The sequence below is a fragment of the Homo sapiens genome, chromosome 17 (assembly GCF_000001405.40).
Source record: "Homo sapiens chromosome 17, GRCh38.p14 Primary Assembly".
NCBI lineage: Eukaryota > Metazoa > Chordata > Mammalia > Primates > Hominidae > Homo > Homo sapiens.
The window spans coordinates 70,987,739-71,059,827 of record NC_000017.11 but is presented as its reverse complement, the minus strand read 5'-3'; the positions used below and the strand labels follow the sequence as shown (position 1 = coordinate 71,059,827).

Here is a 72,089-nt window from a genome sequence, read left to right as displayed (position 1 = left end):
AAACAAAAACTAAAACTAAAAAAGAAAACAAATAGCAAAAAATAAATAACTCTTTCCATTTCCTCCTGTAGAATAAATTAGCCTTTCCAAGATGTTGGACCATGGCCAGCACATGCAGTGACCTGCCTAGAGCTTTGAAATACATGAAATTATGTATTTTCTTACTAAGTTCTTAAGCACTTCTTTGGTTCATTTGGATATTGACGAAGATAAAAGTTATAAATATTTTTTCCAATTAAATTTATATGAGAAGTTCTTTTAAATAAGATGTTAATCCCTTCCTGATGCTATCATTATTATCTTTTATTTTATACAAAAATCCATGGAAACATTATCCAAAATTTGTATATGTGAAATATACTTTTAGTTTCAATTGTTAGAAACCATTAAATGGAGATATTTTTACATTGATTTATCATGTCTTAACAGATGAGCAAACTGAGGTTCAATATCTAAAGACAATTCCCATTCTGATTTTATTTCTGAACTGATTTATTTTATTTTATTTTTATTATTTATTTTATTTTATTATATTTGGTTAGAGACAGAGTCTCACTCTCTCGTCCAGGCTGGAGTGAGTACAGTGGCACAAACATGGCTCACTGCAGACTGGAACTCCTGGGCACAAATAATCCTCCCACCTCAGCCTCTCAAGTAGCTAGAACTACAGGTACCTGCCACCACATCAGGCTAATTTTATATTTTTTTATTTATTAATTTTTTTTGGTAGAGACATGATGATGCAACATTGCCCCAGCTGGTCTTGAACTCCCGAGCTCAAGCTAGGCTCCTGCCTCAGTCTCCCGAAGTGCTGAGATTTCAAGTATGAGCCACTGCACCTGGCCTAATTTGTTTTACTTTATAGATATTCTAATTCTGAAAACACAGTGAATTTATCATTATAATATGTCATACTATATATGTCTACAGTATTTGTATCATAATAAATTTTATTTAGATATTATGGACAATGAAACTAAACCATAAAAGATTGCCTGCAGCCAGGAAGGTGAAGGGGGTGATAAATTGGGGAAAGAGGAGTAGAAGCAATACAGAGGCTTTGACTTTCAAACAAAAGTTTTGTATCTTGGAACATATTTAACCTTAAGAAGAACCTGTTCACATTACAAGTACACTACTGTGAATATCTTTTTTTTTTTTTTTTTTTTTGAGATGGATTCTTGCTCTGTCGCCCAGGCTGGAGTACAGTGGCACGATCTCAGCTCACTGCAACCTCCACCTCCTGGATTCAAGCAATTCTCCTGCCTCAGCCTCCCGAGTAGCTAGGATTACAGGTGTGTGCCACCACGCCTGGCTAATTTTTTTTTTTTTTTTTTTTTTTTTTTTTTTTGTATTTTTAGTAGAGACAGGGTTTCACCGTGTTAGCCAGGGTGGTCTCAGTCTCCTGACCTCGTGATCCCTCGGCCTCCCAAAGTGCTGAAATTACAGGCGTGATCCACCACACCCAGCCTGTGAATACCTTTTAAAGTAAATAATTTTGTTTATCTGTGATTTAAGTTTGTCTTTCAACATGTTACTCAGAGCAGGTTATAACTTTATGACAAACCGAAGGTCAATTGTGACTATTTATTTTACTACTTTTCAAGTGCAAGGCAACCTCAAATATTAAGGCAAAAATAATGTGAAGATAGACAACGTTGTTAATATTGGCTCTTCTTCTTTTGAACTCCTGAGTCAGCTTTTATCAGGATCTCAAGACTGAAACGAAATTCCAAACTCTTCCTTCCTTTTTTCCTCAACTTCCCAAAAGAGAGAAATAATATACTCAGACGCCTTTGGTGAATCGCTTGCCAGCTCTACCTAGCAAATATAACTATAGTGTAACATTAACTTTTTTCCTCCATAAATTACCCTTAAAGTATGCATACATTTGGTTGGCCATTTACATCCAAGAAACACCTTCTGTAGAACGGTTCGTTTCAGCAAAGCTGCCAAGCTGGGGAAACAGGGGTATTATTCAAAGGCTTCAGGCCTCATGTACTGTCCTTTCACTATACTAACAGGAGAAAGCACAGCCTTGAAGAGGCAGATAAAGAAATTCAGAAGATCCAGAGACCGAGTTCACTGACCACATAGAAGCACCAAAACTTTCAGGAACCAAAAGTATAAGCCAATGAGAAAGTATTGAGAAATAATGGTTAAGGGAATTGGAGATGTATCAAAGCCAACGCATTTTTTTTTTCTGTATTTCACCATCCGCGTAAGAATTACGAAACCTGGCCTTAAATTATGCCTCTAAATATTTATGTGGCCCTAGCTACTTGGCTTCTTTGTGTCCCGTTTTCCTTATTGCTAAAATGAAGAAATTGTATAAAATGACTTCTAGTTATCTTCAATCTTTATTATTTAGAAGACATACATTCTTAAATATAAGTTCAAGCTTATTTTTAAATATGAGTGAAAATGTTTCTAGTGATACGTATGAAAGCTACACACTAAATATTATTTGAGAAGTTTCTAAAGATACCTCAGTAACGTGTATTGGGAGAAAAAACCCGCCATTTTAAGGAAGTAAAAAAATAGTAACAATTAAGGAAGTGCTTCTGATTTTAAGTTAAGCATAAAGAAGGTAAGACCTCACTTAATAAATAAAAAGGGAAGCTGTTCAGATGCTTTATTCAGCGTTCTTTTCACTTTATTACTTTAATTACATTTTACTACTTATAACCTGATTTATGGCTCTACTCAGCTGTTTATTTATTAATGCAGGAACTCAGCATTCCTCAGGGAATAGACATATCTTTTGAACCATGCCAATACATCTGACGCCCCCATCATCCCACTGGCTGGATAAAATGTAAATTCTAAAATTATACATGGACCACAACCTGAAGATTTTCAAATTCTTTATCCACAGGTTACCTTTAGTTCTAGATTCTTCCTCCTAGAGGATAGTAAATGCCATTATCAATACTAAATTGTGATTACATTTTCTTCCCATGACACATTAACACTGGTATTATAGTCAATGCATAATGAATCTAGTACATTGGCATAAATGGACTTAATAGTTTCTATTTTATTCTATTTATTTTATTTTGAGATGAGATCTTGCTCAATTGCCCAGGCTCAAGGGCAGTGGCGTAATGATGACTCACTGCAGCCTCAACCTCCCAGGCTCAAGCAATCCTCCCTTTTCAGCCTCCTGAGTAGCTAGGATAACACTCATGCACCACCATGCCTGGCTAATTTTTTAATTTTTTTTTTTTTGTAGAGATGGCGTCTCCCTGTGTTACCCAAGCTGGTCTCAAACTCCTAGACTCATAGAATCTTTTTGCCTTGGCTTTCCAAAATGCTAGAATTACAGGCATGAGCCATGCACCTGATATAATAGTTTCTTTGTAGAAAACCTGTGAAAATCATAAGCTGGTTTCTTACTTAAAACACAGACCTTAAAGAATCAATCAGGTTATATAATTTAAATTTTCTTATTTAATAATAAATGTTCATGAAATAACCCAAAATTTGTTCAGCAGGCATAAGAAAGCCCAAATTATTCTTCCCATATCCACAGTTAGGAAGTAGAGGTTATAGGTAGCATAAGTATACTGAAAGATCCATTTTTTTCCTCCTACATGTGCAAATAATTGAGATTCTTGGATTCCTCTTTCAACTGTCTGATATTTAGTGGAAGACCACATTTCATGGTGTTTCTGTGGAGGAGGTGTCTCTGTGTTTGTATTCATGTAGATCAGCCTACAGAGGGTATGGATTGTCTTCAACTGCAGGGGGTGTGAGTAATAATGGCCACGATGCCTTCACACCCCATCTACATCATGGAATGAGATTTCCAGCAAGATCTCTGAGTAAATTTCACCCATCATGCCTTGGATGTGGAGTTTTACAATTGGTCTCATCATTTCTTTCCTTCCACCAACTGCTATATTCCATTTCCATCAGTCTATTCTTCGCATACTAAATAATATGAAAGTTTCTGATGATGTGTCAGCTACCCCCAAACAAATAACATCCGTGTGGCCCACAGAACTCCACTGCCTGTCATCTCAATTGAACATGCAGTCTTGGAGTCGCTTAGAAAAAAATGTTTAGAGGGCAGGGCACAGTAGTTTACACCTGTAATCTCAGCACTTTGGGAGGCACTTGAGGTCAGGAGTTTGAGACCAGCCTGGGCAACATGGTGAAACCCTGTCTCTACAAAAAAAAAAAAAAAAAAAAAAAATAGCTGGTCATGGTGGTGCACACCTGTACTCCCAGCTACTCAGGAGGGTGAGGTGAGAGGATGGCTTGAACCCGGAGACAGAGGTTGCAGTGAGGCCAGATTGCTCCACTGCACTCCAGCCTGTGTGACAGAATTAGACTCTGTCAAAAAAAAAAAAAAGAAAAAATGTTTAGAGAAGAGAAAGGAAGAAGGAAAAAAAGCACCAAAGGAATGAAATATAAGGAAGTTTCTCATTCATCATAGTCTGTTGGCTTTTCCTTACATGTTTGTATAGCAGTTGCTATGATTAGTCACTTAAAGCCACAAGTCCATGTTCACTGGCATTCCTTCCTGAGCATTAGGCTAAAATACTGAAAATTGAAACTCCCCATCAATGGGTGGTGTTTGGATTAAATTAGATAAGAAAGAGACTGGACAAATTACTCACTGAATCTCTTTCAATATGTAGATAAATTCACTCTTCTTCACTGTTTTGATTCTTTCAGATAATGAAATGCACTTTCAGAGGTTTCTTATCCCACATATTGATGTGTTCTTGCTTTAGCCACAATAAAGTCCTGAGGCTTAGAAAAGCATATGGCCCATAAGCAATGTTTTCCTTTCTGGATCATGTGACTGTCCTTGGTTCTTGTTTCTTTCCAGAGTCTTTAAGCCTAAAATTAAGAACTCAATCTTGGAGTGAATGACCAGAGCTGTTTTTTAATACCAATTAAATTAGCATTTGATGAACATTTAATTGATTGATTAACATTATTTTAGTAACATGTATTTTATGAAAATTACTTCTGAGAATTATGCTCAATCCCATGTGAAACAATCCTTTAGTTATTAAATCAGTAGATTAGAATGTGAATTTCAAGCTACCTTGATAAGCAAATCACAAAGACTTTTTTATTCACTACAAAATCATTATGTGTCCTTCACAATCCAGCTTGTGTAAAAATTCTGCAATTATTACTGAATTCTTTTTCTATCCTAAGGGCTGAATATATATCTCTCCAAACAGAATATCTCACACTGTATTATAACTATTTAATATCTGTCTCCTCCATAGATTCTGTGTAATTTCTTGAAGATAAAATCTCGTATCAATGTTGGCATGTTCAGAACCCAGCCATATGTCTAACACTTACAATTTTTGTCTGAAAAAAAAAATATCGGCATACTTCAAACTCCTTCTTTGGGTTTTTCTATACTACATGGTCATTATCATCATCTTCTTCATCAATATCATCAGCTTGATAGTTAAATAATTTTCAGTAATATTTATTAAGCTTTTATGGTTTGCTATGAGCTATCTTTAGTGCTTAACTTAGTGTTATTCTGATTCAGGTCTTTTCTATTCTCTTCTTCATCATGCTCTGTGACTTTTGCTGAAGGCATCAACCACACTCCCTTTGTTGGTTGGATTCTTTTGGCTTTAGCCAATGGCAGTCACTGAAAAGGGTCTAAGGGTAGAGACAATAAGAGTAAATGTTTTTTCTCCTTCTTCTTCCTGTGTAGACACCAAGTCTCTCGCAGGAGCTTTGTACCTTCATGACTTAGCACCCCCTCTAGGGTGGTCCCTTTGCATGATTCCAGTGTCCAGGTCTTCCCTCTGATAGTTGCCTCTGACCCTGTTTGATCTCTGTGTCCCTTGGGGCGTAATAGCTTTCCTTAATTGCTGAGTCTCTCCACACTTTCCTGTCCCTTCTCCCGCTTTCCTCACTGTATGTATTTCTTTAAAGTGTCTCCATTTTAAAGTTTGTAGGAAACTATAAACTCTGTTTCCTGACAAGAATCTGATGGATCAAAACTAAGTAATAATAAATAAGTAAACATGCTGCAAAATATTTATAATAACAAATTAAAATTACATAAAATACAAACTATAGGTATATGTGCTATATGTATTCATTCATGTAATCTTATCAGGAAGATGCTGTTAGATTGAGCATTTTATGGTGAAGAGAGTTGATACATAGGAGTGTTAAGTAATTTCCCTAAAGATGCACAAGACTATACTTGGCAAAGTCAGTGGCCAGTATACTAACCTATGTATATATATTTTTTGACTCCAAGGATTCTCAGTCCCTATCTACTCTCCTGTGATAAAGCCCTCTGGTCATTATTGATATTATTCATACCTTTTGACTACTTTACATTCTAAGTTCTGTCCCCTCCCCATTAGCATATGAATCTCCAGGAAAAAAAAAAAAGTCATACTTTTCCAAGAGCTTCCACTTCTTGGGTTTAGTAAATTGGACTATCATGAATTAGATATTTGGTTGTCTGTTATCAACGGCAATGAACTATTGATGGTTAAAAAAAAAAATGTTTGGTAAGCTTAATTTGCCTCTATGCTAGCCAAGCAGGTCTGGCTATAAAGTTGGAGTAATTTTTTTTCAGCTGCTTTTTCTTGCTCAGTGCACATGGGTTTGGCATTTATTTTTCCTCTCAGTGGGAACACTCAGAGCTGTGGGTGGCCTCTCTTGAAACCTCCTGTTCAAAATGAAGTTGAGGAGGAAGCATGGTGCTTTCTCAACAAAAAAGAGAACATCTGTTCTCTTCCATAGAGAATAAAAATATAGTGAGAATGGACCCAGGGAGAGTTCATTTCTCCCCACCACCTCCCCAACTCACCAAGTCCATTTTTTCCCCCAAATCTAATGGTCCCAAAGCAGAGAGGGAGGCAGATTATCTGCCTTAAATCATATGCTCTTCCTGCCAGGTGGAGACACTTCGACATGGCATCATCAATTATTGGTCAATGAAATTGTGTTTCTTTACTGTCTGGGATTTCCAAAGGAAATAAAGAACAATTTTATTTAGTTATTTGTCTTTCCACCTATCCTCCCTTCTCTGAGAAGGAGGGTTCCCTCTTCTGTCTAAATTTAATTCTTCTTGCTGTGTTTTGCGTCACCTCTCCTCAAACCTCTCTTTAACATTTCTCTTCAATCTTGTAATCAGAGCCACCAACATTTTCTTCTTCTAAACATAAAAATATTCTAAATATACCACTAAAATGGAAAAATATATATATGTCCATAAGTACTCCCATGACACCATATTTCTCTTCTACAGCAAAACGTTTTGAGTGATGATTATTTACTTCCTCTCTGCAATGACTTAACTCCCGATTCACTTCTACCCGGCCATCAGCCTGACCCTGGAACATCCATGCCATGGTTCTCACAAAATTCTGGAGTGTGCATTTTGACAAAATATCTAGTGGACACTTTTCCTTTCTATTGTAACATGACTTTTCTACATGACTTGCCACTCTGGACTTTCTGCTTCTTGAAACTCCATCCTCCCTTGAATTTATTTGTTTATTTATTTATTTATTTGAGGCAGAGTCTCACTCTGTCACCCCGGCTGGAGTACAGTGGCACAATCTCAGCTCACTGCAACCTCTGCCTCCCAGGGTCAAGCGATTCTCCTGCTTCAGCCTCCCTAGTAGCTGGGATTATAGGCACGCACCACTGCGCCCAGCTAATTTTTGTATTTTTAGTAGAGACAGGGTTTCACCATGTTGCCCAGGATGGTCTTGAACTCCTGACCTCGTGATCCGCCTGCCTTAGCCTCCCAAAGTGCTGGGATTACAGGCGTGAGCCACCGCACCTGGTCTCTTCCCTTGAATTCTGTGACACCATTGCTTATGGTCATTTTCTAAACCTCTATGGTCATTCTTAGCCTTTTCCATGAACAGTTCTTCACACTTGTCTGTTAAATGATAACAATCCTCAATGTTTCCTGAGCATAGTTAAGTTTCTTGCACTACAGAGTTTTGTGCTCAACAAATTTCTTGACACTTGAGAAGCCGCACAAATTAATACATTTGCACAAATTAGCGCATTAAACATGTTCAAAGCCCATCTCAGCCTGTTTTCCAGAACAAATTTGTGCTGCTTCTCCAACCTCTCTTTCTCAAAAAATGATACAACCCTGTTTCAGCTGCACAGAATAGAAACCTGAGAGTCATGCTAAATTCTCCTTTTCCCTTACCTCCTTATCTAAATTACCCTTAAGGTGATGATGATGTCTATTAAATGTTCTAACATCCATCCCTTATTACGCCTCTCATGTGTTTCTGCTTTCGTTTCAATTCAAGCTTCTCTTGAATATGTCAAGAGACTTTTGCTTTTTCTTTTGACTTCACTTATGCACTTCTACTCTGTCTTCCAGGTTGTAATTAATGTGGTCTTTCTAAAATTTGCATACACTGTTGGCATAAAGTTGGAAAGCATTGAAATAGAGTGCATCATAGTATTTGATCTTTTGCTTCAACTCACAACGTCACCTTCCACTGTATAGCTTAATAATTTCATGTGTCAAACTACCTGTAGAGGGCCTTAAACTACCAAACTACCTTTAAGATGTTTAAGATCTTTTAAGAAATGGTAGAAATGGCTAGAGTTGTAATTGGACCTGAGGTAGGGCAAATCATGAACTCTAAGCCAACTGTATTTGAGATTTCATTATTGTTAATCATTTTTATCAGGCACGTGTAGCACCATCTAATTAAAATTGACAATTAACAAATATATATATATTGAAGTAGAGATATTAAATATTTTCAGCCAAAAAAAATGTGTTGGCTGAAATAGTACAGCCTACCTATTTAAATATATATATATATATATATATATATATATATATATATATATATATATAGCCATCTCAAGTTACTTCTAAATCCAGGAGAAGGATGTCAATAAATATAGCCAAGTTTACATTCACCACGTATGTTAATTGTGCAGTGTAGCTTTATTCTCTGTTTTTGCATAAGTGTAACTGAACCCTGGGTAGTTAGCCTTCAGGTATTTATTGAACACCTGAAAACTTAAATGCTCTCTAGATACCTTGTTCCTTAACTTCCTCTCTGGTGGGAGAAATACTTCCAGGTTGACAAGTAGGTGAAGGTTAAAGGCTGAGAAGAAATATCCCTTTAGGCAGAGAGGAAGTGAATGAGCTAGTCTTCCTTGAAATTCTGGAATAATTAGTGTTTTGTGGTCAGGATAACATATATGGCCAGGAGTAGATTAGAGGTCATTTCCTCAGAAGGTGTTTATTGCAATCTATCTCCTTTATTAACACCAACTGCAATTTACTAAATAGCACTTGTATGGATGCCATATACAAATTACTTATTTTCCTAAAGACCTCATAAAGAGGAACAATTATTCCTATTTAATCCATGAATCTCACCTAAGTTAGTTGGTAGAGCAGCTTACAATTACTTAAACTAAATCCATTGTTAAAACAAGGTGGAAAGAGTAGATCACCAAAACGAATCATTTCTCTCATCATTTAGGGTCAGGGCTTTGGAATGCAACCTATGGGAAAAGACTAAGTTAAATTTTAGAAGAAATCTATTGTTAGGTATCCATAAAAACAATATAGGGGAAAAATCCTTCTTAGATGTCTTTCATTTGATTTTTTAAAAATTACTTACCTCGGTTCTAAGCAAGACAAAGATGAATAAAACATAGTCCCTGTTTTAAAAAAATAACAACTCTATTCTCAAACAAAGAACTCAAAAAAAAAAAAAAAAAGGAAAAGATAGTAATGGAATACCAGAGTTCAAAATGGAGGTAGATATCATCTATAGTTGGAGAAATTAGTCAAGTTTTATGGAGAATGTGGAATTTGAAAAACATAAAGAATGAAGAATGGGCAAAAAGTTGCAAAGAGACGGAGAAAAACAGACTTACCAATTACAGGAAAAAAATCTTCTATATAAGAATGATAATAAAGTCAGATCTTGGCAAGTAGGGTTTACAGGTCTGGGGTTGGAGGGGAAGGTAGTTTGTGCTTTGAAGTGCTTGCCTCAAAAATTTTTATTCACCTTTCAACTGCCTGAGATGACTGAGTCCAGAACAGTCTTACGGCGCAGGCATCTCAAGCTTAGACCAAGACAAACATGGGACATGATCCCTCAGCCTGTTATTTCCATTTGCAGCTGTCTGCTCTGCAACTTCCTACTTCACCTGTGGGGTTGACCTGATGCCAGAAGAGCTCAGGGTCTCATGACTTTATATCACACTGAGGGTTGAGTCCTCATTCCAGAGGGGTGGTGGGCAAGCAAATCATCCTCTTGAAGGCACCATATTTCATTTATGTATCTGCATAAAAGTGGGCTGCCAGCATGATGCAAAGCACTGTTTTGTGCTTTCATATTAGACAGAGGCTGAGTTCGGAGCTCTGGGTCAACCATCCACCATCAATCCTTAGTCTTGGGTCATATGGATAAGCCTAGATATCCACTCTTCCCTCCTCTCAGTGTTCCAACTGCAGTGGGACCTCCAGTCTGTAGCACCCAAGATCAGCAGGGGTGATGATAAGCATTCTTTACTCTGTGTGTACCCTGTCACTGGCAACCAGGGTAAGCATGTCTACCTCCCTGCGTGCCTTATGCCATGTGTTAGCATTCAATAAGTGGGCAGCCCTCTCTAAGCATCTAATTAGACAAGGCCCAATTAAACACATCAGGGTGGCAAGTGGGGTTTACTGGTCTGGGGTTGGAGGGGAAGATGGTTTGTGCTTTGGAGTGCTTGCCTCAAAATTTTTAATTCCCCTTTCAACAGCCTGAGATGACTGGGTCCAGAACTGTCTTATGGCGTGGGCATCTCAAGCTTAGGCCAGGACTCACATGGGACCTGTTCCCTGGGCCCTGTTATTTCAGTTTGCAACGGTCTCCTCTGCCATTTCCTACTTCACCTGTGGGGTTGACCTGATGTCCAAAGAGCTGTCAGGGAAGAACGTGATATGGAACTAGAATTGCCAACTCACCTTGTTCTTACATTAATGGAACAATATCAGCTATAGATATGATAAGAAATTCCAGTTGAGGAAGTAAAACAGTGCTCATAAAAGATATGGTCACTGAAAATAGGTGTTGGTCTATATATCAATTGGCACCAAGAGTCTTGCCCATAGTAATGGGGTGTCAGTAACGCCAGGTAGAAGTAAGGACGTAGGTTCTAGGAATAAGAGACAATGAGAGATAGACAGTTCTAGATAAAGGATTCAGTTCCTGGAGTAGGTGAAATCTAGAGCTACCACATAGAACTAAGCAGGGAACCAAGCCAGGGACACAGCCAGGAAGAAAGACAAGAGTAGAGCTTTCAAAGTTAGAGCCAGAACGGCAACTTGGGTGACTTGATGGTGATACCTGGCTTATTTTATTATACCTCCTTTAACTTCTAGAGCCTAAGGTCAAAAATGGTTCGAGCTGAAAAGATAGGGCTGGCTTTACACACAGAGTATGAGCAAGGAAAAAGAAATTTCCTCTCTTACAAAGAGAAGACAGATAAAAAAACAAAGCAACGCCTGAGAGACCACATTTAAGTTACCAAAAGTAAATTCATGAGGCATGTCTGAGTATCACCACACATTTGAGAGTACACTTATTTAATGCTTAGAGAGGAAGGATGGATCACATTATAGAACTTTTATGTATAGTACTTCCAAGATGTGAATTTGATAGGCAATGGAGAGATTTTTCTTTATAGCAAGAATTAAAAATCACCAATGACCCCCTTTTGATTCATCTCAGTGTTGGGGTAGATTGGGTCAAAAAGAATTGGATATAAATATTAAACCAAAACTTTTATGTCCAATTGATTTTGACAAATTTTCCAAAATAATTCAAAGGAAAAATGAGAGTTGTCTCTACAAATTGTAACTGAATGAACAATTAGATATTGACAAGAAAATAAAATTATGTTTTGCTTTCTCACCACATACAGTTACAAGTTTGATACAGATCATGCTTCAAAGTAAAAAGTTGAAGCTATAAAGTTTACATAAGAGAGGTAAGAGAAGTTCACATTATTGAGGTAGGCAAATATTTCTTAGATACAACCTAGAAAGCATTAAGCAATGAAAATTTTGTAAATTCAACTTCATCAAAATTAAAAGCATCTGCTCATCAAAAGACACTGAAAAAAAGTGAACAGGCTAGCCACAGATGGGAGAAAATATCAGCCATACATATATATGACAAAGGACTTGTATTATTGTATCTGGAATATAAACACAATTCTAATAATGCAACAAAACAACCTACTTTTTAACAGTACATGAAGCACTTGAACAGACATTTCAAAAAGGAAAAGATACAAATTCCAATAAGCATACGTACAAATGCTTAACATTATTAGTTACCAAAGAAATGCAAGGTAAAGCCACTAAAGATATCACTACATGTCCATTTGAATGGCTAAGATAAAAAGTCATACAACACCAAATGTTAGGGAGAATGAGAAGCAACCACAACTTTCTAATGTTCCTATAAGACTATAAAATGCAACAACCACCGTGGAAATCACCGGAACAGTTTCTCATGAAGTTATACACACCTAGTCTATGATCCAGCAATTCCATTTATAGGTAATTTACCCACAATAACAGAAAATATGTCTAACAAAAACTTGTACAGGAATATTCATAGGAGTTCTATTTCTTTTAGACAAAAACGAAGACAGTCTAAATGTCCATTAAGAAAATGTTTAAACATGTTGCAGGGGTCTCATAATTAAATAGCACATGGCAATGAAAAAGAAATGGATGTCTAAAATATGCGGTAATATGGGTGAATCACACAGACATTATGCTGAGTTAAAGAAGCTTGATACAAATGAGCATATGCTGTGTGATTTAATTTATATGAAATTCCAGAATAGGCAAAATTAATTTATGGCAAAAGAAATCATAAAAGCTTTTCCCTGTAGAAAGCCAATATGTGGGATTGGAGGCTAGAGATTATGGGGAAAGAGGTTTCACGAAGATAGTGGTGATGTTCTATTTTCTTCACTGAGATATGGATCACATGGGTGTATCACTATGTCAAAGCTCATTGAACTTAAGATCTGTATATTTATTTCAGTGCATGTAAATTAAATCTCAATACAAAATTCAGGCCAGGCATGGTGGCTCATGCCTGTAATCCCAGTACTTTGGGAAGCCGAGGAGGGAGAGGAGGGAGGATCACTTGAGGTCAGGAGTTCAACGCCAGCCTGGCCAACATGGTAAAGCCCTGTCTCTACTAAAAATACAAAATGTCAGCTGTGGTGATGCACACTTGTAATCCTAGCTACTTGGGAGGCTGAGGTGGGAGAATCGCTTGAACCCGGGAGGTGGAGATTGCAGTGAGCCAAGATCCAGCAGTTGCACTACACCCTGGGCGACAGTGCAAGACTCTGTTTCAAAGAAAAAAAAAAATTCAAAGAGTACCTATTTAAACTAAAAAATGTAGCAAATTACAGTAAGATGATTATAAAGCATTTTTCATAAGTTCTATATATTTGTATCTATGAACCTTTCACAAATTTCTATTATTATTCATAACAGCTTACTTTCAACACTTCTTACAACTGACAAAAACACCTCAGGGACATGGCAATTGAGAAGCAGCAAATCTTGATAATGTAAGCTTTAAATATTCTCACTGTCTCTCTTCTTTTAATCTTTTCTCCCTTCCAGCTTGATGAGAGGTCTGAAAAAAATCAATTACCTGCCTTAATTCATCTCTTGGAATGTAAAGACAAATCACAGCCCACACAAAAATAAATAAATCTCAACTCTGTACAGGGTTTTTCTATGTTTGTGGCAAGGATTAAATCCTACAATGTACTCTAATGTTCCCAACCACTTGGCCTAGGCTAAAAATTACTCCAGACTTTTAACACTGTCTTCTTAGGATGTGAAAAATTTCCACATTTACCAAGCCATTTCATGGACATTTGCTGTGCAATTTGATGAATAGAGACAGCTCTCTGAATAACTGATACCCATATGTTTATAGCAATCAAATAACTTTAAAGGGAGAGTGCTCTAGTATATATATATAATATACATATATATGTATACATATATAGATATATATGTATACATATATAGATATATATGTATAGATATATAGATATATATATGTATAGATGTATAGATATATATGTATAGATGTATAGATATATATATACACACACACACAAACACACACACATACATACAAAACAAACAGCAACAACAAAATTCTAAAACCAGAGTTTATGTGAATTGCTCTGAATTATAAAAGTACTAAGGAGAAGTCTTACATTTAAAAACAGCTGTGCTTGAATATAAAACTAATTACTATTCTTAGAGTTACTTTGTTACAGTGAATAAATTGAAACAATAAAAATGTATTTATTCATTCACTCAACAAACACTTGTTGAGTGCTTACTGAGTGAGTACTGTGTTCAGAGTTAAGACAAAAACTAATAAGCAATGATCCTTGCCTTCGAGGAGCACCCAGTCTAGTGCAGACGTAGATGAATAAATATTCAATATGTTATACTAGAGGCATAAATAAGGTGAAGTGGTGAAAAGACTAATCAATACTCAAGAGATGAACAAGCACTTTCTCTAGAAAGATGCTTTTCTTTCTCGTTTTTTTTTTTTTTTTTCAGGGTTATTTTCCACGAGGTGGGAATGTTTTCGATTAACAGGGAAGAACTGCACAGTTGTGTGCTGTTTTAGTGGTTGGAGTATGACATAAAGTGACAACCGTAAGTTCAAAGTGTCTGGCTGTTTACAGGAATGCCACCTCCAGAGAACTGGCATGTGAGTGTGAGATTACTCATCTGTATTAACTCTTTGGATAAACACTTTCTTGTTAAGTGTAACGCGGGCTTTACATTTCCTGACAAAATTGTTTTCAAATTTAAACAGAGTATCTGAACCGGGGTTTATTTTGTAAGACGTATTTAGAAAGACACAAGTTGCTTCAATACAGCCTTTTCTGCTGCCATTCAGGGTTTTGGGGGCAAAGCTACAGCCCAGAGTCTTGATCCTGAATCCTCAAGGAGAAGAGATCTTACCAGATTCCACGTGTTTTCCATGGTATTACTGCATTGATGTTTCTGCAACTCCAATGAGCTTAGTTATCTCTGGGTTGACTTGATTTTTTACTTTGTGTATCGATTCTGAATGCCAAGCCGGGCTTTCTTCTGATTTCAATTTATTTGCAGCTGCATAGTTTTCTGGAGTAAGAGAATGAGTGCCCAAGGAAGACATAACTATAATAATAAATCTGGGGAACAACAGGGAGAAATCCTAACAAAAATCTAAACTATAATACACTCAACAGAAAATGGGAGAATTAATTTAGAGGATTACCACATCTAACCACCTGTTTCATCCCATTGCAACTGGCACAAGAGAACTGGCATTTATTCAAATGTTTGTTTGCCATGTTTCTTTAAGGCATATTTTTGTTCTTGTTTTAGTAGATTCACCTATCCATTTATTAACAGTTGAATCTCTAAGGTACTATGTTAGGTACTTTTAGAACTATAAGCATTGTAAATGTATATATTTTTAAATATCCCAGTAGCAGAAATTTCTGATGAGATTATAAACAAACAAACAAAAACTTCCTTCAAAATAAATAAGTACTTACCTACACACTCATTTTAAGATTGAGCAAACCTCTGTTGTTGAAGACCAGAAGAGGAAAAAAGACACATTTTCGTTCACTTAGACATGCAAATGATCTTGGGAAAGATTGTCCATTTTATACTATTGGTGTAATAAAAGAGTTAAATTGTCATTTGAGCAATGAGTTTCTTCTAAGAAGTGTGAATATTATTAAATGGCAGAATTTTTGCATCTATAGGTATAAAGAGGAACAAATGGTTAATTGCAGCAACGCTATCTTCTTGCCAGGCTGGTGTGTTGGCTATACATAGTTGGACCTGGGTAAGAAAATGAAATTATGAGTTCTAAAGGGACAAAACACTGCAGTGGGCTTTTGCTTTCCTTGGGCTTGAAATTGACTATGGGTCCAATCTTATGTAGATCTTGTGGAACAGAGAGGACCCAGCTTCATACATGTAGGTTTTCAGAAGAAAACAGGGCCTTGTCTAAGTGTCAAGAGCCATCGTGGATTTGTGCTCCTCATGAAACTTTTTACCATGAGATCTTGTATGGAACTCTCCATTTCAGGGTTCAACTTCATAGTACAAATATCTAATTAAAACCAAACCAATCCAACAGACAAGAAATGGAAAAAAACTTACAACTGACTTTTGACACACGTTGTTTTGGAATATACGTTCTAAGCAAGAACATCACTTTTAATGAAGAAGAGAGTTTAGGGAGAGGTCAAGATATAGGGAAGGCCATGAGTTATTTTGCCAAACTTCTTAAAGTTGTCAAACCAGCCAAGATTGTCTCTGGAGCAAGAAGTGATTCTTGTGACTCATGGGACTCCTGAAGTCCTTTTACTCCATGGGCTGCTCAGACAGCAGACACAGCTCCTATGTGAGGACCCTGAGAAGGGAGGAGCATTTTCTCATGAGCCATGCTCAGGTGGGGCCCCCGAGTAACAGACATTGCATAGAAGACTGACCACCATGACTGGCCAGTCCTTCAAGACATTTATTACTTTGTGTACTTTCCATGTGATTATTGACCTTTGCCCAGAAACTTAAAAGCCAGGAATGACTAAAAGGTGGCACATGACTCCACTATTTCAAAATCTATGAACCAGGTTGTTCCAAAAATTTCATCAACTTCACTTTTCTTCTCTTGCGTTTCTGGCAGTTAGCAATGGCAAAATCGTGCAAAAGACAAGGTTTACCTCTAATGTGCCTGATTTGCTTGTACTGAGAAACTCCTATTCCTTCTCTTTAGCCTTTCTACTATGTACCCAAATTCTGGATTTCCAGCTGAGCTCACCCTTCCTAGAAAAGCTCAATGTTTTTGACTTTTCCAAGGTCCCTGCTCCTCACCTCTGAAAACTTAACTCTGAATATTCCATTTCTGTTGATTCTTATAAACTTCTCTCTGCTGATGATTTGCTAGCTCATACCTTTAATTTGTGAAAGGATTTTTTTTTCCAGTTTTAGGTAGTAATATCTTTTTTTAAAGTAAGATTTCTTAGGGAAAAACATAATAACCACACAGTTACTTAGATATTTAAAGAACAGACTGGTTAAATCTCAGAGCAGAAGGGAGTTTGGGGAGCAAGTGAAAAAGTGAGTCCTTACATGGCATTCAACAATATGAATAAATGGCTAGCCAGTAAAACTACACTCTCTCTCACTCTCATAGTAACTCTCTAAAGTTCAATGATTTACATTCAGTTTGGCTTATATACTCAAACATTTAAACCTGGAGAATACAATGCTTCTATATTGTATAATGTTTTGCAATGAATATGATTATTTTTGTAAATTAACATAAATAATACCTTTTTCAACATTATTTACATAATCATAAATATGTGTGCATTAAATTACTTTTTTCAGTTTAGTTTATTCAAGCACATAATAGAAGCAAGTTTTCTTATTGGTAGTATACTTGTCATACAAAACAAATGCACTCAGTTTTGTTTTCCTAGAGATGCAGGAAATACCTGTTTGAATCTACTTGCTGTCCAGTTTTGAACCCTGTTATTTATCAGCACATTGTAGGTATGTGAGAAAAAAAATCAGAGGACCTGAATGCACGGGAGATTGTTGCTTTGCTGACCTCCAAAATACTTAACCTATGCCTCTTTATAGATGAGTTAAGACACAATAGTTAATAATTTCATGACAGTTACCAAACCAAGTTGATAGTATGTCTTGCTGCTTATCCATGAAAGAGGAGATTGTAATCGTATATAGGTCTCCAGGATACAACTGCTCCCATGTGTTAGCTAGCACTGAGCACCTGTGACTGATATTTGTGTAGAGGATGGGCTTAGAAAATGGGCCTCAGACTCAGCATTTGTGGCCCGTCTATAATCAACTTTGCCTTTCCCTGACATATATCTAGGTGGCTTCAACATCCCTGGAAATGAGAAGCTAGAGGATGAGACAGACAAGGTCCCTGATCTTATGCATCTTATAATCTATTCAGGAGAGAGAACAGTAAATGACAACATTTTTTAAATGACTAAGGAAAGAATAAAAAAGAAAGATTTTAGATGATGATAGGTACTTTGTAGAGAGGTACAGAATAGTCAGGATTGTCACAGAAAGGCAACAATATCTACTGTGGATTTGAGGGCCAGCAGAGGCCATTGGGATATAGTGATACTTAAGCAGACCCCTGGTTGGCTACGTGGAGTCCTGGACCATCAGTTGTAAGGCTATTTCAGATAGTGGGAGAGGCCAGTGCTGGGTACTTTAGAAGCAGTCAGAGTTCAAGAGTGTAAGGAGCAAAAAGCCAACATGGAAAGGATGGCAGAGTAGGGACTTGTCATATGAAAGAGGCCAGATTACAGAGAACTTTCAAAATCAATGTAAGAAATTCAGATTTCATTCTAAGTGGTATGGGAGGGTATCAGTGGGTGCTTAAGGGATGGAAGAATAAGAGATTATCTTCAGATATAATTTAGTCAGTTAACAAAAGCAAACAAACAAAAATAAAAGATGAATTATTATAGAAAAATTTCTTACCCTCTTTTCACTTAACGATTGACTATATGACAGAGTGGCCTCTTTTAGACCAATCTTCCCCAGTGGTATGCACCATATGGGGTGGATTCCTTAATTTTGTAGTCCATAATTAACTACTTTTTCTTGTCATTGTTATTTTGGCAGCTTCATTGAGGTATAGCTGGTATATAGAAAACCATATGTATTTAATGCGTACAATTTGATTAGTTTGGACATGGATACACCTGTGAAACCACTACCAAAATCAAGATAAACATCTGTCACCTCCAAAAGTTAGTTTCCTTGTGCCCCTTTGGGATTTTGTTGCTGTGTGTGTGTGTGTGTGTGTAAGAAGACCTAACCTGAGATTCCTCGCTTTAACAAACATTTTTTACGTGCACAATACAGTATTGTTAACCGTGGCACCATGTTGCACAGCAGATTTCTAGAATTTACTCATCTTGCATAATTGAATCTTTACACCCATTGAACAATAACTCCCACAATCAACTGGTTTTTAATGGCTTAGTTAAATCACATCTATTTAAGTTATCTGTTAAAAATGTCACTCCTAAAAATAAATAGATGATGTATTATAGATAGACAGGCAAACAGATGAACTAACGAATCATCCCTGGTTACTTCTCATTATAAAATTTCAATACTTAGAGGCATGACATAAAGATGAATACTATGAGTTGCCATTTCAGTGAATGTCTCACTTTGTATCTGTTGCTGTGACAATGGTCATAAGAAAATCATAAATGAAAAAAATATTCAGACACATTTAAAGCAGAAACTGAAAGATACGTTGACAATTTCCTCTAGTTTTTTTAAAATTCAACTATCTATGGGATCTAAAAAATTAGTTTACATCCATAAGGAATACTGTTATTCTAACCCCCAAAAACACAACATTGTTAAAACATTAAAGCTACAATATTTTCTTTATCTAAATATTATTATGATTAGTAATAATTATCATTTACTCTCATTCAGAAAACCAATTTGAATCTGAGCATGCCTAACTTAACATTCCTTTATGCTGTATGTTTCTTCTTTGCCATCAAAAGGAAGGATTGGATCATTTGCTCTCTAAATTTGGATATGAAAAATAATTTGAAAGAAAATATTTTTAAAACTCCAGGGAAACTAGTTTATATCAATAATCATAGATATTTTTCCTGAGTTTGAAATGAAGCAGTGGAGATCTAAGTGTATACATGAAAATCCAAGAATTATTACTAAGAAAACCTATTATTTCTCTCTCCTACTGTAGCAATTGGCTAAAAGTAAATATTTGTTTGTTCAGTAATTTATTTAAAATCCACTAAAAAAAGGAACTTGGTTTTAAGAGCAAATTTTTGGTTTATTAAACAAACTTCCATCTGGCCACAAAGTTCTTTGTACCTACTTAAGTACATTCCCTTGAAAAGATGAAAAATATGTTTTGTTTTTAGATGTCCTTCCATCTAGGCAAAATTTAATGCAGTCTAAATTCTAAATTGTGAAATTTTAATGTGGAAACGGTACTTACATTTTTGTCACAGATGCCACTGCATTAAGTTTTTGGTAAAAACTTTGAGGACACTTTTATGGCTCCGATGAGGATCGAAGATGCCAGTCTGTCAATCACCCTGCCAATCAAATCTCACGTTTATGCCTGAGAATACAGATCTCTCCACTCCTGATCTCTGTGGAGATCCTTAAACCAGTCAGAGAAAGTGCTTTTGTCTTCATACTAAAATACTGAAGATTTATGGACTGATAGGTTTAATCCTCCAGAGAGGAGAGAGAGAGAGCCTCAATCCATCTGAGTTATTTAAAACCATGAGTATCTCATGCACATGACAATTGGTTTGAAAAATTTAAGTTACAATAGAAGGTGTTTGTCTGTAAAGAGATGAATTCAACCACAGATATTTGGGTTGCCTGGGAACAAAAATCCGGAAAACCCAAGACCCTTGATGAAGAAAAGCTTTACCTTGCACTTTTTAAAAACAGTGCTTCCAAAGCTTTCAGGTCCATCTGACGTACTTGAAAATCTGGTTAAGTTACATGTTCTTATTTAGTAAGTTTGGGTTGAGATTTGAGATTTTGTGCTTTTCAAAAGCTCTCAGGAGGTGTTGCTGCTGCTCGTCCATGAGTCACACTTTAAATAGCAAGTTTTCAGAATAACGAATGCACTTCAGCATTGAAGATTTAGGGTAACACCGATCCTCAATAAAAAATAGACGTCTTCATCTCTTATGGTAGATTTATTCTTAGTCAAGTAACACACTGTTCCAGATAGGCATGGTGGCTCATACCTGTAATCCCAGCACTTTCGGAGGCCGAGGCCGGAGGATGGCTTCAGCTCAGGAGTTCAAGACCAGCCTGGGCAATGTTGTGAGACCCTATTTCTACAAAAGATTTAAAAAGTTAGCAGGATGTGGTGACCTGAGCTTGCAGTTCAAGCTACTCAGGGGGCTAAGGTGGGAGGATCCCTTGAGCCCAGGGGATCGAGGAGGCAGTGAGCCAGGGACCCACCATTGCACTCCAGTCTGGGTGACACAGTGAGACCCTGTCTCAAAAACAAAAACAAAAGCAACCCCTGGAACACTCAATTTACCCATGTAACAAGCCTGCACCGGTACCCCTTGAGCCTAAAAAGAAACGTTGGAAGGAACAAAACAAAAACCTTTCCCCTGACAACCACTCAGACTGTAAGAAGCAGGCTAGAGAAAACCACACCTTTATTTCCTAGACTCAGCATCTTATCACAGTGACCCCATCACCTAGCTCAGACTATCTTCTTGTATGTTCCAAGAATCTGGTTTAGAAAGTCATTGCAGATTCATGAACTATCAACATACCTATGCACATGAGTGGAAAAACCAGAGCGGGACCAGTGTTTCTTCATGGTTCTGGGTACAAAAAGATACCTAATCAGTTAAACGCCAGATGCCTTAGTTACATTTTTTTTCTCAATTGCAACCAAACTCCATACTTGCATGAACAACATTTTAATAAGGCAAACTATCACATCAGCGCATCCTTCCATGGCAATACAGATCTCTCTATAGAACCTCAATCTGCCCATGAAACTATGGGTTTCACAAAAACTTTGGTTTCACAAAAGTGGAAACTTTTGTCAAATTGCCAGGAGAAGATGGGGATTTGGGGACGTGGCGGGGGAAGAACATGAAAATTTCCATAATCAAATCCTGAAGAAAATAACTAAAGAGAACCCATTCTCACTCAAATGCTACTCTCCCACTCAGTCCCCTCTCACAAGGGTTTACAAAGGGCCCTCTTTAATTTGTTGTGTATTTTGCTCCCAGGCATGAAGTCCTATTACAAGAGCCAGCCAAGTACACAGCATCATCGATCATTTCTTCTCTATAAATGCACCAAATTGTTAGAATTCTATCATAATTTTTTGTCTCTTCCCCATTTTGCCATAATACTCCCCATCTTATTCACATCTCTTTCCCAAACTCAAGTAATCTCCAAGTCAATGCTTTCAGTCCTGCTCCCCAGAATACCAGTATCTTCAACCACGCTGCTGCTCAGCATTCTCTTCCCATGCTATCTAATGGCTACAAATGGGCTTGTCAGGGTGTCTGCCTCTTGCTGACCTGCTTCCATAGAAATCTGACGGAACTCTGTGGGAAGGTCGTAGGGGGGAGCAGAAAGGCTGATTAAGCCATTGCTTGCATTGATTTAGTAGCCAGCAGCTTGAACTGATGCTTTATCAACTCTTAAATTCAAACCCTGGCTGGAAACTGAGTTATTCATCAAGAAGGATTAGAAAATGCAAAAGGTCTATAAATTTCACAGACTGATTCTTGTTATCTCCAGAGATTTTCCTGTCACTTAAAAATGATGTCTGGGGTACAATCTGCATCTAAAATGGCCTTGGAAAGAGGCAAAAGGCCAGCACTTCAAACTAATGAATCCTTAGGTTACAGAGAACTGCTCCCAGCCAAATAAAGCAAACCACATTTCTACCAAATTCCAATCGGACCCGACCCAAATCAATGACAAGCTTGCTAGTGGACTTGAGCTTCTTTCTTCCAGGAGGAATGCTAGTATTTTTTTTTCACACAATTCACATTCATATTTAAGTAAAAGGAAAAGTAGTGTATTGGAAACAGAAAAACAGGATGGCGTATCAAGAAAACATGGGTTTTAATGTCAGCGAGGCCACCAAATAGCTCTGTGATGGTAAAGGAGTCATTCCTTCTCTCTGGGCTTTCATTTCACTATTTATAAAATTAAATCTCTAGGGTTCATTCTGTATGGGCTGCATTTCACTATTTATAAAACTAAATATCCAAGGTTTATTCTGCACTGTTATCGAGCAAGATCCTTTCCTTACTGTTACAAGGCAGTAACGGTGATTTTACAAAACAAGTAATGGCTAGTGATTTTTCTAATAAACTAGAATGTTCACTCTCCTTCCTACAGGGTAGGATGATAAACATTCAATGTTTTCAATCTCTTAAAAATATGTTCTTCTCATTCCCACCACAGATTATGTGATGGTTGTCACAAGTGTGAAATTATTGCTTGTGGGTAATGCAGCTACTGTGTGTGTGTATACATGGATGTATACATCTCCCAGATGAAGTTCTCTAAGTTGTATTTCTAAAAGAGAAAAGACATGCTCTGTTCATTTTAAATTATTATTTGGATAAGATTCTGTTAGATTCATGCAAAATGTGGGCCTGAATTTTGTATAGCCCAAATGAATACTTCTTTTGCTTAAAGATTCTGATAAGGATGCATTTACGGATAAGAAATATTGTTGCCTAGAGAGATTTTCAATATTTGAACAGAGAAAATAAATAACTAAAGCAAATGCTGCATGTGGAATAACCTAATAACATCACAGGGTACAAATCTTATATACACAACTTCAAGAAATAGAGGGTTGCTCTTTAACTGAACATCTTATGAGTTATAACTTTGGATTGATTCCATTGACTTAATTTTTATCCCAATTCATGATTTGTAGGGAAACCTATACTGATATCCAATCTCATCATATGAAAGCCCAAGGCACTATAGAAAATGTACACATAATGGAGATTGTCATGTGAGGTCATTTGTAGGGCAAGTTATGTCACTGGGCATTTTCCAGTTGCAAAGAAGGGACACATTCCGGATAGAACATGAGTTTTTTAAAAGTGTCAAGAGAGATCAAAGAAGCTTAGTAATATTTTTTGCAACTAAATAGTGATTTGAGACACATTATTGTCTTAATTAATCTGTCCCTACCCAATACCCAACTCATCATAAAAACCAAGGTGCAGAGCAGTGCCCCTTTTTAGACACAGCATGTCAGAGACCTTAAGTCAAATAACATATAATCATTTTGCATTTTTCCAAAGTCACCAATTTTTACCTTTTTTTGCCTGACCTGACTCAAGTTATCTGCCCCTCTCAACTTTCCCACTAAAAGGACCTATTTTTGTACGTGATAAATATGCCTTATAATCTTACTGAGTGATTGTCGTTACTGATTTGCTTTTACTATCTATGTATTTGCTTGTAGAGTGCCATGTCATTACTGTATTTGCTAAAATCTAGAGTTTTGATATACAGTGTCAACAAACAACAATATATCTGAGTAACCAATGGTCAGAGTGTTTGTTGTTGCTGTTTTGGAGAGACAGAGATCTTGCTTTGTTGCCCAGGCTGGTCTGGAACTCCTGGCCTCAAGTGATCCTCCCACCTGGGCCTCCTAAAGTGTTGGAATTACAGGCATGAACCAACACAGCCAGCCAGAGCTTTGCTGAATTCCACTCCTGGCCGCAAGTGATCCTCCCACCTGGGCCTCCTAAAGTGTTGGAATTATAGGCATGAGCCAACACACCCAGCCAGAGCTTTGCTGAATTCTCATCGGTTGAGTTCACAAGTGGTTCAATTACTCCAACCATGTGTTAAAGATGCTCACTCTCTATCTAGTAAGAAACGTGCAGTAACTATTCTTGCAGAGAAGCAATGTTCCCCATGTTTTATATTTTGCATACTATGTAAGACTTTCTAATTTTTTTAAATAAATATCTGACAATGCCCAGCTTAATAAACTCAGTAAATTTGCCATCCCAACTACTACATCCACCCTTAACATTAAAATACTGTATGAAGAGGGTAAACAATCTTTGAATGCAAATAATTCTTGAATTATTAAGTTAGACTGAGGCTGTTAGCCTAGAGTAGGACTTGACCTTTTCGTGCTCAAGGTAATGGTCTAATTCCTCTTATTACAGAACCATTTCTGGTATACAGTATGTTTAAAGGTCAGAAAAGGTTAATCTGAGAATGTAGACTATAGTATTCGGACAAGACTAAAGAAAATTTCAAAGTTGTTTTGGACTGCCGTAGTAACAGTCCTGAAACCTTTTCATTTTTACTGGAAGACAGAATAATTCTAGTGATGAAAGTGTAGTGCAGATAAGAAGGTAGAGTTAATATCTCACAGTGTTTCCTTAAATTCCAAAATGTAAGCATCCACTTGGTCCACCTACCTTCCTGTTATTCTAATATGTTATTCTAAGGTAAGGCAGTGGTTTGAGAATTGAAAATGTAAAATTCTGCAATTCTTCTTACGGCATTCAGTTTATAATAGTTTCTTTGGAAATAAAGGCTTTCCAGATCTGTAAAATGAAAACTTTTTTTTTTTTTTACATATTACAGTCGTTATTTTAAAAAACACAGATGTCCAAAACTCATCTCAGACCCAGAATTTTCACCTGTCTAACAGTACCCTAATAGTACTCATCACATGCATTGAAATTTCACATAGTCTGTGTTTTCTTACTTCAGTTATGGAGAGTTAGTAAGCCTCTTTCCCATGGGTCCCTAACATGATGCACAAATACCTATGGATTTTTTATTGCATTTCATCATCAGTATTTGTTTTGTGTTCGTGATTTCAACTAGAAGCACATTAACTGGGCTAGGACTCTTTCAGCAAATATTCACCTATGTATTCATTCAAGGATTTTCTAGGCCCCCTTCATCTTAGTTCTGGGAAATATAGGTACTTAAATTATTATCAACAGAGTATCATCATACCTGTCCCATTGTAACCATTTACCAAGGATTTCTTAAATGAATAAAGGAGAAAAATACATGCATTCCTCACTTGCCACGAGTGCTTTCTGGACAGCTGTTGCTCCAGCATATTCAATAGAAGGCCTGGAACATGATAGATTATTTTGAATATTGCTTGAATAATGTCGAATAAATGAAGAACAAATTAATTAAGAAACTTTCAAGTCAAAAGACCTCTTTTTATCCTTGAAGAATTTGTCTTTCCTAATTTTCATTCTCTTTCTCCTTTTTCTTTTTCATCACCCTTGTTGTCTGTATCGTTTGTGTTGGCTTCATGCTCAGTATCAGCCTCATATTTATCAGCAAACATTCACTGAAGGCTTACCATTTTGTTCAATTAGAGTTTTTCAAATCAAATGTATTGATGTCATTGTCCCTGCTCTACTTTGCTGTGAAAAGGAAGTGTCTGGTTACCATTGTAAATTCCACTGGGCATTTGATCGCTAACACATAAACCTGAACGTTTTCTCTCTGACCATTTCTCTGCTCTAAAGCAGATCATTAAATTGCTCCCAGGCAGAAAGAACAGGACCAGAACAGCAGGGCACTTTTGTAACAAGACCTTGTAAATTGAAAGCCCTAGATACTTTTCCCACTGTGAGGACCCGCTGAGACTGGTTCCTTTTAACATTGCATTAATAGGCCCTTCAGACTCACTTAATTAAAGACAGTATATCTAGGCAGACTTTCATCGCTTAGAAGGATCATGTGCGTGGCAACTCTTAAAAACCAGCACTTATCTTTAAGGTCATTTTATTCTATTGAAACGTACATCGGTCACATATTTTTGTTAGTTTCCATGTCTTCTGAAAAACATAGTATCTGTCTTACGTATAGGACCATGGACCTGGAATGGGCTGTATTAAGAAATCAATCATGCCCTTGAATTTATACATGTTTTTCCATAACAAAGTCAGATGTGAGGGCCTTCTAGCTGTGATTAACCAAGTCCATTTGTTAAATCCCTGCTGGTTAAAGGAAAGGCTTATAATTGCAAATATCATGGCCATACAGTTACAAACTGGGAGCCTGCTGGGAAATGCAGACCTTAATGTAGAGGTGTCATTAAAACCTCCAAGTCAGTCAAGGTAGTTAATCACTCAATTAGACTCTCATTATCATCTGCCCTGCATCAAAAAGGCTTCCCGCAGTCAAGGAGGGGTTGTAACCAGTCACTCTGACAGGTGATCCCCTCCTCAAATACAATGGCTACAATAGGCCTTGGAGGAGTTATCAGCATGATGTGGCCTGTATCTAAGCTGAAACAGACGCCCATGGGAGTTTGGACAGCCCTAACTGAGGAGATCAAAGGCAGGGAAACAGCTGATCCCAGACTAGCTGGTGTCAGCCTGGTGATTCCTCTGTCAAAGGCAGATGGAGAATCAACTTATTGATTGCTGGCCTTGGTGTTCATCCTGGAATTAAAGGTCTGGCCTGGGGGAATATTCAGGAGGAATGTCTGGCTTTAGAGGCCATGGTAGCACAGATATTAACAATCGCAAGCCCTTGCTTCGCAAAAAAAAAAAAAAAAAAAAAAACCTGCTCGAGAAAATTGGGGGTAAAATTAACATTTTCCCACCACACTGTGGCAGGCAAAGAAGAGAAAAAACAGCAATTGGTATAGCCCAGATCTATTGAAATATTTTCCAAATACAGAGTTGGTCTTTTACGGTGGAATAATTTACTGGGGAGCCCAATAACTAATTGACAATTCCATGGGGCAATTAACATAATAAATGGAATGTTGCTGAATATGTAACCAACCATATTCTCCAAAATATTTAAGCCATGCTGAAATAGGGGTGTGTATATTGTCCTGACATAATATTTTAACCTTTTTCCTAAAGGGTCAAATACACCAAAGTTAATTACTTAATGCAAGGAAAGTCTCCAAGGGAAAAGTACAGCTGGATTTCAGGATATTCCAAAGAGAATTTGTCAAATTGGTCTTTACTTGTTACTAATTTTAGTAAGTCAAGTAAAAACTATCTTCTACTGCTACTATCTTGAAGACAAATTATCTTAAGGTTCACAGTACAGTAGAGTAGAAAGGTGTGATCTTTTGTTTGCCATCACAAGGGTCACGGCCACACTTTTGTAACAAAAGATAGGTTAACAAGAGAAAAACATAATAAATTTTTTAATCAAGGTTTTATCTGACATGAGAATCTTTAGACATGAAGACTCAAAGACCCAAGGGAAAACAATCTATGTATTTTTTATTTTATTTTTTATTTTTTAAGTATTGATAATACTTTAGTGTTTAGAATGGCTATTTTCCCTAAATTCCTTTTTTTAAATTATACTTTAAGTTCTGGGATACATGTGCTCAATGTGCAGGTTTATTACTGAGGCATACATGTGCCATGGTGGTTTGCTGCACCTATCAACCCGTCATTCAGGTTTTAAGCCCCGCATGTATTAGGTATTTGTCCTAATGCTATCCCTCCCTTGCCCCCCACCCCCTGACAGGCCCCAGTGTGTGATGTTCCCCTCCCTGTGTCTGTGTGTTCTCATTGTTCAATTCCCACTTATGAGTGAGAACATGTGGTGTTCGGTTTTCTGTTCCTGTGTTAGTTTGCTGAGGATGATGGTTTCCAGCTTCATCCATGTCCCTGCAAAGGACATGAACTCATTCTTTTTTATGGCTGCGTAGTATTCCATGGTGTATATGTGCCATATTTTATTTATCCAGTCTATCATTGATGGGCATTTGGGTTGGTTCCAAGTCTTTGCTATTGTAAATAGTGCTGCAGTAAATATACATGTGCATATGTCTTTATAGTAGAATGATTTATAATCCTTTGGGTATATACCCAGTAATGGGATTGCTGGGTCAAATGGTATCTTTATGTTTAGGTTTGATGCAGAATGGACAGTCGTGTGGAACTGTGATTGGACAAAAATGGAATGATATAACAGGAATAGACTGAGAGGGGAAAGCAAGCAAGCCCTGTCTGTTCAGATTCTTTATGGCCTTTCTGTGTGACCTTCCTTCTCCCAGGTATAGGGCAGAACCCCTTCTTCAATGATGGTCTCGTGATGTACCTTCAGACAAGATAGGTGAGAGAATTTCTTATGGACAGCCCTTACAGAGAAAGGCAACAGAAGTTTAGAGCAATATTTCTAGGTTTTATGGCGGCTCTGGGGGATAGGGGTTCTTGTTTCTCTGACCTGCCTTGGGGAAGAGGAATTCTAGATTTTTGGGCTGGCTTGAGGAAGGAAGGGAAGCAGGAGAAAGAAGAGCAGGAGAAGGTCAGAACCAGACTTTGCTTCTGAGGCCCTTCCAATGTCCTTCAGTTCAAAGTTCTCATCATACCAAAGCGCCATGTTTTGGGGTATCATTTATTGATCCCTAACCGTACTTATTTATCCATTCAAAAAATGAGTTCTCTGCATGTGCTAAACCCCTGTAGTAATTAAATCACATTATTTCACTGTTAATGAAGTTTATAATTTAACTTTTTAAAGATACACTCATGGAAACAGTTTCTCTGCTTCTTAATGTGAGTCTTTTTCCCATAGAATTTAACTCCATAATGGACTATCCTGATAAACAGGCTTGGTTAGTTGCAATTTTACCTTCCCTGCCCCTCTTTAAGATACTGTTTTTTCCCAAGTATTCCTTTAACACTTTCAATTATTTACGCTAAAAAATGTTTTTAAGAACATCTGTCAAACCAAGCACTCAAGGGATTCTTTTGCACGTGTGTTGTGTTTTGCAAAATAAAGCCTACTGTCAATAAGTTTGGAAAATGCTAATTTGTTTTTAATAAACTTTCAATTTAGAATATCTTTAGAGTTGCAAAAAAAAAAAAGGAAAGATAGCACAGAGTGCCCTTATACCTCCCATGCTGTTTCCTCTCTTATTAACATCTCACATTAGTATGGTATATATTTGTCACCATTAATGAACCGACATTGATAGATTACTATTAACTAAAGTACATCATTTATTCAGGTTTTTCTCACTTCTTACTAAAGTTATTCTTTTGATACTAGGATTCCATTCAATACATCCTACCACATTTAGTTATTATGACTCCTAAGGACCGTCTTGTCTGTGGCAAGTTCTTGGATCTTTTTTGTTTTTGATGACCTAGATAGTTTTGAGTATTACAGATGGTAGTTTGTAGAATGCTGCTTTACTGGTATTTGTTGGAAATTTTTGTTTGTTTATTTAAATTATTAGACTGGGGTTATGAGTTTTTGGGAGGAAGACCACAGAGGTAAAGTGTCATTTACATTACACCATCTCAAGGATGCATCTTATCAACATAACTTATCTCTGTGGATGTTAGCTTTGATTACCTGGGTGAGATAGTGTTTGTCAGATTTCTCCGCCATAAAGTTATTCTTTTACTCCCTGTCTGTACTGTTCTCTTTACAGCAAAGTGAACATAGGCAGCCTAAACATAAGAAGTGAGGAGTTAGGCCCCACTTCCCTGAGGGCAGCGTATCTACATAAATTATTTGAAATCCTTCTGTGTGGGAGATTTTTCTATTCTCCTGCATTTATTTATATATAAAATAATTAATTGATACCAGTATGCACTCATGGGTTTTTCTTTTATACTTTGTGATACAATCCAACACTATCAACTATTATGTAGGATTTATAAAAAGTTCCTTCTGCCTTTGGTTTCATGGATTCAACTCATTTCCAAAATTAATTAATGAAGTCAGCACTTTTATCCTCCACCTTCTTGAGTAAGGTTGTTTCATACATTTGTAATTTAGTCAGGTTACATTCTGGGATCCTGCAGCTTCCTAAAATAATTTATTTAAAGATCATTATTTTGTAATACAGTAAGGTTACATTTTGGGATCCTCCAGCTTCCTAAAATAATTTCTTTAAGGATCATTATTTGTGCTGAAAAGGTCTGTGGATTTTCACAAATGTTTAGTGTGCTATGTCCACAATCACAATATTATATAGAATTGTTTCACGACCTTAAAAGTTCAAGTCTCAAAACTGAAGAACTTGGAGTCCGATATTTGAAGGCAGAAAACATCCAGCACAGGACAAAGAGATATATATATATATATATGTGTGTGTGTGCGTGTGTGTGTGTGTGTGTGTGTGTGTGTGCGTGTGTGTAGAGAGAGAGATCTGTCCTATTCTGTCCCTCTAGAGAACCCTAATACACAAATAAATTATGTACTTTTAGGTTTTCTTATAATCTCAGAAACATGTTATCTTTATTTCTGATAAATATTTAATTGTGAGAGTTACTGAAATTACTTTTTTTCTCTTTGAGGGTGGCAATTTTATTACTTTTCTCTAACAGCTAGTCAGTTAGCTTTCTATTTGTTTATTTTTAAATGACAGATAAAATTGTTTGCATTTATCTTGTATAACCTTGTTCTGAAGTATATGCATAAGTACTTTAAAATTACTTTTATATATCCAGTATCCCATAGCTTCTTTTTATGTGGTAAAATGAATTTTTAATTGATTTAGTGTTTTTGCATAACATAGGATTTGCATTTAAAATACAAAGATAAAAATAAAAAACAAAACACACAAGTCCTCTAACTGAGGAACTTATATTGTTATTGCAGAGAAAAAATATTTTCAGGTATTGATCAAATAATAGTTTATAATAATGCATTAAATAATTGATAAAGACTGGAAAATGCTTCAGGAATTTTGAAATATTACTTAACCAAAGAATTCTCCTTTGAAACATTCAGACAAAAAAGCAAGGCAGAATTGCATTGGCTATAAAGGGTAGAAAATTGGGGACACGCAAATTTGCCTTTACCCTCCTTTTTACCTCACTTCTCTTCCACCAATTATAGCTCAAAATGTGATTCTAAGATATATATAAGTCTTTGAGGAACTAATTCCCAAATCTCTGTCATCTATAGGTATTTGGGGAAGATATTGCAAAATGCAGACTAAAATGTATTGGAAAGGCTCTATCAGAGTAGTTGAAATTTGTGTTTTCACCTTAAGGTTTGAGTAGTATTTGGGTAGATGAGCAGATGAATCCAGAAATGCTTAGGAGTGAAACTGACAGTATTAGCAAAAGCAGGAAACATGAGTTTGGCAAAATATAATACAAACAGAAGACAATGCAAGATGCCTGGTTTAGGAAGTTTCATTACTGGGAATGCTGAACTGGAATTAAATTCTGGAGAATTCAAATGTAGTCAGTTTAAAATGGAAGAAATTCTTAAATTATCAAATACAATATAGTTTATATTGGTTAATCTAGTAGTGATTTGTAGTAGTCATTAAAAATATGAGAGACTGGACACGGTGGCTCATGCCTGTAATCCCAGCATTTTGGGAGGCCAAGACAGGAGGATTGCTTGAGCCCAGAAGTTAGACACCTGCCTGGGGAATAGAGTGAGACCCAATCTCTACAAAATACTAAAAAAAAAAAAAAAATTAGCTGGGCATGGTGGCACACACCTACAGTTCCAGCTACATGGGAGGCTGAGGTGGGAGGACTCCTTCAGCCTGGGGAGATCAAGGCTGCAGTAAGCTGTGATCACGCCACTGCACCCCAGCTGGGGAAACAGAGCAAGACTCTGTCTCAAAATAAGAAAAAAAAGAAAAGAAATATAAAAGACTAGATCCCCAAATCCTCTGAGAAGAATGAATTGTGGATTTCTGTTGAGTTCCTGGCGAGCATTTCTTTCTTAGGGTTTTAACTGTCCACTATGCCATGTAATCCTGAGGTCACTTCAATTTTGTGACCTTTTCCTAAGGCCCGAATGAGACCCAAAACCGATCTATTAAGAAGCCCTATTCCTCTAGTCAGAATAATTTTATTTAATTATGGACACATGCCCCATGCTATTCTCCCCTGGCAATATTCTGACATTGGAGACAACAATCTCTTACTTGTAATAGTGCTGAAAGAATGGGAAGACAAGCTGTTGGCCAGCCATGATGAAGAAAGTTGGCCGGGCCTGGTGGCTCACGCCTGTAATCGCAACACTGTGGGAGGCCGAGGTGGGTGAATCACCCGAGGTCAGGAGTTCGAGACCAGCCTGGCCAACATGGTAAAACCCCATCTCTACTAAAAATAAAAACATAAAAAATAAAAAAAATTAGGGGCATGGTGGCAGGTGCCTGTAATCCCAGCTACTCAGGAGGCTGCGGCAGGAAAATCGCTTGAACTCGGGAGGTGGAGGTTGCAGTGAGCTGAGATTGCACCATTGCACCCTAGCCTTGGCAACAAGAGTGGAACCCCATCTCAAAAAACGAAAAAAGAAACTTAACTGTAGTGGGAGGGAATGAGGTTAATCCCTGAGATTATCCCACAGGTGAAAAGAATAAAGAGAGAAAAAAAACCTTGATGAAATAGTTTGGGTGTTGAGACCCAGCTGAGCCTGAAGTCATTCCATATCAATACTTTTTTTAAAAGCCGTTTTTAATTTTTATTTTTTAACTAGTCTAAATTGGGTTATGCCACTTTAAATTGGTTTGCTGGGTTTAGGCTGGTAACTGCAATAACAACCTAACAGTTATTTACACAGCACCAACTCTGACAGCTACTGTAGTAGAAACTGTCAAATAATTTATTCTAAACTTATAATAATTTTATTTAAACTTTATAACACCCATCATAAAAACTAAATAAGATGTCATGTGTTTTTCTTCATTTATAAAAAAGGACAATAAAATCAAGAGAGCTTGAACAACTCCTCCAAATTTGCAGAACTAGTACCTGGAAATTCAGGGACATGAACCCGTATCTGTGTGTAACCAAATTCTATGAGTTTTTTAGAGTACACGGTTTTGCCTCTGGGAAGCAGAAAGGAAAGTTGATCTAAGAGACTTTCTCAAGAACAGTAAATAAATGATGGGATCCAGTGACTGCTGAACATGAAGAGTAAAAAAAAAAAAAAAAAAAAAAGAAGGTTTGGGAATCAAAGAAAATGACATTTAAATCGAAGATATTTAGAAAACTGAAAATCAAGTAGGCTTTTTGGAGAACAGGATAGGATCAATTCAATTTGAAGTATGTGGAGTTTCAAGCAATGGTAGAACATTTAAGCGGAAGTGGCCATGAGAAAGTAGAGACACAAGAGTGAAGTTCAAATGAACGTGAGAATTAAAGAAGAGCAGACTAATAACCTTGGTGTGGGGAAAGCAAACTTGTAATTCACTGATCCCTTCTTATTGCTAGAGCTGGTGAGAAGGCTGTCTCTTGCCTTCTATGAGAACCTGGGGCAGCCGGTAGCTATTTCTCCAGCTGAATTCAGAACACCACTCTGCAATTGAAGATAATGAGGCAACACATAAACAGAGCTGATGGATGGAAGAGGAAGATGACTGTTCAGAAATGCTCAATTAAAAAGAAATCCAGTCCTGTGTTGCAATGTTTATTAAAATGCTGTGGAAACCACAGCTGAGAAGTCCAGGCAAATTTTAAGTAGTTGAACTCACTGAATAATTATAAGAGTCTTAGGCCTTTCTTCCCTTCCTTTTTCCATGCCGCAAAGTGCTCCAGGGCCACCTTATTCTACGGGTATTGTTTTCCATAATGAGCAAGGTTTCTTAGCACAATAATTTTAAGAGAAATATTTAGTAACTGGAAATTAAGAGTTTTTTTAAACTCTTAAAACTCTTATTTCAATATTTAAATATTTCTTGTCAAGTTTTTCTAATTTAAGAGCTTAGAAAGGAAATTAATAAATGCTAATATTCCTCAAATGAATCCATTCAGTGGTTCATTTATTCATTCATTCTTTTCCTAAGCTTGCATATGTGTGTGCTTTATGTAAAGATTTGATTAAAAATGTGTAATAATTTATGAAAATGTTAATATATGATACATGTTAATATATAAAGAAAATATAATTAACAAATTTTGTTTTCCAATAAGTGAAATAAACAAGTATTTGCTCATAGCACATTCTTACCTCAGTTGAAATTGAATCTACTACAATTGTTGAAAGTAATGAAATTATCAACAGGTAGGAAAAATGTCTTTACTCCCATAGCCCCAATTCATTACAATTAAAATAAAGGACATTGATAATAGACACTCAAAATCCAAGGTTATCTCCTTTACAGTGTTTGAATCCGTTTATTTATGCTTCATGCATTAAAACCCCTAATAATAATAATTCTTTGCTTCCTTTTTTTTTTCTTTTTGGTACAGAAAGATGTACCTGTTGTAATTGAATGCGAGGAACTGTAAAGGATATGAATCTGTGAAGAGTCCTTCCCAACCCAGCCATTAAATACTAATTTTCAGTTGGAATAGAAAAGTAAATACTATAAACTCTGTTTTAATGACATTTAAATCGATTTTAACTGAGTTATTTATTTAAAATATATACAAATGGCATTTCAACTATTCTACAGAAATCAATTTCAGTCACTCATTCACTTTTTCAATTTATAGCTGTCCCTGATTGTTTGGTCTTCTCTCTTTAGTCCTTTTGCAAATGGCTTGTTTTGAAAACATCTTCAGTAACTTTTTAATGTACTCCTCTATCCATCTATTCAAAACAAAAGAAAATAGAACAATACCTTGCAAAGTTGGGAAACTTAATAACATTAGCAAACTACCTATCATATGCCCTAGAATCTATCATGCAATTGTTAAATGATATTATCTTTAATAATAATTATTATTAATAACAAGTACATTTTACAAATTGAATAAAATGCCTGCATAGTGTCTGTGTGTTTATTTGGTCCTGGAATGCAGGGGTCAACATAAGCATCTGGGAAGAACCACTAGAACCGTGTCTGAAAGTATATACGGCAAGGCATAGTGGTTGAGAGCAAAGGTTTCAGATTTCAGCTGACTTGGTCTAAATGCTGTTTCTTCTGTTTACTGAGCTGGATGACAGTGGGCAGGTTGATCTTTCTGTACCCCATTTTCTTAATCTGTAAAATGGGCGATAATAATACCATCTCTTAAGGACTCTTAGAGGATTAAATTACTTAATATATGTAAAATCCTTAGAAGAATAGCTGGCAGAGAATGAATGCTACATCACTATTTTTGAGTGCTTTTATATTAATGTGGCATTCTGAAAGTATCAAGTCATCTTCCTAATCATCATTATTTGCTCTTGGCTTATGACAGCAGAATATGTAAACCTTTTACCTTTAAAACTCCAGCAGTTTGCCACTAACCATTATTTTTCTTTTCTCTCACTAATGGTAAGAAATACATGCTAAACGCAGTGGCCGTGGGAGTGCAGAAGGAGCACGGAGCTTGTTTTAAGCCAGGACTCCCTGCTGGAGTACATAGGAGAGGCCCAGATGGGGGCAGCTGTCGAGGCAGTGATGTATGACAAATGACTTGCTGCTGCAATGGATCATCAGAGGCTGGCTACACTGGTGACATGTCACAGTCATACATCATCAGAGCAATGCCTGGCAGGAGCAGCAGCCTGAAAACCACCCTGCCCCATAAATTTTAATACAGCCAAATAAAAAAGCTGTACTTTTCTTTTCTTCTAAATTAAAGATTGACACTCAGGAAAGGAGGGACAGAGGACTCTTTCATATGACCAGGTTGCTTTCCAAGACCCCAGAGGCACTGAGGTCCTCTATTAATATGCACTGTCATCGGTGCTCCACAATAAATGAAAAACAAAACAAAACAAAACCAAAACCCCAGGTACCTTAGTTTGACTCAACCAGACTGGACCCAGTGTATGACTTCCTGGCACAGTCTGCCCTGTGAGGTAGAGACATCCTATATTAATCTATGGAAAACTGTTAGAAGCAGTGAGTTGCGTTGTTACTGATTACTTGCCTGTAGTCAGCCGATGAGAGTGCATTAAAGTTTGCTATAATCTGTGAGGCATGCTGAGCAGTTTAGATCTCAGCGGAGGTGGATATAGCTAGTCCACTAAACAGCTTTGGTAAGTTTTTACCAAAATGGCAATTTCCTTACTAGGTTTTAGGATACAACCGTGAATGAAGCATTCCAGTAGCTTGCTTTTCAGTTGGGTTTAAGAGGAGATACTAAAAATGAACAAAAAATGAGTAAGATATGAATTCCAACTATTGATAAGAAATAAAAAAAGGGTGATAAAGAAATAAAAATAGGGTGATGAGATAGAGATCAGGTGTCCGCTTTAACTAAAGTGGTCAGGAAAGGTATCCCTAAAAAGGTTAGCTATGATTTGAGACCTCAATGATAAGAAGCAGGCAGCCAAGGAAATTTCAGATAACGAAGTGCCCCAGGCAGAGAAATGGCAAATGCAAAGTCCAGAGACAATAATGGATATGCCAAATTTAAATCAGAAGGGAGACACTGTAGCATATGCATAACAAACGTGGGAAGAATTGAGATAGTAGAGGACAGATGGGTAGACAAGTTTCAGTTCATCCAGTGTCTTGTAAGCCATACTGAGGAGTCTGGATAATCTGATTGTAAACAATTAGAAGGATTTTTTTTGTGTTTTTTTGTTTGTTTGTTTTTTTGTTTTTTTTGAGATGGAGTCTCACTCTGTCACCCAGGCTGGAGTGCAATGGCACTATCTAGGCTCTCTGCAACCTCCACCTCCCAGGTTCAAGCAATTCTCCTGCCTCAGCCTCCTGAGTAGCTGAGACTACAGGCATGTGCCACCACGTCCAGCTAATTTTTGTATTTTTAGTAGAGATGGGTTTTCACCATGTTGGTCAGGATGATCTTGATCCCTTGACCTCGTGATCCACCCGCCTCGGCCTCACAAAGTGTTGGAATTACAGGCGTGAGCCACTATGCCCAGCCAATTAGAAGATTTTAAGCAGGGTAAGGATGTGAGAACACTCCCAATTTGGAAAGAAAAAAAAATATTCTTGTTGCTATGTGAAGAGAATATTGAGATGGGTAGCATTGAAGGCAGCGGTAGCAAGACCAAAGGTAGAGAGACGAGTTAGAAAGCTTAACTAGCGTAACTGGATAAGTCACAATAATCCAGGTAACAGATGACTGACCTTGTTCAGCAATTTTAGCAGTATGATGATAGAAAGTGTTTGGATTTACAAAATATTTTGGAGGCAGAGGCGATGTGACTCATTCATGGAGTAGATGTTTTGCATGATGAAGGGAACAGAACCAGGGAAATGTCTTTAGATTCTACTTCTACATGACAAAGTGGTGGTAATGTTGTTTACTAAAATGTCTAAAAAACTTTGGAAGAACCTTCTGAGTGAAAATGAATATGTTGCTTTTTGATGGCATTCTGTTGAGATGGAAATTCAGTATCCTAGCAGAATTCTCAAGTACGTAGTTGGATAGAGGACTCTGGAGCTCAGGGGACAGGTCTGGAGATCAAAATTTGAGATTCTTTATCCTGAGATTTAGGTAAAGCTGTAAAAGAGAGGAAGGCATGAGGAGGGAGCTCTGGGACATTCTAATATGTTGAGATTTGGTAAGGGAGAAGGGGCAAATAAAAGAGAGGAAGAAAGGGTGATAAGAAGAGGTAGAAAATCAAGCAAGGTGAGCGTTGGGGTTGAAAAAAACCTAGAGAACAAAGAGTTTCAGGAAGGAGGGACTGGTCATCTGCTGCTGGGCCACTGACGTTAAAAGGTAATTTAGAATGAACATGGAGAATGAACATCATCTTCCAAAGGATGAATTTTGTCTGTAACATTATTATGAGAAATGTTTATAGTGTGATGGTAATGAAAGTCCATTTGGCAAATCTGAGCACAGGACAGAAGCTGAGGAAGTAGGAATCAGACTATAGACAACTCTTTGGATGGCCGTTTCTAGCAAATGAAATGGAGAAATGGAATAGTAACTGAAGGTAGATGTTGGAGTTTATGAAATTTCTTTTAAAGGTGGGTGATATTAAGGCATATTTGAGTAAGGGAGGAGACCACCCCTCATATTGTCTTATGCTCAATTTCTGCCTCCAAAGAAAGAAGAAGTAAAAACTAAAAGGCAGAAATGAAATCCACAAGCAGATAGCCTGCCGCCACACCCTGGGCCTGGTAGTTAAAGATCGACCCCTGACCTAATCGGTTATGTTATCTATAGATTACAGACATTGTATAGAAAAGCACTGTAAAAATCCATGTCCCGTTCTGTTCTAATTACCGGTGCATGCAGCCCCCGGTCACGTACCCCCTGCTTGCTCAATCGATCACGACCCTCTCACACAGACCCACTTAGAGTTGTGAGCCCTTAAAAGGGACAGGAATTGCTTACTTGGGGAGCTTGGTTGTTGGAGATGTGAGTCTTGCTGAAGCTCCCGGCTAAATGAAGCCCTTCCTTCCTTAACTCGGTGTCTGAGGGGTTTTGTCTGCAACTTGTCCTGCTACATGAGTACTAATGTAAATGAACCATTAGAAGGTGAGACAGAAGTAAAAGGAGGGAGTTCTAGGAGTGAGGTCCTAACAAGGTATGAAAGTATGGATCCAGAGTATCCATGCTCTTAGATAAGAGCAGAGAAAGTTCATAGATTTTAAAGAGAGAGATGACACAACATGTGATACAGATGCAGGTATTTTGGTGGATGTAGCTGTAATAAGATAAGGCACTGGATTGGATCTATTTTATTAAATATGAATCAAATTTTCAGCTGAGAATGAGAAAAATTTCAGGAAAGAGACAGTGGAGAAATGTCACCTTTGAGAAGGGAAAATAATTAGATTAAAATGCTAAAATTGTCTGGAAATGTGAGAGGCTTCTCTGGGATTTGTGGTCATGAAGTTGTTACGTGTGTTACTTCAAAGAGTATTCAGATTTTCAGATCTAGGCATTGAGTAAATGATTGATTGGGTTAATTAGGGATAGATATTGCCAACATTTCACTGAAGCACAGAGGAGCATAGGAATTCAGAGTATATGCAAGGGACTGGTTATAGTACTAGACCATGGAGGATGGTTGTTTAAAAAGGGAAATGAAGACTCAGATGCAAAGGGATTTTATGCATACAGAAAACATAATGCTTTTGATGGCTTGGAGGTATGGGTGAATCAGTCAATTTCTGGAGTGAGAGAAGCAGAGTAAGTGAAATGACTAGTAGTAGATGGATGGTCAAAGCAGCAGGGTTTGAAATTAAGATTTTCAAATTGGTGTAGTTACTGGTGATTAAAAGTCTTGAGTGTGACCATGTGAGTCAATGGCTTTTTTAGTGAAATGAGAGAAGAAACATTGTAGAATCTAAAGAAGTGAAGGAATTGGTGGGCTGTTGGTGGTTCATTTAGATGGATATCAGAATTGTCAAGAATGATAGTAAACAAAGAGGTGAAAGCAAGACAGTAATTGAGATGCAAAATATCCACCTGCTAGGTCCTCCTGAATTCAGCGCTCCCTACACCTAGGGCCCAGATTATTCCACAGGGCTATCTGTTCCACCCCACACTTGGAGAAAGGACCAAAAAGTGCTTCAAAGAAGGGAAATTAAGAGCTGGGGCTCAAGCAGTTCCCTATCTGGGGTGTCATAGATGACACTTCTAAATCATTCCAAAGTGTGGAGGGTCTGAGGTCAGGGCTGGGATTACAGGTACGTGCCACTATGCTTGGCTAATTTTTTTTGTATTTTTAGTAGAGATGGGGGTTTTACCATGTTGGCCAGGCTGGTGTTGAACTCCTGACCTTGGGTGATCTGCTCGCCTCAGCCTCCCAAAGTACTGGGATTACAGGCGTGAGCCACCGCACCTGGCCAACATTTTAATTTTTTTTTTTATGAGAGGGATCACAGTAGGTAAACATCTTTCCTTTCCCGTAAAACACTGGCTTAATTCCTAAAGCATCATTTGCAGACTAATTTATTTCATAGATTTTTGAACCCAATTTGTTTTCGATTGGCAGTATTTCTTTAGGAGAGATCGAGCAGAGAAAGAAAAAGAAATACACGTTTGGGTGAGTAACAGAATTAAAACACACTGGATCCTTTGATAGGTGAGGAGCAGGATTTGTTCAGAGCCAAATCCCTCTAGAATTTTGAAAACAAAAAAAGAACCATTAAGGCATTCGAACCTTTTAACTTTAGAGTTGTAATTAATTTAGGACCATTAACATTATATGCGGAAACAACAAAATTCCCCCACAGCATCTCAATTCTTCAGTGGAAGCATATCCAAAATAAATACTGCCCCTTGATACTGTACCATGAAATACATTTCTAAGAAATCCTTGGCACCTTTTCCCTGAATTTCCAACATGGTCTGCTAAAGAACAAGGTCATGCTTCTCTTCAGTGAAACCACATAGGTACTGCTTCAGGAAAAACAACGAAAAAAAAAAAAAACCCTGAAACTGCAGTCCCAGAGTGCGTTTTCCAGTCAATTATGAGGATGTATTAATGTGCTTTTTTTTTGTTTTTGTTTTTGTTTTTGTTTTTGAGACGGAGTCTTGCTCTGTCGCCCAGGCTGGAGTGCACTGGCATGATCTCGGCTCACTGCAAGCTCCGCCTCCCAGGTTCATGCCATTCTCCTGCCTCAGCCTCCCAAGTAGCTGGGACTACAGGCGCCCGCCACCACGCCCGGCTAATTTTTTTTTTGTATTTTTAGTGGAGACGGGGTTTCACCATGTTAGCCAGGATGGTCTCGACCTCCTGACCTCGTGATCCACCCACCTCGGCCTCCCAAAGTGCTGGGATTACAGGCGTGAGCCACTGCGCCCGGCCGATGTATTAATGTTTTTTATATTACCCAAAAGATGTTTGCGATAGCATCCGTAGCAAAGGGATTTCTCCCAGTATTTTAGAAGTATTTTTCTAATGATGCTGCATCCTGATCTCTATTCTGTCTGTCTTTGTGTGTCTCTCCTTATGTTTCTCTGTCTTGCTCTCTATTTCCCTCTCTGTCTGTCTCTCCTCCTGTTCAGCCAGCGTCTACAGAATTTGGAAACAAGATATTTCTGCAAACCAAGCAACAGATTCACCCACATTTCAGGATTTTAGAGCATTTATCTTAGCGCTGGATTATGATGTCATTTAAATAAATTATTTAACAACACTGACTCCATTGTTTTTCTTTTAATTTTCGGCAGGGATATGAATTAGGAAAACATTATTTATGGTAGAAGGAATTATGCAGATAAATGGTAAAAAGCATATATTAAGCATATAGATATGTTCCTTTATTTAAAGGAAAATGTACAGATGTTTTGATATTATAATATAGACATAGACATAGAGAATCTGGATATTTGTTAATGATTCATGCCTCATAGCTCTTACAGCGCTTTCTATAATGTTGGGGAATTTTAAGCCTTAGAAAACAGAATCTCTCTCCCTGACCATCTCCCACTCTCTTTTCACCTGTTTCTTTTTCTCCCCATGGCAGGAATCTTCCCTTACCTTTCCATCTTGGAGCTGGCCATAAAGAAATTATCTGACCCACCTTGTCTGATTGTGGGCCATAAGACCCCCATTTCAGAAGGGGTCCTGCCCCATACCCTAGAGGAAGGAACAATGCACAGAGACCAAGAAGAATCGGAACAGACAGGACTTGCTGGGTTTCCCCACTCAGTCCATTAGTGTAAGACCGTGCTCTTTCTGTCCAATCACATTTCCACACAGTGGTCAATCATGCCTATCCAATAAAGTCTCCATAAAAGGCCCAAGAAGGCAGGATTTGGAAGCCACGATTGCGCCACTGCACTCCAGCCTGGATGATAGAGGGAGGTTCCATCTCAAAAAAAAAAAAAAAAAAAAAGAAAAGAAAAGAAAATTAAAATGTCAAAGTTGTCTCTATTATGCAGTGTTTTCACTCATAGAAGGGAAGGAAGGAGTGTCTTGTCTTCTTTATGACTAACCATGGCACTTTGTATACTCTATGTCCTAAGGACACCAAACCTCACCTGATATTTTACACAGTCAACTATCAGTTATTCACACTAATGGGTAGGGGGAAAAAAAGGGTAGAGGTACAGGGGAGGGACACCACAGTTAACTCTAAAGAGAGAACACTTTTCAAATGGTTCCATTTGATTTTTGGAGTTTTTATTTGAATATGATGGTAGTGATGTGATATGTGGATTTTTTTTTTCAGTTCTTAAAATAATCTAATGATTCATGTAATGAAGTTTGTTTATTTATTTATTATTTCTTCTTTTTTTTTTTTTTTTTTTTTGAGACAGAGTCTCTGTCGCCCAGGCTGGAGGGCAGTGGCACCATCTCGGCTTACTGCAACCTCCACCTCCTAGGTTGAAGCAATTCGCCTGCCTCAGCCTCCTGAGTAGCTGGGACTACAGGCGCGTGCCACCACGCCCAGCCAATTTTTTGTATTTTTAGTAAAGACAGGGTTTCACCATGTTAGCCAGGATGGTCTCGATCTCCTGACCTCATGATCCGCCCACCTCAACCTCCCAAAGTGCTGGGATTATAGGCGTGAGCCATTGCGCCCAGCCATGTAATGAAGTTTAATGAGGAAAAGTCACCTTTCTCATTTTGCCTTTATGCTTAGCTCTTCTCTTATTTCTGTAAAAGAAATTATTTATATATCACTTCTGAGATTGATTATTCCAAACCACCAACCTGAAGAGAAAAGCAGTCTTTTGCAAATGTTGCTGTTTTACACTTTCCCTAGGGCCAGAGATACTTATTTTGGCCTTTGAAAATTTTTCTACTCCCTAGTCTAACCTTAAGTAAATATCCCGTTTGTTTCCACAAACTGCATAATTAGCAGAACCAATGAAAATATTACTATGAATTTAAAAGCAAAATGTCCATGGATAATCTTTAATTCCAATAATCTGCTCCCAGGTCATTAAGAATTCCTTTATAATTCTTAATTCAAAAGTGGGTCATACACTTTGTACATACCAGTCTTCAAAATGAAAGTCATGGCACTGTTGGCAAAGGCTAGAGAATGTCTAGAAAAATAAGGAAACAGATCTTGGAGTTTCCATGTAAGGAGAGATAAATGATTAGTTATATTTCGTCTAGAAAGCAGGGAGACTATGGAGAAGTAATTGATTATTAGCTTGAGAGTTGTATGAATAAGTGGAGACTTTTCTCAGTCTTTGGACAGTTATTATATATACTCTAATTTTTGGTTCTCCTAGAAAAGACTGCCCCATAGAGTAAAATTGTGAATTGTTTATCTCTGTAACCCTAGGACCTAGCCCAATGCAATACACCTCTCATAATTATTGGGGATTTGAATAAAACTAAATGAATTAAATATTTATTGGGCTATATGATGACTCCAGGCATACTCTTAAAACTTGAGATTTGCCAACGGACAGGAGAGTGGTGAAAAAACTCAGGAAATATATTTATATTTCTCTGCAATTTTACACTTAATTCTAATGACAGTAATTATGATTTATTGAATATTTTATCCTACATTCAGCCCATTGCATACTTTATCCCCCAAATCCTTATAAATTAAAGGAAAAAAGACAAGAGAACATTTATACACATTTAATATGTTAGAAAACTGAAGCTCCGAGAAGTTATGGAATGCATGCAGTTTCACATAGCTGAGATTTAAATCCAGGTCCGTCATCTTCCAAAGGCTAGACACTTTCCTTCATATTGTATCATGTTTACATCGATTCTCTTCATTACTTGGCTAAGGATGCTTAGAAGTCTTCTTCATCCCACTATATTAGTTTGAAATTGTTTTGGGTATGAAGCTTTAGTTCTGGTTACCTTTGGTAAACAGAATTACAATTTTGATAGTTTCATTAGGTTGGTGCATACATAAGTGCAGTTTTGCCATCCTTTTCATCACTATTTTTATAATTTTAATGTTCTATCTCATAAATCTTGCAATTTAATTTAAATGCGGTAAACTGGCAGGTCACAATGTACATTAAGTAAATGGCAGTTTATCAACAGAGGAGAGTTCTTTATTTCCCATAGCAGAAAACAAGTTCTCCTCCAGTCCAAGAATTTCAAATGTTAATCCCACTGTAGGACATGGAGATACTCACTGGTTGTACCCTGTGTTGTGTCTAGGATCCTTCAAAAATTTTATTTTCCAAAGGACATTCCTCACCTTTGTTAATGTTTCTCCTACAATGAGATTTCGTTTGTTGTGTCTCTTCACGCTGTCGCCTGGGAGCCCATGAGCATCCTGCTGTAAAGAGAACAAATACAGTTAAGATTATTTCCCCACTTTCAAAATTGAAAATTGTAGACCCAGTGAGTGTGAGTGCCCTCTCCATTCCTTAAGTAACTGTATGTAAGAATGCTATTCCTAGAGATCTTCTAAGCCCTCGTCAATAAAATTGGAGGAGGATAGATATTTCTTTCCACATTTTGATGCTTTATGGGGTTTTATAGCCTAAATTATCCACGTTGCTTAAAAATAACACCAGCATATTAAAAACAAGAGGAGCTGCTTGTGGGGATAAAATGGACAGACTCTTTCTAGAGGACAATTGTGTAGTATTCATCAGAAGTCTTACAAATAGTCACTTGGTCCTGCAATTCACAATCTAGGTTATATATTTTTGGAAATAACAGCAACAGGCCGGGCGCAGTGGCTCACACCTGTAATCCCAGCACTTTGGGAGGCCGAGGCAGGCAGATCACAAGGTCAGGAGCTCGAGGCCATCCTGGCCAACATGTTGAAACCCTGTCTATACTAAAAATACAAAAATTAGCTGGACGTGGTGGCGCGTGTCTGTAATCCCAGCTACTCGAGAGGCTGAGGCAGGAGAATCATTTGAACAACGGAGTTGGAGGTTGCAGTGAGCCGAGATCGTGCCACCGCACTCCAGCCTGGAGAAAGAGTTAAGACTCCATCTCAAACAAAAATAGAAAGAAGAAAGAAAGAAAGAACAGGAATAATATATACAGGCCTGTGCAGAAAAGCTACAAATCATGCTAAACAAAAATTTGAAATATCAGAACTATAGCTAGTTAACTACATAACACTCATACTAAAATCCATGTTATAGAGAAAAATATTTTTATGTATGACAAAATGCTCAGAATATAGAATTAACTTGAAAGGCTTTTTTATTATTTTTATTTTTTATTTTTTATTTTTTTTTTTTTTGAGACAGAGTCTCGCTCTGTCACCCCGGCTGGAGTGCAGTGGCGCAATCTCGGCTGACTGCAACCTCCCGGGTTCAAGCAATTCTCATGCCTCAGCCTCCAAGTAGTTGGGATTACAGGCATGCACCACCACACCCAGCTTATTTTTGTATTTTTTGGTAGAGAAGGGGTTTCGCCATGTTGGCTCTGCTGGTCTCAAACTCCCGACCTCAGGTGATCTGCCCACCTTGGTCTCCCAGAGTGCTGGGATTACAACCATGAGCCACAGCATCCAGCCCCCTTATTTTTTTCAACCATTCACAGCGATATTTTAAATTTGGAAATCCATATTTTAAATTTGGAAATGCGTATTTTAAAGCAGCAATGCAGAAGCATTCATGAAAAATGCATAATCTCTGAAAATTATGAAAACATTTCTGCTACCAACACATTTCTAAATACAAAACTGACTACCATATTTGTTACTTCTGTGTAGCGAGAGAAGTTCATTTCTAAAACAGATAAAATTGAGTCTTTAGGTGTGAATGGAATGAATAGCAATCTTCTTTTTAAAACATTTCTTAGTCATTTGTAAGCACTAAACATGCAACAGCTTTAAAGAGGAGAGTCTGCAAAGGAACCAGGGTTGTCTAAGGGCATCCAGGTAAGCCAGAGCTGGGGGTACCTTTGGGTCATCATGTCAAGAGCAGAAGCAACTGCCTTGTGGATCCTGCTGCCATGGTTCTGACATCCACCATGCCCAGGTCCATGGCATCCTACCCTGCCACCACTGTCCTGGGTGGCCAAGGTCTCCAGAATTAATCTCCAGCTGAGACATTATATCAGAACACTATATCATTTGCTGGCTTCTGGAAATGATGGTCTACAATCAAATCTTCAGCATGAGCCTTTTCACTCTTTGGTTTATGAAGAACCAACTTCTTCCACCTTCACGTGGTTTTCGGACATGAAATTCTACCTCCGCCCAGTCCTTATGTTGGACAGCCTTCCACTCACTCAAAGTCATCCCTTTTGGAGCCTCTGCCTTTACCTCCTCAGCTTCATTCTCCTCCTTTTCAATGCCTGCCACCGCATGTTCTTCACCTTCAAGGGTTTCCTTAGTTATATTTGATTGATGCAAGTCACTGCAATGATAAGATAATTGTTTCTGAATGTAAATTTTGGGGACTCTGTTAATCCACCTTTGACAGTTCCCCAGTTGTGACATCTGCCGCCCACATGTCTGTCCTGGTGCTTCAGGCCAGCTGTGTGGCTTGCACTGCTCTTATATCATACTCATGAGTGCCAGGAGAATCAAACCCATCTTCCTGGCCACTCCACGCCCACCGCCCCCTCGACCTCTTCCAAGACCCCCATGGCCTCCACCAGGAAGGCCAGTAATCAGTCTATCAATGAGAGGTCACTAATCAACCTATCAACTGAAGCTTCTCCTTCTTCCTTTTCTTCAAGTGGCTTTTCAAATCTTCGCTCATGAGGTGGTCACCTTTCTGGTCTTCTCTCAATCATTTTTCCATCCCTCTGAAGTTGTTGATCAGGCCTTCTTCTCAGGCATCTTACTCCCTCTCTCTTAAGTGACAGAGCAGCTGTGTCTCTTCTTTCTTGTCAATCATGATAATTCTTGTCAATCATGCAAATGTTAGGGGGCAGTGGGTTCTTGTTGTCTTTTGGGGCTCTTTTTATCTTTTTGAGACAGGGTCTTGCTCTGTCACCCAGGCTGGAGTGCAGTGGCATGGTAATAGCTCACTGCAGCCTCAACCTCCTGGACTCAAGGATCCTTCCACTTCAGCCTCCCAAGTAGCTTGGACCACAAGCATGCACCACCATGCTTGGATAACTTTATTTATTTATTTATTTTTATACTTTAAGTTTTAGGGTACTTTTTAAATTTTTGTAGAGACGGGATCTCGCTTTGCTGCCCAGGCTAGTCTTGAACTCCTAGACTCAAGCAATCCTCCCACATTGACCTCTTAAAGCACCGGGATTATAGGCTTGCACCACCACGGAAAGGCCTTTCTGTGACTTTTTAGGCAGCTGTGTCCCTGATGCCTTGGAGTTGGTCTCAGCTATGGCCTGAGCTGCAGTCTTGGCCCCAGGGCCTCCAACACCGCCCCTCAAACAGCTTCTTTATTCTTATTCTTTCTTACCTTCAGCACCTTGAGGGGGTCCAATTCATGGTCAAATAGCTGGTCCAATTGGTGGGTGACCATGCAGCCAAAGCTTTCCTGTAAGGTCCTAGCCATGACGGGGACTCTGTGGCATGTTCCTCCGGCTATTGTAACAGGCAGCCCTGAAAGACATTTGAAACAGATGATAGAGTATGATCCATTTTTAAGAACTAGGTAGTATGTGAATGTGATCATGAGACTCATATGCATGTGAATATTTCCAACTGCTTTTAGCACTGATTTTTGAAATGCTATTTTAGGTAATCTTCTCCCAAATTATATTTAAATCATATAATTACTTTTTAATGAGAAAAACATTGATAAATGCTCTATTGGGTCTGATTATAGCATTTAGTGACTTTCCTTGTAGAAAGGAGAATCAGGTTGAGCAGCAGAAAAGCAAAAATAGGAATTACAATGGCATATCTTAGATGTGGGAGTCTGCACTTACGTCAGCACGGATAGTTGGCAATGTTCCAAAGCTTGGGGGCCATCTGAACACTAAACTAGAACTTTCCTCCTTTAGTGCCCTGGCAGCTTCTGTGATTGTCCTCTTTTCTTTTTTTCCCCCGTGCTTTTAGGGGCATTCCTTCGTATGGCCCTCCCTTTCTTCTTTTTTTTTTTTTTTTTTTCTTTTTTTCCTTTTTCTTTCTTTTTTGAGACACAATTTTGCTCTTGTCGCCCAGGCTGGAGTGCAATGGCGCGATCTTGGCTCACCGCAATCTCAGCCTCCCAGATTCAAACAATTCTCCTGCGTCTGCCTCCCGAGTAGCTGGGATTACAGGCATGCGCCACCACGCCCGGCTAATTTTGTATTTTTAGTAGAGATGGGGTTTCTCCGTGTTGGTCAGGCTGGTCTCCAACTCCCGACCTCAGGTGATCCCTCCGCCTCGGCCTCCCAAAGTTCTGGGATTACAGACGTGAGCCACCGCTCCCAGGCAGCCCTCCCTTTCAAACTCAACATGCACCCTGATGTAGTTCAGATTATCCACTGGACCGCTTGTCCAGCTAAGGCCAAAGACATGGCTGGCCGTTGCCACAGCTGTAAGCCTTTCCTGCATTAGAAGAGTCCAAAGAGTATAAAAAATCCTATTCGTGAAACTGTGTAAAGTTAGAGAAAGCTTTTGTTCACCTGAGTGGTATTGGATCCCACTTACATGAGGTCACACAGTGCCTTGTCATTACTGTACTACCTCAACGCGAATATCGTAATCTCATGTTCTCTATTCTAGAGCTATGAAGCACAAGAAGTACACCACAGCTTCCTATTAACTGTAGTGAGCAAATTGTGTGGGTGGAAAACAGATGGAGTCAGAAAAATAGCTTACGATTTTTTTTCCATATGTTGATGTTTTCCTTTTTTATTAATAAGTGTTCTTGTCTTGATTCAGCCAGAAAATACAGCTTGTACTAGGACAATAAAAGCCCAATGGCATCCCAATCATATACACATTATGTTCATGGAACTTGGTCCCTAGTGTTTTTAGGATGATGAAAAATCCACATATGTACACATCAACAGCCCATAATGCAGCTCGTGCTACAAAAATACTGCCGACTGGTAGTGTTTCCCATATTTGCATGTCTTCGTAAGATGCAGAAAGAAAAATAAATAAATAAATAGATAAGAAGGTGCCTTCCATGCCACTACATTTGGCCATTCGTGACTGTGTCTTCAGGCTTTTCCTACCATAGGAGGGTCCAGAAAATACGGTAAATAAATAAGCAGAGGGAAATGCCTTCCCATGCCACAACTGCTACTCAGTTTACACACTGCAGCGGAAGACTTAATTTCGCATCTACCATTATTTTAACTGGCAATTGCTTAGACAATTTTCCAGTTCTTATGAAAGAACTCAAATTATTTATGATGCTGACTCCCCACAATAGTTAATTCCTTAAAATGGCCCTATATAAGAATGGAACACAATTTTATTTTGTGAAGGAGAAAAAAAAAAAGAAGAAGGGAGCAGGAAAGACTTATATTAAATTTATAAATAAACTGTAGAATCTTGGGATCTTGGTTCTGCTGTTGCTCCTAAGTACATTTGGGACACAGAAAAATTCAAATGAATAATATTGTTGCCAAAATTCACGTATCTTTCGTTACACTGAAGATGTTAGCAGTAATTCACCTTCACTGATAGACTTGACTTTGTTAAAGTCAAAGAGAAAGGAGTAAAGATTATTCTTGTTCCACGTGGATGAAATTCTTCCGTTTTTTTCTAAGGATGATAAAGAAAACAGGGCTTCTTAGAAACTGAGTCCATCCCCAAAATGATATTGTATACGATGTGAAATCACCATTATGAAATAGTTTGTTGCTTTTGTAGTGGTAGCAATGACAAATTAAAAACGTTAGAAAAGATATTTTCTCATATTCTGCTCTACAGCAATTAGCTGAATTAAGCCATAGTGTTGTTTGGCCTATGCTAGCCACATAAATATGCCTAAAACTGGAATTAACCACACGTTCCTGTCTTGTCCATCCTTATCTTTCCTACTCTATATGAAAATTCATACTCTGGGTTAGTTTTTCTTGTTGCTCTGTTCAGCAAGGGTTTTTACCCCTCACTTCACAAAATGTGGAGAACTTTCAGATTTATGCAATGCTGTATTCTATTTGGTGGTGATTTATTTTTTCTCCTGTTATACTCTGGCTTCCAAAATTTTCAGGCAAAAATCTGCGCACATCCAAAACTGTGGATACCTAACTCATCTTTAAATGAAATTGAAAAAAAAATAGCCTTCACCTTAAACCATTAGTTTTTGTAACAATGGGGACAAGTCGAATGAAGCTATTTATCTACTTCAAGGTAATATTGAAGTTTCACTTAATTCCTTTCCTTGTCTTCATTCTCCTTTGAACCATGCCAGTAACTATTTAAGATCAACAAGACTCCATTCATAAGATCTGAAGGCATTTTGCTTTTACAATGCAAAACCTAATTTTTTTTTTCTTGAGACAAAGTCCCACTCTGTTGCCCATGCTGGAGTGCAATAGCATGGTCTCGCCTCACTGCAACCTCTGTCTCCTGGGTTCAAGGGATTCTTCTGCCTCAGCCTCCTGAATAGCAGGGATTATATGTGTGTGCCACCACTCCTGGGTAATTTTGGTATTTTTAGTAGAAAAGGGGTTTCACTATGTTGGCTAGGCTGGTCTCAAACTCCTGTGATGGGATTACAGGCATGAGCCACCACACTCGGCCTCAAACTCAATATTTTACTACACGATGAGAGAAAGCGGCCTGATCTAAACATGTTTCATGGCTGTTTTTCTTTGATGGCTTTTGCTCAGCTGGTTTTATAGGCAGTAGTTGTGGGTAGTGGGCATATATGTTAAATATGTAATAGCATATTTAAAGGTAATACTAATAGAGTGTTTGCAAAATTAATTATCTAACTCTTCCCACCCCCATACACTTCCTCATTCATTCTTATCTTCCCAAGAGTTTTTGTTTTAGGATCATGGACACAGACAGGAAGAGTCTGTTTCTAAGGGTTTTAACTATCTTTACTCACTATAGTGTATCCTAGAGGTAGCCTATATGGAGACTCAGTTTTTCCATATATTGGTTTTCAGACTTGAAGTACTAGAGAGAATGCCATTGCAATGCATATATAAAATACATATTCCATAGAGCATCCCCAATACATCAGCAAAAGAAGACTGCTGTAACATGATTACACGTAACAATCACAGTTTGCCTGAGTGCCTGCAGTAGCTTTCTTCTTCTCTGTTCTCCCTGACTTCAGCCTCTTCCCGTTCCCAGGTTGTTCCACATGCTTCTGCCAGAACAAACCTCCCGGTGTCCTCGAGAATCCAACTTGAGTCTTAACTATGTCCGAGCATGTCATTTAAACTGGTGGAAAGTTGGGACAAAAAATTTATCTCTAAGTGGGCTTAGGAAGCCTCTTAGGAGAAACTCATATTGAGGGAAACAGAATTGAAAAGTAAAGCTTGATCAAATAGTAAAACCTGAGTTGTCAGAGAGATGATTCTGAGTTCAGCCCAGAGCCTACAGTTGTTCTACTGGACTTAATGCCTTCATCCAGAAGAGAGCTATGGACTTAAAAGCTAGAAGAAATATTTTCCTATAAAAAGCCTGTATACTTGAAGGGCAAGATAACCATCACTTTGGTATCCTACAAACTGTGGATAATACAAAAGGATTAGGGTTGCTAGCCCTCATTTCTCTGCCACTTACAGCAGACTTTGGACCCAAAATATATTTCAGTGTATGGGTGGAAACATCTGTAGGGAATAAAGAATACTCTGCAGGAATTTTTCTGGACAGAAGTGCTGTCAGAGATAAGAAGGAGACACATACTGCCCCGTAGAGATGCACTGACATTCAGTGAGGCACAGTTGCTATTTAAAAAAAAAAAATTGTTATGGCTAATAGTAGGTGTATATATTTACGGGGCACATGAGGTAATTTGATACAGGAATACAATGCATAATAATCACATCAGGGTAAATGGGCTATCTATCACCTTAGGTATTTATCACTTCTTTGTGTTACAAACATTCCAATTATACTTGCTTAGTTATTTTTAAATCTACAATAAATTATTATTGACTGTAATCACCGTGTTGTGCTATCAGATACTAGATCTTCATTCTATCTAACTCTATTTTTGTACCCATTAACTGTCCCCATTCCCCCGACCTCACAACCCTTCCCAGCCTCTGGTAAACGTCATTCTATTCTCTGTCTCCATGAGTTCAGTGGTTTTAATTTTTAGCTCCCACCAATGAGAACATGTGAAGGTTGGCTTTCTTTGCCTGGCTGATTTCACTTAACAGAATATCCTCCGGTTCCATCCATGTTGTTGCAAATGACAGGATCTCATTCTTTTTATGGTTGAATAGTACTCCATTGTGTATATGTACCACATTTTCTTTATCCATTCATCTGTCAATGGACACTTTGGTTGCTTCCACATTTTAGCTATTGTGAATTGTGCTGCAATAAACATGGGAGTAATGCACCTGATCTCATCTGATCTTGCTAGCTCAGCAGGGCCAGGCCTGGTTAGTACTTGGATGGGAGTGAGGCACAGTTTCTAGAAGGAAACTGTACTACCTGCCTGACACCCACCAAGATACCGAGATAGTCTCAGCAAAGCATCCCTGGGGCATTTCCTGTGGAGGTAGCAATACACGAGAAGCACTTCCTGGTGAATGACCACAGTTATTAGTGAGCACATGTGATAAACTCCCCAAGACTCTGAGAAAATACATGAGGAAGCTTCAGATGGAGCTCAAGTATTGGGTGAGTGTATTAGTCCATTCTCACACTGCTATAAATAAATACATAAGGGTAATTTATAAAGAAAATAGGTTTACTTGGCTTACAGTTCTGCAGGCTATACAGGAAGCATGGCTGGGGAGACCTCAGGAAACTTACAGTCATGTCGGAAGGTCAAGGGGAAGCAGGCCCGTCTTCACTTGCCCAGAGCAGGAGGAAGAGAGAGGGGAAGTGCTACGCACTTTTAAAAACCAGATCTTGTGAGACCTCTGCCATGAGAACAGCACTAAGGGGATGGTGATAAACCATTAGAAACTGCCGCCACTAGCCAATCACCTCCCACCAGGCCCCACCTCCAACACTGGGGATTACAGTTTGACAAGAGATTTAGGTGGGGTCACAGATCCAAACCATCTCACTGAGTGTAAAGAAAAGGAGATAGAAAAATTTGCATTTAAAAAAAATTATAAAATATTTAATCTTATGGAAGAGCATACCCAATACCCACATAAAAGAGATGTTAAATTTTGGCATATTTGCTTTGCGTTCCAATTTTACTTTTTAATGTTTATTTTTAAGTAAATAAAACACTAGAGCTATATCTCTTTTCCCTTCTACTTCCCTGTAGGTAATTACCATCGGGGAGTTGATACATGTGAATCCATAAAGAATATTTAACTATTTTGTTTAAAAAATTTGATAATAGTTTACTACACACACTTTTATAACTGTTTTTGTATTCACTTTAAAAAACATATTTAACCTATTTCTTCCACTTAAATCGTTATACAGTATACCATCATTAGAATTCGAGACACTTAAATGTGTGCTATTACTGTTGATTTGAGCAAACTTACTCATGCAGATCTATGGTGCACTTACCATGTTCAAAATGTTCCCCAAACTTCTACTGTTGCGTATGTGTAGAGGCCAAACTTTCAGCCTGGCATTTGGATTTGCTCGTAATGCCACCTGCAAGTTTTTATCCATTGTTTCTCTCTTCGCTTATGAATAGTAGACCAGGCCAATGCCACTCAAATGGCCATTCCATGAACTTTTCTTCTGCTGTTTTTTTCTATTTGTATTTTATTTTATTTTGAGACAGAGTCTTGCTCTGTCACCCAGGCTGGAGTACAGTGGCACAAGCATAACCCACTGTAGCCTTGAACTTCCAGGCTCAAGAAATCCCCCTGCCTCAGCCTTCCAAGTAGCTGGGACTACAGACTTGCATCACTGTGCCTGGTTAATTTTTTTTTTTTCTTTTTTTGAGATGGAGTCTTGCTCTGTCACCCAGGCTGGAGTGCAATGGCACAATCTCGGCTCACTGCAACCTCTGCCTCCCTGGTTCAAGCAATTCTCTGCCTCAGCCTCCCGAGTAGCTGGGATTACAGGTGCCCGCCACCATGCCTGGCTAATTTTTGAATTTTTAGTAGAGATGGGGTTTCACCATCTAGGCTAGGCTGGTCTTGAACTCCTGACCTCGTGTTCCATCCACCTCAGCCTCCCAAAGTGTTGGGATTACAGGCGTGAGCCACCGCACCTGGGCGGCTAATTTTTTTAATAGAGACAAGGTCTTGCTATGCTGCAAGGCTGTGTTTTTTTCTAAAATCCTTCCTTCTGTTTGGGATACCTATTTCTACTCCCCACCCCAAACCAACACCACTATCCATTTGTTGAATCACAATTAAATATTTGAAGCCCAGATTTTCACATTTTTTTCCCAGTCCCCGGTTGGATTTTATCTTTCTTTCCTCTGTATTTTCATATTTTATCTTTATTAGAAATTTGTTATGCCTGGCCTTATACTTCGGTTATGACACCTGTGAGCCTTCCCAGATTCTAATCTCTGGATCATCCTTAGATCCTTTTACAAAATAAGCATTAAACAAATACTTAATTAAATTGAAAGGGGGCTGTAACCCCAATCTGAAGGTAGCCTTTGTGTTCCTTAAAACTCAGAAGCTGATGATTGAATTAGTTATGACATCCGCCATCCTCTCTAAAATAAAGTTGTACAAGAATGCCAAGGAAGCCAGCTGAAAAGTGTTTCAGTCAAAAACATCACAGGATATTGTTGATGGTAAGAGACAACAAGCAGGAGAGAACCCATTTTCTATTCCTGAATTAGACTGGTATACACTGGTGTGTGTGTGTGTGTGTGTGTATGTGTGTGTGTGTGTATGCATGCACGCACGTTACGACATTCCTTGCTTGGTCAAACACTTCAGTGCGATTATGAGTAATTCACATGGTAACATATGATTTTGCCCTAGATAGAGCTGCTCGAGTCAGAGTCAAACCTTTTTGGAGGAGGGGAAATCTTGGATTGAGAGCGTGACTGATACAGGCACCCATCCTTGTCTCTGCTCCAGATTACAGGAATCTCTGGTAAGAGCCAAAGCTTGTTATACCATTAGAAAGAAAATCACTCGACTCCCCCAGTCTTTTGCGTCCAATTTATGTCCAATTTGCAGACTTTCAACATTGCAACCTCACAGTTCATAAAATCAAACTCAGCCTGGGCTAAGTCTCCAGGTAATGGATTTAGGATCACGGGAGGTGTTACCTGCAGTTCATGATGGGTAACTTTCTTGTTAACTAAAGTCCCTTTAGCTAAATGAGTTCCAGGTTTTAGTCTCCCCTCTCTCTTTTTTTTGGCAGGGATTTTTGGGATGGGGGTGGGGCAGGCGTAGAATTTTATTAGGCCGCGCGTGGAGAGCTTTTCATTGAAAAGGCAACAGGAAAAAAAATTGGGATAAGCCAGTCTTTGTATAAACGGAAGGTGGTGAAAGGAAGGCTGTGTGTAGGGGCTAGGGGATCAACCCTCCGGCTCCACTTGGCTACATAGGGACTCCGGGAGACAGCCTGGTGCTCAGAGCGGAGCCTGGGTATTTCCGCAGGTAACTGCAGCTCTGCAGGGAGGGCCCAGGGAGAGAGAAACCGCAGATGCAAGGGGGCTGGGAGGACTTGGTGGGGATACTAGCATCTCTTGTCCACTTCTCTCTGTCCCTGTTCTTAGCAACAAATTCTCTTTCCTCCGCTTGCCTTCGGGGAGTTCTAATCATTAGCCAATTGTTGAAAGCAGGTCAATTTAATATTCCAGGTGGGTGTCTAAGCATGTGTCTGAATATACATCGCACGCATAAACATATGTATGTGCACACACTAACGATTTAAGGATCTGTTCCAGAAGCCTAAAGGGAAATATCCCTTCCAAGATTAATGGTTCTTCAACTGTCAGTTTCAGTAGTTGGGTTAATTTGATGTCTATGTTTTTAAAACACTCATTTATGGAGTCACTCCATTTAAAAGGCTAATGAAATGCTATTTAATTTTGGCCTTCTGTCATCCCTTAAGCCAAGATCAGCTACTTCTATATTTTGCTTATTTTAAAAATCATTTTCCTTATAAAAATCACATTGCTGCTTGAATTTCATCTCTTTCCCATACGTACACATCTCTTAAACTGGTCACATAGCTTCCTGTTCTATATACCTGGTATTTTCCCCCTGCGGCCTTCCTGGTTTTTTATTTATTTATTTTATTTTTTATTTATTTTATTCTGGATATCTTTTCTGATCTCTTATTATATTATCCTTTTAGATAGAGCTCAGACCACTACGTTGGAGAAAGAATTAGTATTTTACTTAATTTAGTGGACAGATAATTTATTTATGCTTACACAACTATAGTTCCTAGTCTTGGAATTCTCAGAAAAAGAGTTAAGTGGTTAGTTCCACCATTGGCCTTTGGTTGTATATACAGAAACTGCTCCATTGTTACCCACAGTTGTTTGTAAATCATAGATTTTCCTATCATAGAGGGATTGTAGTCATGTAGGGCAGAGTTGATATTCATTGTTTATTTCAAGACTAACAAATGATGGCCTATTATGGCATTATGGTTTTATGGTATTGTTTTCTGTGCTAGAATTATATATATATACACATACACATTCCACACGTAAACATATGTATGTATACTCACTAATGATTTAAGGATCATTAGTCTGTGCACATACATATGTTTAAGGATCTGATATACATACATATATATATATACACACCTCACAATCATTTTTTTATGGGGAGAGGTTCTTATGATACTATTCTTGTCTCATGTCTCTCGTCAAAGTTTAATGCAAAAAAAAAAACCAACTCTTTTTCTATTAATATTTCAAAATTTCTGCGTAAGTTCATTTAACTTTCTCAATGTTGTAGAAACATTTATCACACAAGTTTGAGAAAGGGCTTTGAGATAACACCCTAGAACATCTTGGAAATATGTGTAACAAAGATTCTGGCACCACCATTAATCAACATGAATTGAGTCACCTGGGAAAATCATTCAACAAACCAACCATAGAATGACCTTGATGACTGGTTGGAATCTTCTCATGCTGGTGTTGTTTCTCTCTTTTGTGTGGGTGCATGCAAGGGCAGGTCTTCTCTTGATCTACATTTGGTAGCTGTTCTTTGCTCTCCCTGGCTCGCGGCAGGTTCCGCGGGGACGAAGATAGACCTATTAGCTCAATGCCTTGGGTCTGGAAAATAAGCAAGTTTTGTTTCAAAAAGTTACCACCATGGAAGGCCTCAATTTCAATGCCCCAATCTGTGAATGTGATGAAAAGAGAAGCTGAAGAACTTATTGGAAAATTTAAGTCGCCTCTTAGCTATGTGCCCTTTGAAAATTAAACTGCTCACTCAGAACTTGGACTCCAGACTCCTGTTTTTTGGTTTGTGTCAGGCATCTGGAGGGAAGCTTTGAGCCAAATGTGGTGTCCTGGGTGGGAAAGGTGGTTAACCTGAACCCCAAACACCTTTCCCTGCCACATGCTCCTGGGTGTCTTAGAGTTTGCCTTTTAAAACCGAGCGTCAGAGAATGTCTACAAGATGAGGTTAGGACAATTATATGGTGGCAGTAGTATCCTATTTTTAAAAAAAGATGGAGAGCCTCTAGGTGTTCAGGGTTTGGCAAACAAACTTAACAAAATATTTTAGATTTGGAAATGTGGAGGACACTCTGTCCCAAGGGTACTTGACTTTTATTTCTGTTAACAAATTTTAACATGAACTTAAAAATTATTGCTTTTAATTCACCAAAACTATATTTGTTCAGAAATGTATTAGAAAAATAAATATTAGAAAAGAGGAAGCAAGATTCTCGGTAGTTAGAGTTAACATGATTACCTTTTAAAAAAAAAAAAGCAGGAGAATCAAGGAGACATAACTAGAAGTAACAAGCATAAGTAGTCGATGGCTGGCTATAACAACAATATAGACACATCAATTGTTTTCCTAAAAATCAAGGTTAACCCTGAATTGAATTTGGGATTAGTCATTCACCAGCTGAAGAAATATTCTCAGCCTTTTGGTGTCTACTTCTTCATCTGTAAATTGAAGTTAATAATATTTCCCATGTCAAACAATTGTGAAAACAATTGAAATCGCAAACATAAAGCATTCAGCAATGTACTTCCCATGGAAGTGCCTACTAAACATAAACTATTAGTTTTAAGTAGTTAGAAAATAAAATTAAAATTATCCTATTCAAAACTGCCAATCAAATATTTTTAGAAAAAGCTTTAAAAGATTTACGGCAAAAAAAAAAAAAAAGGTGGCACTGATTTTAAAAAAACATTATTTTTTACTATAGGATATGAGGTTTACTTCTACTAATGAAATGATATGCTATGTTTCTAGATTATGAGACTCAATATTGTAATGACATCCGTGTAGACATGTATATACCAGCCATTGATTGAGTGCTTAGTGTCTACTATGTGTCAGCCACTGTATGATGATTTTATATGTGTTCGTGTGTGTATATGTGTGTGTATATCTCACTTACTATGCATATTAACTTGAAGGAATTATTTTGCTTATTTCATAAAAGAGGATATTAGGGCTTAAAGAAGAAAAAAAAACATGACTCCTTACAGCTGGTAATTGGAGAAGTGTGAAATTGGATAAAAGTTTATAATTAATTTCTAATCTGAAAAATTAATAGAACTTTGAAATTGCCAAAGTGGTTCAAAGTTAACTGGGAAAATACATTTATGAAAGCAGCCTAGGGTTGTTTGAAAACAATAACATAAGTAAAGTGGTCTTACCAGATACTAAAATATGTAATAAAACCATGAAAGGGTATATAACTGGTATAGAATAGAAGAAATAAATAGAAATGAGAATAAATGATGATTTATTCCTTAGCTAGGGTTTACTCTAAAATCAGAGGCTGAGATAAAGGCTTGAATCCAGATAGCTTCTGGCATGTAGGGAATTATTCCAAAGAATAAGAGCAGGGAACTTGGAAGACCGGAACAAGAAAAGAGGAAAATGCAGTCTTAAGATCTCTTACTTAACTGGTAACTCAATGGACAACTGGGGCTTGGTCTCACTAATGACACTCTAAGGAGCCATGTAGCATACATCTTCTCCATTGGGGAACAGAAGAGTGGTGTATTTATTTATCCAAAGTCTCCTGTACAACATTGGTCTGGGATTGCCTTTGATCAAGGGTATTAATTCACTTGCGTGTCTAGATTTGTGCATGTGTCACAGTGGCTGAGTGGTTTCACCAATAATCCTACAATTGTGGCAGAAAAAGAGCTGGGGCTGAAAGGGAGAGATTTCTGTTTTCAGCCAAGTTGCCATTCCTATTACAGTCAGCTGCCTTTTCAGCTCGGAAGATGAGCTGAAAAGATGTTATGTGGCAAAAGTGGTATTTGATAAAGTTATATGGTTTGTAGTAGAAGTAGTATTTCAAATTCTTAAAAACATTGTGTTTTATTTGAATATAAAATTAGAAATTTGGTTAGAATAGGAATAAAAAATAACTGAAGTCACATAAAGTTAACTTGCACGTTAAATAATTTAAATGGTAGAAAGTAAAAATACAAAAGGATTAGAAGAAAATACTGGTGTATAGTTTTTTTGTTTGCTCATCTGATTGTTTTAGTTTTAGTTTTTAAATAATCTTAGGAACAGAACAGACTATCTAGCCATAATATTTATGATCAAAAACCATGTGTGAAAATATTATAACTCATTAAAAATGTATTTAAATAGTTAATCCAAAACAATTTTTACTCTTCAAAAGTTGCTTTCTTTTTCCAACTAAATAGTCTCATTAAGTTAAATAAACATATCTAAATTTTGACTATTTTGTTGCCAAGTGCTCACATAAACTCTCTGTACCAATATACTATATGTAATATTGTGTGTACAAGTAGTTAGTATCTAAGGAGCATATGATCCAAGAGCAATCTAGACTACTCTTAAATATATATCTTAAATCTAGAAGAACTTTTTAAAAAAATCGAAGTCAAGTTTATATTCACAATGTATTAGATTTGTAAACCTGTAAGTAAAATATTGGCCGGGCATGGTGGCTCACGCCTGTAATCCCAGCACTTTGGGAGGCCAAGGCAGGTGGATCACGAGGTCAGGAGATCGAGACCATCCTGGCTAACACGGTGAAACCCCGTCTCTACTAAAAATACCAAAAAAATTAGCTGGGCATGGTCGTGGGCACCTGTAGTCCTAGCTACTCAGGAGGCTGAGGCAGGAGAATGGTGTGAACCCAGGAGGTGGAGCTTGCAGTGAGCTGAGATCGCGCCACTGCACTCCAACCTGGGCGACTGAGCAAGAATCTGTCTCAAAAAAAAAAAAAAAAAAATTGTTGCATTTTAAACGTTCACCACCTCAGTTTCACCATTATTTGTATTTTTTAAAAATATAGTCATTTGAGACATTTATTTTTCTGACAAAGATGGCGAAACTGTGATTTAGTTGTAAGGCCTACGTATGCAAAAATAAATTTTAAAGGTGGAAAGCTCAGGCAATGAATCAATTATCACCATCACCTCTAATTCCCATATCTAATTATATGCCACCCAGAGCCTTTTGGTCAAAGTTATAAACATATTTGATTAGTTAACCATTTAGCTTTTCTCATTTGACGCAATTTATGTTTAGAAGATTGCTTGATTAATATAGGTGTAGCATAGATAAACTGGTGATTAAGCGCTTTGTAATTGAACTGTTTTTAAAGTATTCTCCACTGAGCAATGAATTTGAAATTTTCTAATTCAGATTCAAATATTTTTCTTAAACCTCTTGTCCTCCACTACAATCTCATTTTTACTATCAATATATATTAGAAAAATAAATTCTAGCTTTAAGTCTTCTCAAAGACACTTTAAGTTGCAGGCCAAGATCCAAACAAAAGCAATTTTATACTGTGTAATTTGGCAGAAGAATGCATATAAAGGAGAAATGGACCTAGCGATGGGCCAAACACTGGGAAATTCCCCAAATAGCATATGTATGGCAGCTTTTTAAAAATTTTCCTAATGTCTTTCTTCATTCAGCTATGTTTTGTAGCCATGCTTTTCTGAAATGAATTTTATACTAAATGAGACTGAAGGCCTTTACTTGTGCTCTGTCTCTGTCTTGCTTTTAATCAACTTGGAGGATCGTCAAATACATGTGAAGAGTAACCTATCCCAAAACAACTGAAAAATTAGGTGAGAAGAAAAATTGGCCACAAATTGGTTATCTAGGGCAGCATAAATCCAAAGAAACTTACTTTTTGAATTTTCCAGGTTTCAGACAAAAAGAAAACATGATTTTGGACACAATTTATGATGCTTTTCTTCATGCACCATGAAGGGGGATCTCCTTAGGAAATCATCAACAGCTAGAATTTGTTCTGGCTTGTTTTTCTTTTTCCTTCCAGCTTGTTATGTTCTTTATAATTATTATTATTATTTTTTGCTTACTACTATGCAAAGACTTGAATGTGCAATGCTGTCATACTTTCCACTGAGCTTCAAAGAAACAAAGCAGAATGAAGCTTGTTGTAAACTTTTATTTCCATCTTCTGCTTTATGTAACCTTATTTTAGTAGCTCCAGTAAAATGTAACCACATTAACCAACACTTAATTTGGGCTAAATGATGAAAGAAAGCCAATAATAGCTTAGAAACAAATTCTGAAAAGACATGTCTGCCTCTATATCAGATGTTGTCAGGTCCCAAATTATTGAAATTATAACACTTGCTGTATAATATGTAAACACACTATGGTGGTGGTATAAATTCAATGCTCCTTAAATATAATGGGCATATGTGTTTTATTTGTATTAATGTTTATTTATCAACCAACAACTACATTGTTGGCAAGTCACTTCAGAATACCCTATATTTGTTTAGTGCTTTACAACATATAAAATGATTTTATAGCAGTTGTTTTTTCTGATTCTAATAATTGTCCATGATATGTCATGTTCAAAGCCTGGTAGTGTTAGAGCTATAAACTGATCTTAGCTCCTGTGATTCCTGATCCATAGCATTTCTGGACTATTCAGGTACCAGATATGTTTATGCTACAAGTAATATACATCGTTGCACTTTACCTATTTAATTGCATGTAGTCAATAACTATTTATTTAAAATAAGAGCCTGGAATTTTAGCAAATTAATGAAAAAACTAGCATGTGCCAAGGACCTACTATATACCAGGATGTGTTATTTCCATTCCCATTATGTATTGCTGTGTGACAAACCTTCTACAAACTTAGTGATTTAAAATGATAACTATTCTATTTATGTACTCATGATTTTGCTATTTGGTCACTATTTTGCAAACATAACTTGTTTGCTTCAATGAGATCACCTGGAATGGCTTAAGGATATGCTTTAAAGATGGCTTCAACTTTCAACAGCAGGTTGATAATGACTGTTCCCTGGGACTCAGCTGTGTCTGTGACCCAGTAGCTTTGGTTCATACTTATGTCTGGCTTGCTTGGTTCTTCTCCCTTAAATCTCTCTGTGTGGCTAGCTTGGGTTTCCTTACAGGATTGGGTTATCAGGAAAGTTGACTTCCAAAAAGCCAGAAGAGAAGCTTCTTAAGGCTTAGGCTCCAAACTGGCACAGGGTCACTGCTGCTGCCTTCCCTTGGCTAATATGATTCAAAGAGATCTCCAAATTCAAGGGGAAAGGGCAATACCAGAGTGTGGATAACAGGAGTTGTGTTTTCCTTGCGAATATCAATGTATCATATAGAAACTTATACACAAATGTTCATAGCGGATTTATTTATTACACCCCCAAACTGGAAACTATCCAGATGTCCTTCAATGGATGGATTATTATTACTATTGAATATTACTCAACAATGAAAGGAAATGAGTGCAACACTTTGGATTAACCTTAAGGAAATGAGAACGGTGAAAAAAAGCCAATCTCGAAAGGATACATACTGCATCATTCCATTTATATAACATTGTGAAATAACATTTTGTAAATATGAAGAACAAATCAGTTGTTTCCTGGGGCCAGAGGATTAAGAATGGAGATAAGTAGGCATGTCTATATAGGGGTAATGGGAAGAAAGCTTGTGATGCTGGCATAGTGGAATATCTTGATTGTGGTAGTGGTTATAGAAGCTACATGCATGATAAAATTGCAAGGAGCTACACATACACACAAGTGCCTGTATAACTAATAAAACAAGAATAAGTTCTGTGGATTGTACCACTGTCAATTTCCTAGTTGTTAAATTGTATTCTAGTTAGGCAAGGTGTAGACTTTGGGGGAGGCTGGGTGAAGGGTGCATAAAACCTCCTTGTGCATTTCTATGACTTCATGTAAATCTCAGTTTTTAAATTAAAAGCAAATTGGAAGAAGAAAAGAAGAAGGAGAAGGAGGAGAAGGAGAAGAAGGTGGAGGAGGAGAAGGAAGGAGAAAAAGAAGAGAAGGAGGAGAAGGAGAAGGAAAATAAGGAGAAGAAGGAGAAGGAGAGAAAGAAGAGAAGGAAAAGGAAGAAGAGGAATAGGAGGATGAGAAGGAAGAAGACAAGAAAAGAGGAAGAAAGAATAAGAAGAAAAGAAAAAAATAAAGAAGAGGAGAAGAAGAGAAGATGGAGAGGGAAGATGGAAGAAGGAAGGGAGGAAGAAGAATATCCTTGGGGTTAAAAAGAGGAAGGGGATGTGCAGCCAAAGGGCCTTGGCTCAACTCCGGGTACATTTTGTAAAGTGTACTTAGACTTTTTGTTTTAATTCAGGTATGGAGAGGCCAACAGGTCAGGAGACAGTTGCCATTAAAAATATACTTTGTTTCTCATAGTTCTCACAAGAAGGGACACTCCATACCATGTGCAGCTATATGGCGAAGCCCCAGGGTCAGTCAGGAGGCAGAAGGAGTAGGGGGAAAGCATGGGCCCGAGCCTTTATTGTGATTTCCACAGAAAGGAAGGCTGAGGCAGGCGAAGCAGTTGAGCAGGCTTAGGATTGGAGAGTTTGAATAATTTTGGCAGGCCATGGGCTATGGGAGTGGTCACTAGTTGTCCAGCACCTGCCTCTGGGGTAATTTATGTCAGAGGGAATGTTGACTTAGTGTGTGAAAGTTTGATAAAGGAGGTGGTTAAATTATAGACTCTGGATTGGTTTGTTTGCATATCAAAGGTGTGCACACAAGCAAGTTGTTTGCTATCTCTAGTTACTAGCTAAGCTAGCCCTCTAAGGTGCAGTCCCTCCCTGGGTCTGCAAGGCTCCAGCATGTCAAAGCAAAGTATTGAAAAAAAAAAAATTATTCATACAGCATGCTACTTCCTAGTGGTCGTACCTCCAGACTGTTTTTGACTCTTAAGGCCTCAGTTTATCCCTCTTTATAATTTGCATAGTAATTGCACCTATCTCATAAAGTTGTCAAAAGGACTAAATAGGAAATAAGCCACATAAAGCATTTACAACAGTGCCCAGGATCCATTAAGCATTCAAATATGCTAACATTGTACAATCTTGGATTCTTAATAAAACAATATTGGTACAATGGTAAGTGAGTTTGGAGGTTTCAATAAATCCTTGCTCAAATAATAATTTATATAACTTTTAATCCCATATATAGACTTCCGTTCTCACGAAGCAAATCTCTTTTACTCTATCTCATTTCTATTTGAATGCTACTTATACTAAGCTTCAGGATAAGCTCCGGAAGACAATAAATTTTGGTAGTGAAGAAAATCTTAGTACTGTTGTAGGTTATAATGTGCATATAAAACAATTATTCCAAGATGGAAACTGATTTGGAAATTACCAACATAAAGTGCAATAAAAATACATATTCCACCTGTAACCATTAATGTCCTATGGTTTCTTTCATGGAAAACACTAACCTTGATCTATGTTATATTTTGAGGAAATAGCTGATTTTCAGGTGCAATATACTCAGGCTACAAGAAAAAACCTGGCTATAGTCAAACATTTAGCTCATTTTCTTTGCACGAAAATAAATCACATTTTGTCAGCTAGAGAAGGTTAAAAGTCAATTGGTAAATGGATGGCTTCACCACTGATCTGTGGAACTTCACAGGGACATCCAGCTAACTATAACACCCCTCACCACTTCATAAATTTAAAACAATCCATAAATAACAACTTACTCCAAATTAGATGGAAGAATGACATTTCAGGAGGTGTGGAGATGAGAAAGATGGGCAGTTCTGTAAAATATGAGAGAGGTCCCATGAGAGATCTCATTAAGTATTGCTTAATTTCAGTCAACGTGACAAGTTGGACACAGGCCTGATAAAAACCAAAGACTATAAATTGTCTAAGAAAATTAAGATACAAGTGATTCACTTAAATAATAGTCTAAAGTCAGGTAACTTTACTATAGTACTATATTTTCTGCAATATGATATGCAAATAATTCTTCCTTAGATAAACAAACTGATTAAAATTTCATTAATGCCGACATTTCACAAGAAACCTGGATCCAGTGAACCCCTTTCTTGTTGCTTACTTAAGTCCTTATAATTAATTCTAGATTTATGTCATTTACTGGTCAATGTTACAATCACCTTACTAACTATTTAAGCAATTTGAAAGCTGTCGGAGCTCACAGGAGCCACTGAAGCAGTAGGTGAGAGCCCACAGTTTTAATCTGATCCTTATTTTGAGAAGTTTTATTTTCCCATGCTGTGGCATTTTCTTTTAGCCAAGTAATTAAATGTTATTGTCTTCATTTTATGTACAACAGTAATTCCAAGATTGGGTTTCCGTTGGACAGATGTGGCAGCACAATTTTGTCCAATACACAGCCTAGCAACATTTTTCCCCTTTTTAATTGTTTTCTCAGTTTCACCCCCAAAGCAATTTTGCCATAATTGATAAATCTAAACTTTGATATTACACAAAGGTCCTAAGAATTATTCACATAATTTGCTTACCCTAATTTGTGTTGTTACTTTCTTCTTTCAACAGGCATTTGTTGAGTTCCCCAAAAGTATTTCAGGGCCACACATAGAAGAGGCTTCCAAAATATCTTCCAGACCTTACATAATTTCCCATTAGCCAGGTAATGGAAGATGAGCAGCCAAATTCAAAACCTTACTCCACATGTGACCCTTGTGATGAGATGGAGTTTTCTTCCAACACTTTTGAACAGGCAGAACTTTCACCAAATTTAAACATTTGTTCATGTACATAAACAGTTTTAAGAATAGCCTTTTAGTAGCACCAAAACAGAACAAAATAAAAAAACATAGTCAGCTCATTTACATTTTTATCTCACATAGGTAGTGTGTTATTATGAATGAGGTGTTTTCAGAATCAGGTGCCCAGTATGTCCTCACTCTTTAAAACAAGTTGTGGGAGAAAACTATTCAGACTTTAAAAACCAGGGATTTGTATGACATCCAGGATCATAGAATATTGTAATTAGACAAGGTTCTCTAAGAACATGGTATTAGTCTGTACTCATGCTGCTGATAAAGACATACGCGAGCCTGGGTAATTTACAAAGGAAAGAGGTTTGATTGACTCACAGTTCAGCATGGCTGAGGAGGCCTCAGGAAACTTACAAACATGGCAGAAGGGGAAGCAAACACGTCCTTCTTCACATGGCAGCAGCAAGGAGAAGTGCCAAGAAAAAGGAGGAAGAGCCCCTTATAAAATCATCAGATCTCGTGATAACTCACTATCTTGAGAACAGCATGAGGGTAACCACCCCCATGATTCAATTACCTCCCACAGGGTCCATCCCATGACACATGGGGATTATGGGAACAACAATTCAAGATGAGACTTGGGTAGGGACACAGCCAAACCATATCAAACTTTAAGAAGATAGAAATGACTACTTTCATTTTCAGTTCGTTAGCTTGGACATCAAAGCCTTCCATTATCTGTCGAGAACTAATTTGAACAAAATAAACATTTTTCTCTAGCCAGATGCACAGTTCCCCCATATGCTACAACTTGCATAATTTGTTTGTTTTGCTCCCTAGTCTCAATTATTTTCCCAATTATTCATTCATTAACCAAATTTTTTATATGTTAGAGACTTAATACTAAATATTTATCATTCTTTTTTCTCTTCTGTTTTTAGTTCAAAGCTTTTCTTGATACTCTTCTTCACAGAAGTCTCTTACTAATAGTAGTCATAATAACAATAAAACACTTGATTGTGTGTGATTAAATATGCCTTCTGGTTTTCCTGTATAGATTGGCTTTCAACTACCAGGAGACTGAAACTCATTTTGAAATAAGAACCATGTCTCATATTGTGATATTTTTTCCCTCAGAAGCATACCAAATACTAGGCAGAACGTAGCTTACAAATATGTACTATTGATTTATGCAACCATCTCATTGCCTTTTCGCAGTACATAACATCCCTTATAGCAGTGCTAAAAGTCAGTTTTAAAAATAAATGTAAATATACTGTAGGAGAATTACACAAATTTTTTAAAAAAGATATCCATTTAGCAATATTTATGCATGTTTCCTAGGCATTTGAAAAACAAAACCAAGGGCCGGGCGCGGTGGCTCATGCCTGTAATGCTAGCACTTTGGGAGTCCGAGGTGGGCAGATCACTCGGTCAGGAGATCGAGACCATCCTGGCTAAAACAGTGAAACTCTGTCTCTACTAAAAATACAAAAAATTAGTCGGGCATGATGGCACGCGCCTGTAGTCCCAGCTACCCAGGAGGCTGAGGCAGGAGAATCGCTTGAACCTAGGAGGCAGAGGTTGCAGTGAGCTGAGATCACACCACTGCACTCCAGCCTGGGTGACAGAGCGAGACTCTATCTCAAAAAAAAAAAAAAAAAAAAAGAAAAAGAAAAAACAAAAACCAAAAAAATATTTGTTACAGAATCATGAAAAAATCTTGCATCTGTTGCAATATCATCAACAAACTGCATCCACCTTACTTGTCAAGGTTTTACGTTATTCTCCACATCTCGAAATCATTCAATGTTTGAGGACAAATATTTGATGTAGAATAAAATCATTCTGAAATTTTTTAGTTAGATCTGGGGTCAAATCCTAGAGCCTTGCTATTTAAAAGATGTGCCACCTTGATGGTGCCATCTTTGTTAAAGGGCACTCGCAGTTTACCTTAAATGGAGACCATATTGCCTCCCACAGGGAGTAGTGGTGAAGTTTAAATGGAAATAAGGATACGCTTTTCTTCTCCAAGCATTCCCGTTGTATTATGGTACTTTTCGAAGTAGAGAACTTAGGGAGAAACATGCGCACACAAACAACAATGGTCTTTCAACTCATTCCTTCCATTCTTAATGCAAAACTTTCATTTCTTTCTTACAGAGCTGTTTTTGTTTTTGTTTTGTTTTGTTTTGTTTTGAGAGGGAGTCTCACTCTGTCACCCAGGCTGGTGTGCAAGGGCCCAATCTCGGCCCACTGCAAACTCCACCTCCCGGGTTCAAGCGATTCTCCTGCATCAGCCTCTCAAGTAGCTGGGATTACAGGCATGTGCCACGATGCCTGGCTATTTTTTCTATTTTTAGTAGAGACAGGGTTTCACCATATTGGCCAGGCTGGTCATGAACTCCTGACCTCAAGTGTTCCTCCTACCTCGGCCTCCCAAAGTGTTGGGATTACAGGCGTGAGCCACTGCGCCTGGCCAGAGTTGTATTTTTATCTTCCTTTCATCTCCTGCAATAGACAGTCTCAGACATGTGTGCTGCTTTCTTTCTGTCTCCAAATCTTATCTCAAAGGTTTTTTTTCTCCTCCATTTCTGCCTCTCAACACCCGTTCCATCCCATCTTTGAGGTTAAATCATTCTTCCATGCTTATTAGGTCTTGTTAAACTGTTTCCTTTCTCTGAAGAATTTCATTGTCCCTCAGGCTGAGATTTTATGTGTCAGAGGCATTTGAACCAAAGTAACTTCATCTTGAATAGGGGCTGGGTATAATGAGTCTAAGGTCTTAGTCATGAATTCTTTGCCTAGGCCAATGTCCAGAAGAGTTTTTCCTAGGTTATCTTCTATAATTTTTATGGCATTGGGTCTTATACTTAAGTCTTTGACCCATCTTGGGTTGATTTTTTAAATATGATGAGAGATAGGGATCCAGTTTCATTCTTCTACATGTGGCTAGAAGTTTTCCCAGCACCATGTATTAAATAGGGTATCCTTTCCTCAATTTATGTTTTGTATGCTTTTTTGAAGATCTGTTGCTTTTAAATATTCAACTTTATTTCTGGGTTCTTTATTCTGTTTCATTGGTCTATGTGTCTAGTTTTATATCAGTATCATGCTGTTTTGGTAATTATAGCCTTATAATTTGAAGTCTGGTAATGTGATGCCTCTAGATTTGTCCATTTTTAGAAGTAAATAATGTCTTTTGCAGCAACATGGATAGAACTGGAGGTCATTATTCTAAGTAAAGAAATGCAAGAATGAAAAAACAAATACCACATATTCTTACTTATAAGTGGGAGCAAAGCTATGGCTACGCAAACGCATATAGAGTGATATAATGGGCTTTGGGTCTTCAGGGTGGGGGAGAGGTTAAGAGCGGGGTGAGGGATAAAAAAACTGCATATTGGGTACAATGTACACTCCGGTGATGGGTACACTAAAATCTCAGACTTCACCACTATACAGTTCATCCATGTAATCAAAAACCACTAGTACTCCAAAAGCTATTGAAATAAAGATAAATATTAATTTTAAACAATGAGGCTGAAACCTACTGGGCTGTGTTCCCAGGAATTTAGGCATTCTTTATCACAGGATAAGATAGGAGGTCAACAGGACTGGTCCCACAGGATACAGATCACAAAGACCTCGCTGATAAAACGGTGTGATAAAGAAGGCAGCCAAAACCCACCAGAACCAAGATGGTAACAAAAACAACCTCTGGTTGTCCTCGCTACTCATTATACGCTAATTATAATATATTTGCATGCTAAAAGATACTCCTGCCAGCATCATGACAGTTTACAAATGCCATGGCAAAGTCCAGAAGTTACCGCATATAGTCTAAAAAGGAGAGGAGTCCTCAGCTCCTGGAACTCCACACCCCTTTCTCAGAAAACTCATGAATAACCCACCCCTTGTTTAGCATATAATGAAGAAACAACCACACTATACTTAGTCATGCAGCTCATGCCGCTGCTCTGTCTTTGGAGTAGCCATCCTTTTATTTCTTTACTTTCTTAATAAACTTGCTTTCACTTGACTCTATGGACTCGGCCCCAATTCTTGCTTGCTTGAGATTGGAGAAACTTCTCTTGGGGTCTGGATCAGGACCCTGTTCCGGTAACACATGTTCTATAATAGTTAGAGATGCTCTTTTGTGTATGATTGACTACTCATGCCACAAGCATATCACTGAACCTTAAAAAATGATAAGTGCTTCTCGGGTGAGACTCAAAGGTTTTATTTTTGTTCTCTTTTTTTAAAAAAAAATGTAGTCTTCCAATGTACATAAATTATGTAGGCCAGGAATTCATGATACAACCAGAGGGAAGTATTTTCTATTCATTATTTATTCTTATCTCACTTTGTTCTAAAAAGGATTTTAGGTGGCTTCCAAGAGAGTGTATCTGAACCTATAGTATAACAAATTATTTTATAATGAATAGCTTTGCATTGTACACTTACACAATGCCATTATATCATGTTCATTCTGTTTAACCTCATGACATCCTATGTGTTAAGAGGCTATATGTCATAGGTTAGAGAAAATTGATTTTGCTCTAAAGTAATAAGTTTTCTTTCCTGTACTGCCTCCCCAATATGCCTCTCATTACTTAGGAAGAACATTTTCCTGTTTCTCTAAGCCAGTATTTTAATCGAAGCATCTTTGAGACACTGATCACCAGTTTAATGAATACACAGAATCTGATTATTTGGGGAGACAAGCAGATTGATGGTGGAGTTGTGGTCACAGAAGGGTAGTTTATCTTAGATGCTTGTCTGCAATATTCCTAATGTGTTCCATTTTGAACTTCATGTGGATTGAAGGGAGATGATATTTTTAATAGTGAAAACAAATAGAAAATGAAATTCTGTAAGGAATGGTCAACTGGTTTACATTTGAACTGGTGTTTCTCTCGTTTCAGACTGCACTTGGGATTAAAACAGGTTGATCCACCCTATCATTATGTACAACAGCCAATAACTTCAGAGTTCTCGGAAATAGTGATAATGTAAAAATATATCTACCCAAAATGGGAACTTAGGATTTATTAAGCGGCTTAACTTTGTTGGCATTGATAAATGAGCCTTTCTAAAAAAAGATTTTTTTTCTTTAAACTTGGTTCCTAAGTGAGCCAGCTGCAGATGGCTTTGGGGGTTTTTTGCAGTGTCATTATGAGAAACCGTCTGTCTAGCTTTCTTTCAAAATCTCCCAAGCTCTGCCCAGGTGTTGAGATTTAAGGATGTGCCATTCCTTACATCAGCTGCACAGGATGGACTCTCACCCACACTGTCAGCACCTTGTGAACAAGAGAAGGCCCTCTTTGTATACTTCCTCAAGGCACTTCAGTTGGCTATCTCATTCTGTTTCAAATTAACATCGGTGGTAATTTCCGCTGGTTATGCTGTGTAAAAGGAACTCAATATCCTTCAACTGTTCTTTGCTTGCAGGGCACCATGGGAGGCTGTTAAGATATGCAAATTGTGTTGTCTCAATGTACTCTCATGGGTAGTTTTTTTTTTCCCCCTTCTTCTTAGCAAACCAAAAGGAAATGTTAGAGTTTGGCTCTTAATCCTGGAGGGAAAAAGAACAGTGACTGCAGGTTCTCCCTTTGAATCT

At 37.8% G+C, this 72,089-nt stretch overlaps 1 pseudogene, besides 6 other annotated features; it reads right to left on the bottom strand.

Annotated features, from left to right (window-relative positions):
• Window positions 25,912-26,666: an enhancer, noted in NCBI's record as "OCT4-NANOG hESC enhancer chr17:69029303-69030057 (GRCh37/hg19 assembly coordinates)". NCBI's record gives its function as "activates a minimal SCP1, AML or CMV promoter by ChIP-STARR-seq in naive and primed H9 embryonic stem cells {active_cell/tissue: H9 hESC(naive and primed)}" and the evidence as "EXISTENCE:reporter gene assay evidence [ECO:0000049][PMID:30033119]".
• Window positions 26,667-27,423: an enhancer, noted in NCBI's record as "OCT4-NANOG hESC enhancer chr17:69028546-69029302 (GRCh37/hg19 assembly coordinates)". NCBI's record gives its function as "activates a minimal SCP1, AML or CMV promoter by ChIP-STARR-seq in naive and primed H9 embryonic stem cells {active_cell/tissue: H9 hESC(naive and primed)}" and the evidence as "EXISTENCE:reporter gene assay evidence [ECO:0000049][PMID:30033119]".
• Window positions 46,059-48,134: an enhancer, noted in NCBI's record as "cre1". NCBI's record gives the evidence for it as "EXISTENCE:reporter gene assay evidence [ECO:0000049][PMID:17409199]".
• On the bottom strand, window positions 46,239-47,269 carry LOC100131241 (SERPINE1 mRNA binding protein 1 pseudogene; annotated as a pseudogene).
• Window positions 46,362-46,390: a protein binding site, noted in NCBI's record as "GLI1 site". NCBI's record gives its function as "mediates Shh stimulation of enhancer activity" and the evidence as "EXISTENCE:protein binding evidence [ECO:0000024][PMID:17409199]".
• Window positions 55,201-56,500: an enhancer, noted in NCBI's record as "VISTA enhancer hs1467". NCBI's record gives its function as "enhancer in: limb[5/9]" and the evidence as "EXISTENCE:transgenic organism evidence [ECO:0001131][PMID:17130149]".
• Window positions 71,763-72,089: part of an enhancer, noted in NCBI's record as "OCT4-NANOG-H3K27ac hESC enhancer chr17:68983705-68984206 (GRCh37/hg19 assembly coordinates)", that runs on past the window's edge. NCBI's record gives its function as "activates a minimal SCP1, AML or CMV promoter by ChIP-STARR-seq in naive H9 embryonic stem cells {active_cell/tissue: H9 hESC(naive)}" and the evidence as "EXISTENCE:reporter gene assay evidence [ECO:0000049][PMID:30033119]".